Source organism: Salvelinus namaycush, chromosome 1 (assembly GCF_016432855.1).
Source record: "Salvelinus namaycush isolate Seneca chromosome 1, SaNama_1.0, whole genome shotgun sequence".
NCBI classification, from domain to species: Eukaryota; Metazoa; Chordata; class Actinopteri; order Salmoniformes; family Salmonidae; genus Salvelinus; species Salvelinus namaycush.
This window is the reverse complement of record NC_052307.1, coordinates 25695496-25761637: the sequence shown is the minus strand read 5'-3', so window position 1 is coordinate 25761637 and position 66142 is coordinate 25695496. Positions and strand designations below refer to the sequence as shown.

The 66142-nt window shown below is 44.3% G+C and overlaps 1 protein-coding gene across 1 annotated transcript; it reads left to right on the top strand.

Moving 5' to 3' along the window:
* Nucleotides 1-8125: 8125 nt before the first annotated feature.
* LOC120019954 (PDZ and LIM domain protein 2-like) lies at nt 8126-63748 on the top strand. Its single transcript, XM_038963400.1, has 10 exons — nt 8126-8491; nt 26436-26567; nt 31973-32124; nt 40225-40291; nt 41898-42049; nt 44446-44515; nt 57969-58087; nt 61371-61519; nt 62076-62190; nt 62593-63748. Exons 2-10 carry the CDS (start codon nt 26475-26477, stop codon nt 62789-62791), a joined length of 1116 nt encoding a protein of 371 aa, XP_038819328.1. The 5' UTR covers nt 8126-8491; nt 26436-26474; the 3' UTR covers nt 62792-63748.
* The last annotated feature ends 2394 nt before the right edge of the window (nt 63749-66142 follow it).

The following is a 66142-nucleotide window of genomic DNA, read 5'->3' as shown; positions in this document are numbered from 1 at the left end:
ACGCGGCCAGCTACTAAGGACTGTGGCCTCTCCTTCTCCGTGGCCGACCTGAGTAAGACATTGAAGCGTGTTAACACTTACAAGGCTGCCGGCCCAGAGGGCATCCCTAGCCCTTCAGAGGATGCGCAGACCAGCTGGCTGGAGTGTTTACAGTCATATTCAATCTCTCCCTATCCCAGTCTGTTGTCCCCACATGCTTCAAGTGGGGACAACCACTGTTCCTGTACCCAAGAAAGTAAAGGTAACTGAACTAAATTACTATCGCCCTGTAGCACTCACCTCTGTCATCATGAAGTGCTTTGAGAGACTAGTTAAGGATCATATCACCTCTACCTTACCTGACACCCCTAGACCCACTCATTTTGCTTATATTCACAGACAATGCAATCGCCATCGCACTGCACACTGCCCTATCCGATCTGGACAAGAGGAATGCCTATGTAAGAATGCTGTTCATTGACTATAGCTCAGCATTCAACACCATAGTACCCTACAAACTCATCATTAAGCTTGAGACCCTGGGTCTGAACCCCACCCTGTGCAATTGGGTCCTGGACTTCCTGATGGGCCATCTCCTAGGTGGTAAAGGTAGGAAACAACACCTCCACTTCGCTGATCCTCAACACTGGGGCCCCACAAGGGTACGCGCTCAGCCCCCTCCTGTACTCCCTGTTCGCTCATGATGGCGTGGCCAAGCACACCTCCAACTCAATCATCAAGTTTGCAGACGACACAACAGTAGTAGGCCTGATTACCAACAATGACGAGACAGCCTACAGGGAGGAGGTGAGGGCCCTGGGAGTGTGGTGCCAGGAAAATAACCTCTCACTCAACGTCAACAAAACAAAGGGGCTGATCGTGGACTTCAGGAAACAGTAGAGGGAGGACCACCCTATCCACATCAACGGGACCGCAGTGGAGAAGGGGGAAAGCTTGAGCAGGCATGAGCCTCTGCGTATAAATCACTGACAAACTGAAATGGTCCACCCACACAGACAGTGTGGTGAAGAAGGCGCAACAGTGCATCTTCAACCTCAGGAGGCTGAAGAAATTTGGCTTGGCACCTAAAACCCTCACAAACTTTTACGGATGCACAATTGAGAGCATCCTGTCAGGTGGTATCACCGCCTGGTACGGCATCTGCACTGCCCGCAACCGCAGGGCTCTCCAGAGGGTGGTGCAGTCTGCCCAAAGGATCACTGTAGGTGCAAACGACCTTCCTTCCAGGACAACAACCACCCGAGCCACTGCCTGTTCACCCCGCTATCATCCAGAAGGCGAGGTCAGTACAGGTGCATCAAAGCTGGGACCGAGAGACTGAAAAACAGATTTTATCTCAAGGCCATCAGACTGTTAAATAGCCATCACTAGCACATTAGAGGCTGCTGCCTATATACATAGACTTGAAATCACCTGCCACTAACAATGGAAAACTAGACACTTTAATTATATATATTTTTTACATATATTGCATTACTCATCTCATATGTATATACTGTTTTCTCTTCTACTGTATTTTAGTCTAAGCCGCTCCGACATTGCTCGTCCAAATATTTATACATTCTTAATTCCATTCCTATACTTTAGATGTGCGTGTATTGTGTGCATTTTTTTAAATTCTCATTTTTTAAATATATATATATGTATATATTTTTTAACCTTTATTTAACTTGGCAAGTCAGTTAAGAACAAATTCTCATTTACAATGACGGCCTACCCCGGCCAAACCTGGACGACACTGGGCCAATTGTGCGCCGCCCTGTGGGACTCCAAATCACAGCCAGATGTGATACAGCCGAACCAGGGACTGTAGTGACGCCTCCTGCACTGAGATGCAGTGCCTTAGACAGCTGCGCCACTCGGGAGTATTGTGTGTATTGTTGTGGAATTGTTAGATATTATTGCACTGTTGGAGCTAGAAACACAAGCATTTCGCTACACCCGCAATAACATCTGCTAAACATGTGTATGTGACCAATACAACTCTTGCAGTTAGTCACTGATTCCTTCCAAACCTCTCATTGATGAATTTGTGTAATGTTTAGTGTACTAGGGGGTAACTAGCACCATGGGGTAACTGCCTCCCCCCCTCTGTAATTCATATTAAGACCACAAGATGTCACCAAATTATTTCCCCAACACTTTCCCTGGCTGCCACTGCTCTTGCTCAACAAAAAATTTCCTATGTGTCATCACAACTTTTGGAAATATTTCAACAACGATTTTGTGGTTAATTGATCAATTTTTTTGACATTTTGAAAATACATTCCAGTGAAATTAGATCTATAATATTTTTTTTTATATACAAGTATGCAAGCTTTAAGATAAATAATCCACTTGTAAAATAGTAATATTTTGGATGAGTGTAATGGGGGCAACTCACCCCCACTTACTGCCTGCTGGGGGCTAGTTGCCTCTTTATGGTTGTGAATGTGTTTCTACCTGTCATTTAGACAATGACTAGCCCGTTAGCGCTAGTTTATGCTAACTTGCTAGCTAGCAAATTCACTAGCAGTAAATGCTAGCATAAGTTGCTAGGAGTGCTAGCTAGCAACCTTAACTACCAGACCGTCTGATGTAAAATACATTAAAAAGATAATGTAACTTAATTGCAGTTGTAAATGTTTCCACTAGTGACTGACAGCTTTAGAGTTAATGTGACTTCATATCCTTTTAGCTGTTTTACGCAGCATTTTATGTCATATAGCTAGATAGCTTGCTACGTTTTTAAGAGAGCTTTTCAATTGGCATCTCTCCCCGTTTTCAGTCACAGGTGGGGACTGGATTAGGTGTGAGCAGTGCAGGAGGTGGGCTCATGAGTTGTGCTCCAATTTTACTGGGGACAACTTTATTTGTGACCTAATGTACAAATTAGAATTGTACAATAGCAGAGCATAAGAGAGTTGCCACATCAATGTTGCACTGAATTAATTAGTTAAGTTATTGTTATTAAATGTTATATTATAATGTTAATGTTATTAGTTCAATTCCATTTCAATATTATATTCCAATGAATATATTTTTTGATGAATAAAAAATATCTATTGAACATCTTTTGCTGCTGAATGTCATTTTAAAGACTGATGGAATATAAAATATTGTATTATATATTATATATACAGTACCAGTCAAAAGTTTGGACACACCTACTCATTCAAGGGTCTTTCTTTATTTTTACTATTTTCTACAATGTAGAATAATAGTGAAGACATCAACACTATGAAATAACACATATGGAATCATGTAACTAATAAGTGTTAAACTAATCAAAATATATTTTATATTTGAGATCCTTCAAAGTAGCCACCCTTTGCCTTGATGACAGCTTTGCACACTCTTGGTATTCTCTCAACCAGCTTCACCTGGAATGCTTTTCCAACAGTCTTGAAGGAGTACTCACATATGCTGAGCACTTGTTGGCTGCTTTTCCTTTACTCTGCAGTCCAACTCATCCCAAACCATCTCAATTGGGTTGAGGTTGGGTGATTGTGGAGTAATTTATAAACGTTGTGTAGGCACAAAAGGCGTATGCCACTTTCTAAGCAAACTTTGGGATTTATAAAATACAAACTTGACGGGAGAATGTGCGGTCCTCCATGGACACGTTGACCCATACGTATGCACATAACCTGGGGAAATGAGAAACTGCGACTCTGATGGCAGAAGATGAAACTCGAGAAACGCTTTGAAATTGATACCATTGTGTATGGTATCAAATATGTTGTACAGTTTAATCAGGAATCATATGTAAATGGATCTGTAATTATTAAACAATACTTGCTGTAACGGCAGATTTCCTCCTCTTCGTCTGAAGAGGAGGTGTAGCAGGGATCGGACCAAAACGCAGCGTGGTAAGTGTCCATGTTTTAATAGAAACAACTGAACATGACACAATACAAAATAACAAAGAGAATCTAACCGAAAACAGTCCCGTGTGGCACAAACACCGACACAGGAAACAAACACCCACAAACCAACAGTGAAAACAGGCTACCTAAATATGGTTCCCAATCAGAGACAATGAAAAACACCTGCCTCTGATTGAGAACCATATCAGGCCAAATGACAAACCTAAACATAGAAACACAGAACATAGACTGCCCACCCCAACTCACGCCCTGACCATACTAACTAAAGACAAAACAAAGGAAAATAAAGGAAATAAGGTCAGAAACGTGACACTTGCATGTTATGACATTTATTCTCATAAATAATAAGGTGAACAGTAAGACAAATTACGTTTAAACTGATGCCATTTTCGATGCCTCAGTTGGGCAGATACGCGTGCACAGTTTCATATATTGTTATCACATGTTCGTTGCGCAGAACTGTCAATGTGATAATGGCCCTGTCATTGTCAGTTACAATCAGGGTAATTACCACACTTGAAGGTGTACGCAATTGGGTAGCTTGGACAATCAAATGGATGGGTATAAAAAGGCATGCAATTACAATGAGTAATGACGCACAATGGTTGCTTTGGCACTGTTGGAATATTTGAATGGAAGAATTCGGAGAGAGCGAATTTTCAGAGACCAGCAAGATTTACTGGCCAATGATGAGGAGTGACTTATGAGCCAGTTCCAATTACCAAGAGCTGTTCTTTTGGATCTCTGTGCTGTAGTGGGCCCAGCTTTACAGAGAAGCACCCACAGAAACCAAGCAGTGCTTGTCCCACTTCAACTCCTTGGCAACCTCGTTAATAGCGTCAATGTGTTTGCAGGACTGCATCTGTGAGGACACGGTCACTGGAGGGTTGTGACGCACAAGGTGCAGTGGAGACACCAGGGCTGGGCGCACTCAGCTCCTGCTCAGCTGCAGCACCACCGCCCCAGTGGAACACTCAGCTCCTGCTCAGGGGCAGCACCACCGACCCCGTTGGAACACGCAGTGACTAAAAACAATAGAAAATGTCAATTGTTTGTACATGTTTAAACAACTTGAATGCATTTGGTTTACTCTTTTCTGACGAGGGAATACTAATTATATACTTGAATCATCCCGTGTGTCTTGCATGTCCGTGTCCCCCTCCACCTCCATCGCTACTCCACTCAGGAGGGATTCCCCTATAACACTGGCAAGCTCCGGTATCCCCTTTCCCCCGCCTGTGGCACAAACACTTTGTCTGTGTATGGGCGTTAAAAGGGTGGGACAAGACGCTCGCTCACGTGTGCCACATTTCATGTTGATTGTGATTTATAAAGGGAAACCTGCGTGGGACGTGCGTGCACACTGTGTTATACATCTGAATATTTTTGTGCATAAGCACTTTCTGTGTTTTGTCCGTACGCCACCTTTTGACGTGAATCCTCCGCACAGTTTTATAAATGAGACCCCTGCTCATCTGATGCAGCACTCCATCACTCTCCTTCTTGGTCAAATAGCCATTACACAAATAGCCATTACACAGCCTGGAGGTGTGTTGGGTCATTGTTCTGTTGAAAAACAAATTATAGTCCCACTAAGCACAAACCAGATGAATGCTGTGGTAGCCATGCAGGTTAAGTGTGCCTTGAACTATAAATAAATCACTGACAAAGCTCACCCACACCTGCTCCTCCATGCACATGCAGATATCATCCGTTCACCTACTCTGCCTCTCACAAAGATACGGCTGTTGGAACCAAAATTCTAACAATGGGACTCATCAGACCAAAGGACAGATCTCCACCAATCTAATGTCCGTTGCTCGTGTTTCTTGGGCCAAGTAAGTCTCCTCTTTTTGGTGTTCTTTAGTAGTGGTTTCTTTGCAGCAATTTGACCATGAAGGTCTGATTCACGCAGTCTCTTCTGAACAGTTGATGTTGAGATGTATCTGTTACTAGAACTCAGTGAAGCATTTATTTGGGCTGCAATTTCTGAGGCTGGTAACTCTAATGAACTTATCCTCTGCAGCAGAAGTAACTCTGGGTCTTCCTTTCTTGTGGCGGTCCTCATGAGAGCCAGTTACATCATAGCGCTTGATGGATTTTAAAAAAATGTTCGGGATTGACTGACACAGAACCCAAACCGGCGGTGCGCGCCTGCGCCACCATGCATAAATGTATTTTGTCCCCCCACACCAAACGCGATCACGCAGGTTAAAATATCAAAACAAACTCTGAACCAATTATATTAATTTGGGGACAGGTCGAAAAGCATTAAACATTTATGGCAATTTAGCTAGCTAGCTTGCACTTGCTAGCTAATTTGTCATATTTAGCTAGCTTGCTGTTGCTAGATAATTTGTCCTGGGATATAAACATTGAGTTGTTATTTTACCTGTAATGCACAAGGTCCTCTACCCCACCAATTAATCCACACATAAAATGGTCAACCGAATCGTTTCTAGTCATCTCTCCTTCTTCCAGGCTTTTTCTTCTCTTGACTTTATATTGCGATGGGCAACTTTCGTAAATTAGGTGCATTACCGCCACCGACCTATTTCGCCTTTCAGTCACCCACGTGGGTATAACCAACGAGGAGATGGCACATGGGTACCTGCTTCTATAAACCAATGAGGAGATGGGAGAGGCAGGACTTGCAGCGTGATTCTATTTTAGCCCTTGGTAACGCAGATGCTCGTTGGCTTGCGTGAGCAGTGTGGGTGCCTGGAGCGGTGTAGTCTGCCTGGAACTTTCATGTCTTAAAGTAACGATGGACTGTCGTTTCTCTTTGCTGTTCTTGCCATAATATGGACTTGGTCTTTTACCAAATAGGGCTATCATCTGTTTACCACCCCTACCTTGTCACAACACAACTGATTGGCTCAAATCCATTAAGAAGGAAAGACATTTCACAAATTAACTTTCAACAAGGCACACATGTTAATTGAAATACATTCCAGGTGACTACCTCATGAAGCTGGTTGAGAGAATGCCAAGAGTGTGCAAAGCTGTCATCAAGGCAAAGGGTGGCTACTTTGAAGAAATTGAAATATAAAATATATTTTGATTTGTTTAACACATTTTGTTTACTATATGATTCCATAAGTGCTAGTTCATAGTTTTGATGTCTTCACTATTATTCTACAATGTAGAATGAGTAGATGTGTCCAAACTTTTGACTGGTACTGTACATTTGAACTTACTCTACCGGTTGGCTGCGTGGTTGGTCTTTTTGTGGTTATGGATTTGAGACAATATATACACAGGAAAGTATAATTAAACCAAATTTTCAACAAGTTGGTTTCAGCCATTGGAGTCAGACACGTCATGTCAAGTTTGGGCTGATTTAAATAGTAGCTAAATAAATCGGCTTAAGTGTGAAATGACACTAAGCCAAAGTGTATTTTCTTATTTTTTTCTTGGATCTTGATGACATGAATGCAGTTGTGATTACTCTCTGCACCTTTAGGCTATTCAATAAATCCCACACCAATTGCAAATCATCTAGCCTCCTGTGACTTGGCCTTCTTATCACCTCCCTTGGTACTGAGACACAGTACCCTTTACATTTACATTTACATTTTAGTCATTTAGCAGACGCTCTTATCCAGAGCGACTTACAGTAGAGTGCATACATTTTTATTACATTTTTACATACTGAGACAAGGATATCCCTACCGGCCAAACCCTCCCTAACCCGGACGACGCTATGCCAATTGTGCGTCGCCCCACGGACCTCCCGGTTGCGGCCGGCTGCGACAGAGCCAGGGCGCGAACCCAGCCCAAACTGGGCGCGAACCCAGAGACTCTGGTGGCCAGCTAGCACTGCGATGCAGTGCCCTAGACCACTGCGCCACCCGGGAGGCCCTTTGACACAAAGCCTGCTGCTTCCCATCTATTCACAGAGCTAGATACCTGCTTTACCATCCTCACCCAGGCCTCACCCATGTACTAGCCTACAACAATCCTTCATTGTTTAATCAGGCTTCGAATTTAATCATAAACCTCTGACAATTACACCAGCCCATCCTGTAGGCATTTAGGCCCATTGTCTGTAGTTGTGGTCCCTATCATTGATCAGTTACATTTTCTAATGCAATTTTTTGTCTGCAGATGGCGCACTAAGACACACTTGCAAGGCCCTACTGCCATTCTGTAATATCTCAATTATCGCCCACCCTCCCTGTATCCCGACACGCCCATGCCATTATTTTGATAACAGCACGTGTCACTGTGAGCTCATTCCTCAGAGCGGGTGTCCACAGGTGATTTCATATTGGTTCTTTATCCAGTAGTCCCCAGCAATAGAAGTGCAGTTCAGGTGGCCAGAGCATTTGATCTAATAACATAGCAGCACGAATCGCTCTTAGAAGCATATGAGATTCCTGTGGGCGTTTTGGGAGCAGAAAGAAGGAAACATTAACTTCATTCTGCTGTATTTTTGGAAGCGACTCGCGCGCAAAGGGTGGAGTGTTTCTGGTCCTGCGCTCTTTTCGGGTATTTTGGTGCTGTCGCCTATGAGTTTTTCACTTGAGATATTCTTCAGGAGAGCACCGTTGTTGGATCTGCAGGTGTACGGACACAATTCGACTTTTACTGATTGCTGATCAACTGCATTGATTTAGGTAAGGTTTAGGTAATTGCTATAGGCTACTTCTGTGAGTCTCCCATTTACCTGTAAGTTCACGCTAATAATATTCATTTCATTCAATTATGTGGTAATTCACATTATTTACTCAAACAATTAAAAAAATGTATTTGAATTTCTGCAATTTTTAAAGGCCTATACCTATGAACATTGGATACAAGGGTTCTTGGTGATGCTGTCAAATTGTCTGTACACCCTGGTTGATGTAATTATTCACTTGATTGCTACTTTTAGTTGCCCCTAGCCATCTGAACAGGAACAATTTTGTTTTGTGTATCTTGGATTTATACCCAAACTCATAACAGCCTTGCCTCTGTCTTAGACCCTCATCAGTTGGTTTGCCAGGAGGAATAGTTGCCACCAACATCATTATATTTCATTATGGCATGGAAACACATTTAGGTGGGTGAAACTGTGGATGCAGTATGATCATGATGGATGCTTGGTACAGTAGGATCATGATGGATGCTTGGTACAGTAGGATCATGATGGATGCTTGGTACAGTAAGATCATGATGGATGCTTGGTACAGTAGGATCATGATGGATGCTTGGTACAGTAGGATCATGATGGATCCTTGGTACAGTATGATCATGATGGATGCTTGGTACAGTAAGATCATGATGGATGCTTGGTACAGTAGGATCATGATGGATGCTTGGTACAGTAGGATCATGATGGATGCTTGGTAAAGTATGATCAGGATGGATGCTTGATACAGTATGTGTTCAATGTAGCATAATGTACTTCCATGTTGACTGATGATTACGAAGGGAAATTAACTTTAACTTAAGATCCCACGCTTCACACAGTCAGCATCCTTTACTTCTACAGGCATCTCTGTGAACTAAAGGCTTGGCTGCTCAAAACATTCACATGGAACATAGTCAATATGATTTGTGGATTTCCAGGCCAGGTGAAATTCCAGACAAACAGGTCTGTGTTTATGTGACATTAACATAATTGTTAACTGACTAGCTGTAATTTGTGACTGTTCACTCCTCCCCTTAAAGTGGGGTTTTCACTGGTGAAGCCTCCTGAAAGATATGGGCCATTGTGGGGTCATTACACTAATTAGGTGCCTTTTGAGTAATGTAATTTGGTGAAAAAATATACTTTTTATTTAACCTAATTTTAATAAACAGCAATTGTTCAACTTAATAAAAACATAAGTTAAGTAAAAAAAAAAATACTATAGTAATTGCCTATTAAAGATGCAATATGCAGAAATCACTCCGCCATTTCCTGGTTGCTGAAATTTGAATAGTTCACCGAATTTCAGTTTATGTGACAAAAAAAGCAGTTATTGTGTAGATAATCATTGTTCCATTTAAACCGCTGTGAAATATATTTTCCATAACCAAAAATATATGATGTTTTCTGCTATTTGAACCCAGTGTACAAAACTGAACGTACAACACGCAAAAACGAAACTTAAGAACGGGAAGCATAGAACTAGCGCACATAGAACAGAGATACTGTTTCTTACACTTGCTTGCTGAGCATGACATATCTATAACTCACATTTCTATGTGAATTTGGTCGGGTCGCCCAAAAAGTTACATATTGCAGCTTTAAGTGACAAATAAAGTAACAGGGTTGATCGTAACAGGGTTGAAGACTTCATGTTTAATGATCCATAAATCCCGTTGTGACCCGGGGAATTTGTTATGTGCAACAGGGAGGAGCAATTGAACGCAAGCTTCACAAAATATTATAATTTGTAAAAACATTTCTAGCCTGTCTATCTTTTATTCCACCTGGACAAAAGGAACACCTACGTGAGAATGCTATTCATTGACTACAACTCAGCGTTCAACATCATAGTGCCCTCAGCTCATCACTAAGCTATGTATCCTGGGACAAAACACCTCCCTCTGCAACTGGATCCTGGAATTACTGACGGGCCGCCCCCAGGTGGTGAGGGTAGGTAGCAACACACGCTGATCCTCAACACTGGAACCCCTCAGGGGTGCGTACTCAGTCCCCTCCCGTACTCCCTGTTCACCCACGACTGCATGGCCAGGCACGACTCCAACACCATTTAGTTTGCAGATGACACAACAACGACAACGACGAGACAGCCTATAGGGAGGAGGTCAGAGACCTAGCTGCGTGGTGCTAGAATAACAACCTATCCCTCAACGTAATCAAGACAAAGGAGATGATAGTGGACTACAGGAAAAGGAGGACCAAGCACGCCGCCATTCTCATCAACGGGGCTGTAGTGGAGCAGGTTGAGAGCTTTAAGTTCCTCGGTGTCCACATCACCAACAAACTAGAATGGTCCAAACACACCAAGACAGTTGTGAAGAGGGCACAACAAAACCTATTCCCCCTCAGGAGACTGAAAAGATTTGGCATGAGTCCTCAGATCCTCAGCTGAGGATCCAAGGTTCTACAGCTGCAACATCGAGAGCATCCTGACTGGTTGCATCACTGCCTGGTACGGCAACTGCTTGGCCTACGACCGCAAGGCACTACAGAGTAGTGCGTACGACCCAGTACATCACTGGGGCTAAGCTGCCTGCCATCCAGGACCTCTACACCAGGCGGTGTCAGAGGAAGGCCCTACAAATTGTCAAAGACCCCAGCCACCCCAGTCATAGACTGTTCTCTCTGCTACCGCATGGCAAGAGGTACCGGAGCGCCCCCCCCCCCCGCCAACCCCACTTTTACGCTGCTGCTACTCTCTGTTTATCATCTATGCATAGTCACTTTAACTATACCTACATGTACATATTACCTCAATTAGCCCGACTAACCGGTGCCCCCGCACATTGACTCAGTACCGGTACCACCTGTATATAGCATTGCTGCTGTTATTTTCTGTCATTTTACTTCTTTACTTGTCTATTGTTCACCTAATACCTTTTTTGCACTGTTGGTTAGGGCTTGTAAGTAAGCATTTCACTGTAAGGTCTACACCTGTTGTATTCGGCGCATGTGACAAATACACTTTGATTTGACTTGTAACAGGGTTGACGTGTAACGCTCGACCCGCTCAGTTTTCCACCACAAAACACCAGAACATGGCCAGAAAGAGTAGAACCAGCTCATCTGCTTTTAAACTTTTAACTATTAGATGTTCAATGTTTCTTTTGAATAATAATGAGAGTTCAGTTCATGTAACAGGGTTGACATTAAAGGGAAATTTCACAATTATATTCATCATCTCCAGCAAAACATCAACATATATGAAAATGGTGCGTTTCTATGTTTTGTAATAAAAAAGACAAAGATAAGTGTTTCCAATGACATCATCAATGTGCATTATGTGATGTGTCTACTATTTGCCTTACTTATTGCCGACTAATTGGTTTATGATGTCATGGAAACACTTATCTTTCTCTATAATTTTTACTACAAAACATAGAAACGCACCATTTTCACATATGTTGAGGTGGTGCTGGAGATGAAGTTGAAATGTTTAGAAATTTCCGTTTAAAATGTGGGACAGGGTGCCCTTTTCAGTCGGTCAACTAGGAACAACACAGCTATGAGGGAGTTTGCATGCTAGTGCCCTCTACTGAAGAATATTAGAATCATGCCTGACAAGGCGAGTGAACAGCGTGCATCACTGAAAGCCCTGCCTTCCACAGGTGATAAACCCGAGGCACGGATACATTCATTCAATTCTTCCACTCTTCACCTCGAGCTGGGCAGAAGAATTCACACATTTCTTCAAAAACAAACATTGGAATGCAAAATGTGCCAGGCTTTACTCCAACTTAAATGTCCCACTTAAGGAGGGCATGTTCATCCTTCTGGACGTTGTGTGGTAAAGTTTGGTTACTATTTTTGTGAAGTTCCCTACAAATGTGTTAGTTATTCGTTTGCCTGTTTAGCCACTCTAACTGATTGTAAGTAAGATGACTAGCACGAATGAAGGCTGTTAAGCCGGGGTTCGAGTTCACAACCTTGCCCACAGTCATGCGGTTTCACCATATCTTTGAATAATATTCATTTTTATTTATTTACATTTTTTTATTTCACCTTTATTTAACTAGGTTAGCTAGTTGAGAACAAGTTCTCATTTACAACTGCGACCTGGCCAAGATAAAGCAAAACAGTCCGACACAAACAACAACACAGAGTTAAACATGGAATAAACAAGCGTACAGTCAATAACACAATAGAAAAAAATGTCTATATACAGTGTGTGCAAATGGCATGAGGAGGTAAGGCAATAAATAGGTCATAGTAGTGAAGTAATTACAATTTAGCAAATTAACACTGGAGTGATAGATGAGCAGATGGTGATGTGCAAGTAGAAACACTGGTATGCAAAAGTGCAGAAAAGTAAATAAAAACAATTTGGGGATGAGGTAGGTAGATTGGGTGGGCTATTTACAGATGGGCTATGTACAGCTGCAGCGATCGGTTAGCTGCTCAGATAGCTGATGTTTAAAGTTAGTGAGGGAAATATAAGTCTCCAGCTTCAGCGTTTTTTGCAATTCGTTCCAATCATTGGCAGTTGAGAACTGGAAGGAAAGGCGGCCAAAGAAGGTGTTGCCTTTGGGGATGACCAGTGAGATATACCTGCTGGAGCGCATGCTACGGGTGGGTGTTGTTATCGTGACCAGTGAGCTGAGATAAGGTAGAGCTTTACCTAGCATAGACTTATAGATGACGTGGAGCCAGTGGGTCTGGCGACGAATATGTAGCGAGGGCCAGCCGACTAGAGCATACAGGTCTCAGTGGTGGGTGGTTTAAGGGGCTTTGGTGACAAAACGGATGGCAATGTGATAGACTGCATCCAGTTTGCTGAGTAGAGTATTGGAAGCTATTTTGTAAATGACATTGCCGAAGTCGAGGATCGGTAGGATAGTCAGTTTTACGAGGGTATGTTTGGTGGTGTGAGTGAAGGAGGCATGGTTGCAAAATAGGAAGCCGATTCTAGATTTAATTTTGGATTGTAGATGTTTAATATGAGTCTGGAAGGAGAGTTTTCAGTCTAGCCAGACACCTAGGTATTTGTAGTTGTCCACATATTCTAAGTCAGAACCGTCCAGAGTGGTGATGCTAGTCGGGTGGGCGGGTGCGGGCAGCGAATGGTTGAAAAGCATGCATTTGGTTTTACTAGTGTTTAAGAGCAGTTGGAGGCCACGGAAGGAGTGTTGTATGGCATTGAAGCTCATTTGGAGGTTAGTTAACACAGTGTCCAAAGAAGGGCCAGATGTATACAGAATGGTGTTGTCTGCATAGAGGTGGATCAGGGAATCCCCCGCAGCAAGAGCGACATCGTTGATATATACAGAGAAAAGAGTCGGCCCGAGAATTGAACCCTTTGGTACCCCATAGAGACTGCCAGAGGCCCGGATAACAGGCCCTACGATTTGACACACTGAACTCTGTCTGAGAAGTAGTTGGTGAACCAGGCGAGGCAGTCATTTGAGAAGCCAAGGCTGTTGAGTCTGCCGATAAGAATACGGTGATTGACAGAGTCGAAAGGCTTGGCCAGGTCGATGAAGACGGCTGCACAGTACTGTCTTTTATCGATGGCGGTTATGATATCGTTTAGTACCTTGAGCGTGGCTGAGGTGTACCCGTGACCAGCTCAAAAACCGGATTGCACAGCGGAGAAGGTACAGATTCGAAATTGTCAGTGATCTGTTTATTAACTTGGCTTTCGAAGACTTTAGAAAGGCAGGGCAGGATGGATATAGGTCTATAACAGTTTGGGTCTAGAGTGTCACTCCCTTTGAAGAGGCGGATGACCGCGGCAGCTTTCCAATCTTTAGGGATGTCAGACGATACGAAAGAGGTTGAACAGACTGGTAATAGGGGTTGCAACAATGGTGGCGGATAATTTTAGAAAGAGAGGGTCCAGATTGTCTAGCCCAGCTGATTTGTACGGGTCCAGGTTTTGGAGCTCTTTCAGAACATCTGCTATCTGGATTTGGGTGAAGGAGAAGCTGGGGTGGCTTGGGCAAGTAGCTGCGGGGGGTGCGGAGCTGTTGGCCGGGGTAGGGGTAGCCAGGAGGAAAGCATGGCCAGCCGTAGAGAAATGCTTATTGAAATTCTCGATTATCGTAGATTTATCGGTGGTGACAGTGTTACCTAGCCTCAGTGCAGTGGGCAGCTGGGAGGAGGTGTTCTCATTCTCCATGGACTTTACAGTGTCCCAAAACTTTTTGGAGTTAGAGCTACAGGATGCAAATTTCTGTTTGAAAAAGCTAGCCTTTGCTTTCCTGACTGACTGCGTGTATTGGTTCCTGACTTCCCTGAAAAGTTGCAAAACGCTGGGACTATTCGATGCTAGTGCAGTCCGCCACAGGATGTTTTTGTGCTGGTCGAGGGCAGTCAGGTCTGGAGTGAACCAAGGGCTATATCTGTTCTTAGTTCCATTTTTTTTAAAAGGGGCATGCTTATTTAAGGAAATTACTTTTAAAGAACGACCAGGCATCCTCGACTGACGGGATGAGGTCAATATCCTTCCAGGATACCCGGGCCAGGTCGATTAGAAAGGCCTGCTCGCAGAAGTGTTTTAGGGAGCGTTTGACAGTGATGAGGGGTGGTAGTTTGACCGCGGACCCATAGCGGATGCAGGCAATGAGGCAGTGATCGCTCAGATCCTAAATGAAAACAGCAAAGGTGTATATGGAGGGCAAGTTGGTCAGGATAATGTCTATGAGGGTGCCCATGTTTATAGATTTAGGGTTGTACCTGTACCTTCATGAGTGTTGTCTTGTATGTTTTTGGCTGGGTGCATGCTCAGGCAGCCCTGGATCGAACCAGCTTGTGCGACCACTATCGCCTGCTGTGTACAAGCTCTCTCAAGAGGCGTGTGGGACTGAGTTTGACTTTCCTCTCCTGGGTGCCTGTACCTTGGCGGAGTCTGAATTGCAGGATACGGGGTTGGATCTGGGCTCGTGGTTCAATCCCATTGAGCTATCCTCCCAGCATGGCGGTAGAGAGCTGTCTGATATCGCGTCTCCTTCGGTGTACTGGGCCCAGGGGGTGGCGGCCCGGTCCCTGAACACAGTCACAATGCTGCAGGTTTACCACACTGAGCTGTTAGCTGACCTGGCCACGATTCTGTGGAGCCCCACGCAGAGCTCCTAGATGAGATTCGTGCTACGGCTGATTCCGTCTCTTGCATGTCCCGTTGCATCGTCTCAGAGCTCGGGAGAAGCATGGGGGCTGACTTTGGTTCACTTTGTTGCAGGTGCCGGAGAGAGACAGGCTGTTGTAGCCGATTTCTCCTACGGGGTTGTTTGGCTCGGCCCTGGAGTCTGTGCAGTCAGAGGCCCAGGATGGTTGGTACAGCCAGTATTTCCTGGTTCCCAAAAGGGGCGGGACTTTGCATCCCATTTTAGACCTTGTGCCCTAAACAAGCAGATCAGGGTCTAGAAATTCAGAATGCTCATGTACAGCCGGTTGTTACAATCAGTGCGCCCGGGTGATTGGTTCCCCTCCATCAACCTGATGTACATGTACTTTCATGTGGCCATATATCCCTCTCACAGAAAGTTGTGGAGGCGGTTTTGGCACCTATGAAGTGTCTGGGGCTCAGGATAATGGACTACCTGGCCGAGTCGAGGGAGCAGGTGGTGTTACACACATCCATGCTGGTTTCCCATGTTAAGTCTCTGTTTGACTCCATCTCAGTGGAGTGCGTTCCCAACACGGGTGCAGCTCTGCTATCCAGGGTGGGGCCTGCTCTCGGGAGTGGAGGTTGCACCCCTAAGTGGTCTCCTAGATATGGGAAATGTTTGGCAAGGCCGACGTAGATCTTTACACATCGCGAGAAATGCACAATGCCAGCTGTTTTTCTTGATAAGGGACCTGAGTGCTGCGTTGGGATGGATGCTCTCGTGCACCAGTGGCCTCAGACCCTTCTTTACGCATTTCCCCCTGTGGAGCTGATTCAGTCCATGCTGGGGAGGGTACTTCGAAAGGGCTTGTCCTTGATCCGTGCGTCCTTGATCCGTGCGGCTCTCTGTCTCTCATCTTATAGTTGGGGACCTTATAGTTGGGGACCTGCTGACCCAGGAGCACGGGCAGGTCTGGCACCCTCAGCCGGAGATTTGGAATCTGTGGGCTTGGCCCCTGAAAGGTCCAATCTGATTGCAATGGGTCTACTGAAGTGGAGGGCATTTGAGTTTTGGTGCCAAAGTAAAGTAATTGTTCCTTTTCAGAGCTCTCTGGTGGACATTTTAATGTTCCTACAGGGGGTTTTCGAGCAGGGTCATTCATTTTCCACCCTGGAGGTGTATATGGCAGATATTTCAGTGGGAATTGATGGTGCCACTTCAGGGGCTCATCCCCTGGAGGTGTGTTTTTTAAAAGTTGTGTGCCGTCTCAGGCCAGTTTCTAAACCTTTTGTGCCCATTTGGGATCTGGCTTTGGTTTTGAATGTGCTGTTTGAGGCCCCCTTTGAACTAATGGAGTCGGTGGATCTGAAGATCCTCTCCTACAAGACCGCTTTGCTTATGACTTTGGCTTCAGCTAAACGCATTAGAGATCTCCACGCGTTATCTGTTCACTCCTCCTGTATAAAGTTCGCCCTTGGCGACTCTAAGGTGACATTGTGTCCTAATACGGTCTTCACCCCTAAGGTCATGACTATGTCCTACAGGTCTCTAGCTTTTGAGATTTTCCCCTTTTTGTCTCCTCCTCCTTCAGAGGAGCAGCGGAGGTTACATTCACTGTGTCCGGTACAAGCATTACGCATTTACATTGAGCAGACCAGGGGTGTCTGTTTGTGTGATCAACTTCTTGACTGTTTTGCTAATTCTGCTTGTGGTAGAGCGCTTTTTAAGCAGCGTCTCTCCCACTGGCATATGGCAGAAAAGGGCAGGAATGACCTAACGGTGTACACGCCCACTTCAGCAGGGTTCTGGCAGTGTCTTGGGCATTGTTTTTATTTATTTATTTTTTATTTCACCTTTATTTAACCAGGTAGGCTAGTTGAGAACAAGTTCTCATTTACAACTGCGACCTGGCCAAGATAAAGCATAGCAGTGTGAACAGACAACAACACAGAGTTACACATGGAGTAAACAATAAACAAGTCAATAACACAGTAGGGGGAAAAAATGAGTCTATATACATTGTGTGCAAAAGGCATGAGGAGGTAGGCAATAAATAGGCCATAGGAGCGAATAATTACAATTTAGCAGATTAACACTGGAGTGATAAATCATCAGATGATCATGTGCAAGTAGAGATACTGGTGTGCAAAAGAGCAGAAAAGTAAATAAATAAAAACAGTAAGGGGATGAGGTAGGTAAATTGGGTGGGCTGTTTACAGATGGACTATGTACAGCTGCAGCGATCGGTTAGCTGCTCAGATAGTAGATGTTTAAAGTTGGTGAGGGAAATAAAAGTCTCCAACTTCAGCGATTTTTGCAATTCGTTTAAAGGGTTGCCTGTAGGATATATTTGTGCTGCTGCGATTTGGGCATCACCACACACTTTTGTGATGTTTTATCAGCTTGGATGTCACTGGCCCCAGTGTAGCCCACAGTGTGCTTACGGCTGGGGCAGGACAGGGTCGTTAGGCAGTGCGTAGATTGCGCAATACCCGGGTACCGCAGGTTTTCCTGTCAGGTTCGAACTCTGGGTGGTGTGTCATTTCATTCGGTGTCCGCTGGGGTCGGCATGGGGCGTGATTTCATAGACTGAAAGGGAACGTACAGTTATGATTATAACTACTGCTCGGCTGAATGAGCAAAACAAGTTACAACACCTGTTCAGCCCTGCGCCGCCAGCTTGGTGAAGACTGGTACTGAATTGAAGGAATTAATCTGTGCCTCGGGCTTATCACCTGTGGAAGGTGGGGCTTCCGGTGAGGGCTTTACCATGATGGTGAAAACTTGGATAAATGAGGATGCGCAGAGGCACATGTCAAAAAGCTGAATTTTGGCACTTTAGCAAGTCTTTATTCATATTAAAAATCACATGTATTGAATTTTTATGTGATCTATATTAAAGGGAACTTCATGTAATATAACAGGCTTTTAAAGTGCAATATTTGTGCACAATTTCTACTTGAAATATCAAAGGGACACAAGGCACTCATTTCCAAAATTAAATCTAGAATGGGCTTCCTATTTCGCAACCAAGCCTCCTTCACTCATGCTGCTAAACATACCCTCATAAAACTGACTATCCTACCGATCCTTGACTTCAGCGATATCATTTACAAAATAGCCTCCAACACTCTACTCAGCAAACTGGATGTAGCCTATCACCGTGCCATCCGTTTTGCCACCAAAGCCCCATATACTACCCACCACTGCGACCTGTATGCTCTCAGTTGCTGGCCCTCACTACACATTCGTCGCCAAACCAACTGGATCCAGGTCATCTATAAGTCTATGCTAGGTAAAGCCCCACCATATCTCAGCTCACTGGTCACCATAGCAAAGCACGCACTCCAGCAGGTATATTTCACTGGTCACCCCCAAAGCCAACACTTTGGCCACCTTTCCTTCCAGTTCTCTGCTGCCAATGACTGGAACGAATTGCAAAAATCACTGAAGCTGGAGTCTTATATCTCCCTGTAACTTTAAGCATCAGCTGTCATAGCAGCTTACCGATCACTGTACCTGTAACACAGCCAATCTGTAAATAGCACACCAACTACTTCATCCCCATATTGTTACTTATCATCTTGCTCTTTTACACCCCAGTATCTCTATCACTCCAGTGTTAATGCTAAATTGTAATTATTTTGCCTCCATGGCCTATTTATTGCTATACCTCCCTACTCTTCTACATTTGTACACACTGTACATAGATTTTTCTATTGTGTTATTGACTGTACGTTTGTTTATGTGTAACTCTGTGTTGTTGTTTTTGTCGCACTGCTTTGCATTATTTTGGCCAGGTCGCAGTTGTAAATGAAAACTTGTTCTCAACTAGCGTACCTGGTTAAATAAGGGTGAAATTTTATTTTTATTTTTTGTGGAACGACCATGTGGCTCAAGTTCAAGCCAGCATCTCAGGAATGTTTCACCTCTAATGTGCCCAAACCAAGCCATTCAGACAACTTGGATTGAACCTGTAATGTGCAGACTATTATTTGGTATTTTGAATCTGCGGGAAAAAGCTGGATGTGTTTCCCAGGACTCACGTGTTGCTTACAGCCCAAGCACCATTCAGATCCCGGCCCCATACCCGCCACCCCATACCCGCCACCCCATACCCGCCACCGCATACCCCCCACCCCCTGACTGCCAATTGTGCTGCACTGTACCAGTACCTCCATTGTTTTTGTTCTCTGCAACCTTCCATGTGCCTGCTGTACCCCCCCCCCACTCTCGTTTTCAATTGTGTCTGTTTCCTGATGACTCTGCTGTTCTGGGTGTGCAGGGCCGTGGCACCACAAACAATCCGCAGACTGAAACGAATTTAGCTGCTCGCGACTTTGTGGAAACATTTTATTTGTTTGGCTATTCCTCTTGGTTTTTCAAAATGCTAACCATGCCTCTATATTATTTGTATGGTTTGAATAAGGACGTTTTCTCCTGAGCCCTTACTCAGTTCGTTATATGCTCTATTGCATAGGGCTTTTTCTCTGAATCACAAGGAGAAACATTAACTGGTATGCTGTTCTGCAGGAAGTTACACTCAGATACAATCTGGTGGAGTTTGTATGAGGAAAGCTTCACTGTTGCTTGTTTTCTTGTTTCTGATAGCTTTGTGGTTTTCTCAGTGTCTGTCTTTGCTGAGACGGATGCGTGTCACTGGATGACTGCCTCATGTTGAGTCCTTTTCACATCTAGTTTCAGTTCAATATAAATTCATAGACGGTCTGTCTGTCTGCCTCCTTTTAATAGCACAGTTCCTGTTCTCTGTAAGAGGTCTCCCAGTAAGAAAAATAACATTGAAAATACGTCTTTTAGAGGTATTTTCCAGATGTTGACATCACGTCCATTTCAAGCGCTCAATGAAAGGCTGGAAGATGTTTTTGCCGGACGTCGAAGAGACGTCTTGTGTCCGGACTGCACCCCCCCAAAAAATCTTGAATGCGCTGTTAGTAAATGCTTAGTGGGCAGTCATGATGTTTCACGGTCATGGCTGCCGTCCCATTTCTGACACCAATGTAGCGGATGACAAATCCGGGTCATGGCGTGAAAGGCAAACACCCTACTGGACCAATTATAGGATGTCTATATTTGAGCCAAATCAAGGTCAGACCAGACCAAATCTGAACCAATCAAAAGGCGGCTTTTTTGGGGCCAAATTAAGGCTAGCACGGACTGGACCAAATCTGGTTCAGATTTTGTCCGGACCTGATCAAATCTGAACAAATCATAGATGTCTGTGTTGAGTCCAAATCAAGGCCAGACCGGACTAAATCTGAACCAATTATAGATGTCTATGTTTTGGGTTTGTGGATGTTGACATGAAGGCCGCCCCAGCCCAGGTCAAATCTAAGCCAATTATAGACGGACCAAAAATCAACGTCCGTGGATAATGCCTGATGGTATATGCTTAGTAGGCTGCTCTGCTCAGTGTGTGACCATTGGGACCATTGCCTGAGATGGCTTTAGAGTTTGAATGGGCTGCGGAGACACATCATTGCAAAACAATTTTGAAAACTTGCATGTGATGAACATGATAAAGCAGTGGTAAACTTTCCTGTGTCTCCCTCAGTGGATCAGAAGGCTTAATGGCCCGTGTAGGGGATGTGGTAAGGTGGCCTGATTGCTGTGCGAAGTGGGGAGTCTGTCTGAATCTGCGTAGTGCTAACACCAGTAACATGATCCTCAGATGATGCTGTTGAGAGATAAGTGGAGCCAGTTCTTTCTGAAGCCACACCACTGACATAACCATGGCTAATGTACCTAGTAGTAACAACCGTAACAATAGCTGCTGTTGTTTTGACACTATTGCCACAGTTTTGATGACAAGATATAAAGAACATATTTGATCTAATAATTAAGTCCCTTTCATAACAGGTTCAATTTATGATTACATTGAAATCAATGAAATTCCAGAGCTAATTTATTAGAGAGATATATTAGCGTATACATTTAACCTGTCACTTTTTCCTTTTAAGTGTGAGGAACCTGCAGCTCATTCTTAGGCGATAATAGTAGTCTCACAACCTAGGAACGTCTCAGTCACTCATCTTCCTTCAACAACACCCCATTCTTTTAATATCGCATCTGTTATTGTCATCACCTTAGTGATGGCAGTTTTACTTGATCAAATCACTGTGTGTGGTTAGTGTGAGAATGTTATTCCACATCATTTAACATGGGGAGAGGCTTTCCATGGCATTCCTCTGTCTATTCAGTGGGTGTGTGACCGGGCAGGCAGCAGGACAGGTGTCCTATCAACCACATTCCTCCTCACGAAAAGGAGTGTGCTTGGAAACATTATAGGGCATAGCCATCAGCCAGACAAGAGCACTCACAAAAGCTATTGAAGTTCACAGAGCTAAATGGCCAGAAGCAAGAGATTTGTAAAGTGTGAATCATACACAGAGCATTCCGCTGCAACCACAACAGTGGATGGTGTGTGTTTCCTAAAGTTCAGGCCTGGGTATAACCTTGTTCTGCAATAACCAGGTGAAAGGTGAAGAGTGTGAGCTGAGTATGGTACATACATGTTCATATCCAGGCCTGGCATCTTCTCTGTGCCAGCCAGCAAGACTTGTCTTTAAAGCGCATAATCAGAATAGAGCAACCCTGCCATAATTGTGGTTTAGCGACACACGCATGAAACCCAAGACTCACCCAAGGGTGTGTTAGAGTAATCTTACTATGCTTACCTATACTAAACTGTAGATGATTTCACCGACCTGTTTTAGCAGGTCTCACACACACATTCACAATTACGTAGTTTGAAGTGACGGTTAACAAAGAAGAATGCACAGCGAGATGAGGCTAATTGACTTTAATCTGCTTGTCTGTTGAACACTGCTGGCACCATGCGTGTTTGAGCAGTGAGCAACAGTCTGGAACCCAACACCTGGATACGAGAGCTGTTCTACACTCTCCTCTGTGTTTCTCCTACCTTTACCCGAAGGGGCTGCTCTCTCAAAGACATGACAAGTGCCTGGGGGCTTTTTCATGTAGAGTATGACAGTTTGAACTCTCCATAGAGATCATTCTCCACTTGGAAACTGAATGCAGCCTTCAAGTCTGTCTGTGCAATTGATTTCAACAACCCAAATCAAAGTCATTATTGCTTCATTCACCTTTGATACTCTAGATTTCACAACTGAAACTCTGGATGATACTGCATATAAAGTGCTGTAAAGTAGACCATGGCAACATACGGTATACCATGATCAAATATTTATGGTATTTGGTAGACAGGTATAGCACAGCGGAAGTGAGAGTATTTGACTGGACCTACCAGTTTCTAGTTCTTCTGAACTGTGGTTACCTGATGAGTGGAGACATGTGAGCCAGATGGAATACCTCCTTACTAGAATTTATCCTCATTGTGTGGGTGTGTTTTATTGTGCTGCCATTGCTGCTTGGTAGCCAAAGCAACGAGTTGTCACCAGAATATAATCCACCACTGGGCTCAGTTTAAAAATACAAAAAATGATGCATTTGAAATGTGTACCTATACTATTAATTATATTGTGTTGTTTCATCGCTTAATTTTTTAAGCTCCATTTAACACCTGGTGCAAATGTATTATCATAGTGATCTGTTTGGTAACAACTGGAGAATTTCAGGTCAATAGCTCTCTTCCAATAGTAAGCAGCTATTACCCTTACACTGCCTGCCAATAAATAGCAAGCAGCTTTCCAGTGATAACAGTTGGTCCATAAATCATAAATTAGCGCTGTGCCTTGTTGATAATGGTTCCAGTTAAGTAGGAGACCTGCTGATCCTGGCCCATCCTGGCCCATGATCCTGGCCCACTAATTAAACAGCCCAGAGACTGAGAACGTTAGGGTGTCTGTCTGTCCCCAGGGATTACAGCAGGAACAACAACTGGCGCCCCGGCTGTTTCTCATGTCCACAGCAATTAAGGGCTGTTAATGATGGTGAGCCTGGTAACCACGCTAATTGTCTGAATGTGCTAATGACTGGGTGGGTTTGTGCTGATTGTCCCAGACCCTTGTGGAATGTACAGACAGACGGCTGTAGATGGCTGAAATGGGCCAGTGTAGGGAGGGAGAGATGTCCCAGATCCTGACTGGGTTCACTGTTTGCTCTGTTTCTGTATGGATAGCTGTGGAACCAGCCTTGGGGCCTAACGATAGATGATCCCTTCAATTCTAACACTATGGTATATGGAACTAGACGGATCATATTTACAGGAAGATTTAAGACCAGTGAGAGCATGTCCAGTCACAGTGCATTCTCCACCAATGATCAGTTCTTATTCCAGATTCTTTGCCTATGACGATAAGATTAAGCCTGCGGCCATGTGGTGCACCAAGGTTCAGTTATTGATCTGACCAAGTATGTTTTGTCTCAAACTCTGACCTACATACACAGTAATGCTGCATAGTTACATAACAGGGGCTTGTGAAGACAGAATTGGGAAACATCAGCTTTTTGTTGTAGGATCTGTCAGCATTTTCTTCTTGGTCAAACATGTTTTGTCAGAAGTTCACAGATTTCAACAGAGACTCAAACCAGATAACGTCTTCATTTCTCAATACATATTTGCGAGACTGAGCATGCTTTCGTTTCTATATTTACTTTGATGTTCTGCAATAAGGCTGCTGTCAGATTTGTGAAGTTGAATTAATTGAGCCTACACTAAATATTCTTAATAATGACACTATTTCCCTTTCTGTTTCTCCATTTTCTGCCACAGTGCTTCCTCTTATTTTATGGTGTGTTGTGATTAGTTGTATGGTCGTGGAAGCACTTAACTAGGTATTAATAAGAGCATTGCTGTGTAGTTGAGGTGCCTCTCTACTAAAGCAGCAGCAGTGTGTGTGTGAGAGCGAGAAAGAGAAACTATGCTGCGCTGTGGTGGTGTCTGTGTGTCTGCCGGTTGGGCCGGAGTTTCCACCTCCTCCTCCTCGTCTCCTCACCACAGCATGAATTACCGAAGAGCAGGAGAGCTGTCAGTGTCTCAACACAAGCACATGTGCAAATGAAAAACACTACAGTCCACACTATGCATGAGAAGGGCAGAGTTATGGGGTCCAACTGTATACTGTACCCAGCTGACGCATAGACTTTACTGTGAAACAGACACATCCTAGCAGCATCCTGTGCTATGATCCCAATTAAACTACGAGGGAAGAAAGTCCATGGTTAAAAATTAGAGTTACACTATATATACAAAAGTATGTGGACACCACTTCAAATTAGTATATTTGGCTATTTCAGCCACACCCGTTGCTGACGGGTGTATAAAATTGAGCACACTACAATGTAATCTCCATAGACAAACATTGGCAGTAGAATGGCTTTAGTGAAGAGCTCGTTGACTTTCAACGTGGCACCAACAAGTCAGTTCATCAAATTTCTGCCCTGCTAGAGCTGCCCCGGTCAACTGTAAGTGCTGTTATTGTGAAGTGAAACGTCAAGGAGCAACAACGGCTCAGCCACGAAGTGGTAGGCCACACAAGCTCACAGAACAAGACCGCCAAGTGCTGAAGTGCGTAGCGCTTAAACATCGTCTGTCCTCAGTTGCAACACTCACTACCGAGTTCCAAACTGTCTCTGGAAGCAACGTCAGCACAATAACTGTTCGTCGGGAGCTTCATGAAATGGGTTTCCATGGCCGAGCAAGCCTAAGATCACCATGTGCAATGCCAAGCGTCGGCTGGAGTGGCGCAAAGCTCGCCATCATTGGACTCAGGAGCAGTGGAAACATGTTCTCTGGATTGATGAATCACACTTCACCATCTGGCAGTCCGACAATCTGGGTTTGGCGGATGCCAGAAGAACGCTACCTGCCACAAAGCATAGTGCCAACTGTAAAGAGGAATAATGTTCTGGGGCTGTTTTTCATGGTTTGGTCTAGGCCCCTTAGTTCCAGTGAATGGAAATCTTAACGCTACAGCATACAATGACATTCTAGACAATTCTGTGCTTCCAACTTTGTGGCAACAGTTTGGAGAAGTAACTTTCCTGTTTCAGCATGACAATGCCCCGTGCACAAAGCAAGGTCCATATAGAAATGGTTTGTTGAGATCGGTGTGGAAGAACTTGACTGGCCTGCACAGAGCCCTGACTTCAACTCCATTGAACACCTTTGAGATGAATTGGAACGCCGACTGCGAGCCAGGCCTCATCGCCCAACATCAGTGTCCGACTTCACTGATGCTCTTGTGGCTGAATGGAAGCAAGTCCCCGCAGCAATGTTCCAACATCTAATGGAAAGCCTTCCCAGAAGAGTGGAGGATGTTATAGCAGCAAAGGGGGACCAACTCCATATTAATGCCCATGATTTTTGGAATGAGATGTTTGACTAGAAGGTGTCCACATACCTTTGGTCATGTGGTGTATGTGGATCTACTCAACAGAAATGTTTGAATGTTATTTTACTGTGGTATAATACAACTTTTTTGGGTGGGGGTTCTTTTTCTCATTTGGACTTAATTAAAACTGAGGGTTTGCAAGAACTTCAATGTTGCGGCAGGTAGCCTAGTGGTTAGAGCATTTGGCCAATAACCGAAAGGTTGCTAGATCAAATCCCTAAGCTGACAAGGTAAACATCTGTCGTTCTGCCTCTGAACAAGGCAGTTAACCCACTGTTTCTTGGCCGTCATTGTAAATAAGAATTTGTTCTTAACTGACTTGCCTAGTTAACTAAAGGTTAAATATTTAAAACAATTCTAGTCATGTGTCGTTGGTTTTCAGATTCCTCCCATTTCTTTTATATCAAGAGGATCTAATCAAGTAGAAGGAGATAAAAGGCAGACGTTGCAGGTGACCGCAGTTCTAACGTATTTACCTTATATAGTCACTGCAGCAAAAAAAGCATGACTGATTACAGAATCTCTCTCGCTCTCTCTCTCTTTACAGGGTTTGAGCAGGCAGTGGGTGGCGACCTCTGGTCACGTGATGGCGCTGACAGTAAACCTGATTGGTCCGACTCCATGGGGCTTTAGAATATACGGAGGAAGAGACTTCAAGAAGGCGATAACAGTTTCCAAGGTAATTGCTAATGACCTTACTGCTCAGTCACACCATATCCTCTGTAAAGGAAAACATGCAATGCCTACTCAACTTCCTCAGTCTCTGCTGTACTTCTCTGCTCCTCTCATTGTTTCTCAATTGGCTGCCTTCTACCTGTTTCCTTAACAACTGTATCCAGTCAGATTGGAGTAAAAGCTACATCAGGAGGAAACCAGTTATTACAGTTAGGGTTGAGTGGTGTGCCGTGAGTGTCGAACCAGTGTGTGTGTGCACATGTGTTTGTGCACATGTTGTTTTACAATTCTTGATTTTCTAAGCTTGTGAGGATACAACAGGAAGATCGAGCTGTAGAAGGCAAGACATTAGCAGAGTTCTACTCCGTAAACAGACTCAGGATATCCAGGGCAGACTGCTCCCTGCCACAGCCACTCTGAAACCCAGGGAGACTGCCCCCGCCACAGCCACTCTGAAACCCAGGGAGACTGCTCCCGCCACAGCCACAGACAAAAATAGCTGTTTTCTTGTGATGATGGGCATTCCTTCTCATTCACTCCCTCTACCATGTAGCCAACAACACCAGCATGCAGGGAACACTGGGAACTGTGTCTCAAATATCAAACAGTCTCATAGAAGAAACAGGGGTCCATTCTGTGCGGGAGACCTCATCAGTGAAAGTGGTTGTAAAACCCACTTGGAGAAGCAGCATGTTTCCCTCCTCCCTCCCCCTCTCTGGTTAAGCAGCTATGGCTTTGGACTGTCTGAAGTGGTTGCATCTTGGCACTGAAACAACATGGATGCCCCCGCTTTTCCCGTTCTGTTGGCCTGAAAAGAGAGCTTCCCCCTGTTTCTGCAGGGCATAGCCTCCTGTAAAAATCTGCACCCTTAGTGTATGTGAAGTGAGGCGTGCCCTGATCAGAAAAGGCACGCATCATTGTGGGTTGCCAGAGCAACGCTTAATTGCCACTTGAGTAGACCCACAGACATGACACCTCTGCCATCTTGCTTCGCAAAAGGGACAAACACCTTGTTGCCTGGCATTCTCTCCGCAATCTGCCATGTTTCTGTTGGAGATGTATGAAGGAGACCTCTTCATCTTCACTGATTGTGTGTCTTTTTAATTTTCCTCTTTCTGTTTTTAATTTTGGGCCAGCCTTGTTGATTCTGCTCTTAAAGGGTAGGTAGCATAAACATAACCACATGTAATATTTGGTTTTGCATTAGAATACATATCAAAAGTCCCAATGCAAAGTTATACCACACTATTCTATTTTTGAGTTAGTGCATAAAACTGATCAGTTTCAATAAAATGTTCAGCCAACTTACAAGCAAATACTTTGAATGTATTGTTACAAGTCAGCTTGCAAGGTTGCTAGCCAACTAGTCTGCTAATGTTAGCCCTACTGGCCTGCTAATGCTATGTTAGCAACTGGCTGACTCACGCAGTGCCATCAACACCTAGCTTACAGCTACATTAAATTAAACCAAAGTTTTGGAAATACATAACGCCATCTAACCAAATAATATTACCGGTATATGCAATTATCTTAGCCAGCCAGCTAAAGTTAGTTGGCTAGGCTAGCTAGCAGGATAAAATAACTAACTCGCCAACCACCACGGTCTGCATAGCTAAGTAATAAGCCAGAGAACAACTAGTCTAGCATAGGCAGAAAGCCACAGAACACACACCACAACAAAAAAGCCAACGACATAAAGTAGAGAGAGTGGAAACTTACCGATTGACGGCTGAGTTAGCTACCAAAGTCAAAGAAGAGACAAGGAGAGGCCTTCAGAGGGAGAGTCAGCTAGCTAATCCAATAGCGATATAGTGAGGTACATCCACATTGAATTTACCCGGTTTATGTCCATCACTGCTGACACTTACGATCTACCGGTAGGTCGGTAGAAAATAGAGGTTGCAGGTTTTGCGTTCACGCTTCGCACAGCATCTGGTTTGAGTCTCATTTCGAATCCTGCCTTCCACTGGCCTAGTGGTTAGAGCGTTGGGCCAGTAACCGAAAGGTTGCTGGATTGAATCCCTGAGCTGACAAGGTAGAAATCTGTTGTTCTGCCCCTGAGCAAGGCAGTTTAACCACTGTTCCCCGGGCGCCGAAGACATGGATGTTGATTAAGGCAGTCCCCCGCACCTCTCTGATTCAGAGGAAGACGCATCATAAATGTGGAAGACATTTCAGTTGAAGGCAATCAATTGTACAACTGACTAGGTATCCCCCTTTCCCTTAAACTAAGCTATCGAAGTCCTCCAGGGAGAAATGAGCATCGCATACAGTAGACATGCACATGGTTCCCATTCTCCAATCTGCTTGCTTCAACTGGACAAACCATTCCAACTTCAAAGCTTGCTTCTCGTTTTTGGGCCACAAAGGATTGGGCCCGAAATTAGTCATGACCCTGTCCTTGTGGGTATTACTGCACTATCTACAAATGACGGAAAATGACTACAACACTGACTCGCTCATTCGATTACCACTACCAAACGCACAGGAGAAAAAGAGTTGCCGTTTTTCACATAAATTTATATGGTTTCTTTATCGTGGATGTACATAGTAGTTCACCAGTGCAAACACTTGGTTTGAAATGCATTTACATGCTAGCATGGCTAGTACCTAACATTAGCCAGCTGGAACTAGCTAGGTAGCACCGGTTCTCCATATGACGTTGAGAAATAGTGCATTGTGGGTAGTTTCAATATCCAGAAAATAAGTGAATAAATATGCAAAAATGCTAAAACATAACTGTTTGTAGTTATAGGTAACCAGATCGTGACTACAACTAAGTTGCTAAGTCTTTGACCACACTGTGTCAAATATAATGTTATTGGTCTCATACACGTGTTTAGTAGATGTTATTGTGGGTGTAGTGAAATGCTTGTTTTTTCAGCTCCGACAGTGCAGTAATATCTATCAATTTCACAACATATACCCAATACACACAAATCTAAGTAAAGGAATGGATTAAGAATATATAAATATATGGATGAGCAATGAGCGGCATAGACTAAGATACAGTAGAATATAATACAGTATATACATTTGAGATGAGTAATGCAAAATATGTCAACATTATTAAAGTAACTAGTGTTTCATTTATTAAAGTGGCCAGTGAGTTCAAGTATATGTATATAGGCAGCAGCCTCTAATGTGCTAGTGATGGATATTTAACAGTCTGATGGCCTTGAGATAGAAGCTGTTTTTCAGTCTCTCGTTCACAGTTTTGATGCACCTGTACTGACCTCGCCTTCTGGATGATAGTGGGGTGAACAGGCAGTGGCTTGGGTGGTTGTTGTCCTTGATGATCTTTTTGGCCTTCCTGTGACATTGGGTGCTGTAGGTGTCCTGGAGAGCAGGTAGTTTGCCCCCAGTGATGTGTTGGGCAGACCGCACCACCCTCTAGAGAGCCCTGCGGTTGCGGGCAGTGCAGTTGCCATACCAGGTGGTGATACAGCCTGACAGGATGCTCTCAATTGTGTATCTGTAAAAGTTTGTGAGGGTTTTAGGTGCCAAGCCAAATTTCTTCAGCCTCCTGAGGTTGAAGAGGCGCTGTTGCGCCTTCACCACACTTTCTGTGTGGGTGGACCATTTCAGTTTATCAGTGATGTGTACGCCAAGGAACTTGAAGCTTTACACCTTTTCCACTGCGGTACCGTTGATATGGATAGCGGGTGCTCCCTCTACTGTTTCCTGAAGTCCACGATCAGCCCCTTTGTTTTGTTGATGTTGAGTGAGAGGTTATTTTCCTGGCACCATCCTTAACTCCTCTCTGTAGGATGTCTCGTCATTGTTGGTAATCAAGCCTACTACTGTTGTGTCATCTGCAAACTTGATTGAGTTGGAGGCGTGCGTGGCCACGCAGTCATGGGTGCAGGAGGGTGCAGGAGTGCAGGAGGGTGCTGAGCACTCACCCTTGTGGGGCCCCAGTGTTGCTGATCAGCAAAGTGGAGGTGTTGTCTCCTACCTTCACCACCTTCACCACTGGGTGGCCAGTCAGGAAGTCCAGGACCCAGTTGCACAGTGCGGGGTTCAGACCCAGGGCCTCGAGCTTAATGATGAGCTTGGAGGGTACTATGGTGTCGAAGGCTGAGCTATAGTCAATGAACAGCATTCGCACATAGGTATTCCTCTTGTCCAGATGGGATGGGGCAGTGTGCAGTGCGATGGCGATTGCATCGTCTGTGGATCTATTGGGGCGGTAGGCAAATTGAAGTGGGTCTAGGGTGACAGGTACGTTAGAGGTGATATGATCGTTGACTAGTCTCTCAAAGCACTTCATGATGATAGAAGTGAGTGCTATGGGGCGATAGTAATTCAGTTCAGTTACCTTTGCTTTCTTGGGTACAGGAACAATGGTGGCGATCTTGAAGCATGTGGGGACAGCAGACTGGGATAGGGAGAGATTTAATATGTCCGTAAACATACCAGCCAGCTGGTCTGCGCATGCTCTGAGGACGCAGATAGGGAATGCCGTCTGGGCTGGCAGCCCTGCGAGGGTATACACGCTTAAATGTCTTATTCACGTTGGCCATGGAGAAGGAGAGCTCACAGTCCTTGGTAGCGGGCCGCGTTGGTGGCACTGTGTTATCCTCAAAGCGGGCGAAGGTGTTTAGCTTGTCAGGAAGCATGACGTCGGTGTCCGCGATGTGGCTAGTTTTCCTTTTGTAGTCTGTGATTGTCTGTAGACCCTGCCACATACAGTACATCTCGTGTCTGAGACGTTGAATTATGTTGTTACATTGATGAGTAGAAACTCATGCTTCCTACCCTTTGCTTCCTACCCTTTCCTACCCTTCACAAGTGCTCAATTATCCTGATTTCAACTGCTAATTTGGGCTTTTGTGTTTGTATGGTTGAGTGTTTGTGTGTGCCTGAGAGAGACTGAGTGAGTGTTGCTGGTGTGTTTTTGTTCCATTAGGCTGGAATTCCCCCTAATGCAGGCAGTAGACTATTGGCATGTGGTGAGGTTGGAGGCAAAGGTCAGGCCAGAGTAGTCAACCACACAGTCTCACTGATGACTTTTCCCTCAAGGTGTCATGAATCCTCACACTGTTGAGGTGTGCCATGTGCGTGAAGAGCTGTGGTGTCTGTTAATGTTTATTGCAACCAAAATGTAATGTAATCACCAGCTAGTGCCCTGTAAGAACTGATTGACACCTGGCAGGCAAACTGAGGAAAACAACCCATCTCTTCATCACAGCCACAGTCTCATGTTATTACAATCACGTCTTCACTGTTTTGTCATAATGATTGTTCATCATTGTATCTGTCAGCCCTTGACAAAAATTCCAACACTCGATATGCAGCATTTCGTTCAGGCTTGCTGGTTATTTACGCTGCTGATAGCATCATGTCTGCACCAAGTCCACAGGCCGTAGAGAGAGTCTGACTGCATCTCTTACCTCTGGCCCACAGGTCAATGGGGGCAGCAAGGCCGAGTTGGCCGCCCTGCAGCCTGGTGATGTCATCCTGGAGATCAATGGAGAGAACACAGTGGACATGCTCAATGTGGAGGCCCAGAACAAGATCAAAAACTCCAAAACTCAGCTGCAGCTGCTGGTGGAGAGGTAGGGTTCACTACAGTGCACAGTTCAAATCAAATTGTATTGGTCACATACACATGGTTAGCAGATGTTATTGCGAGTGTAGCGAAATGCTTGTGCTTCTAGTTTCGATCCTAATGTACTGTATCTAAACTCAGCAAAAAAAGAAACGTCCTCTCTATCAACTGCGTTTATTTTCTGCAAACTTAACATGAGTAAATACTTGTATGAACATAACAAGATTCAACAACTGAGACACAAACTGAACAAGTTCCACAGACATGTGACTCACAGAAATTGAATAATGTGTCCCTGAACAAGGGGGGGACAAAATCAAAAGTAACAGTCCGTATCTGGTGTGGCCACCAGCTGCATTAAGTACTGCAGTGCATCTCCTCCTCATGAACTGCACCAGATTTGCCAGTTCTTGCTGTGAGATGTTACCCCACTCTTCCACCAAGGCACCTGCAAGTTCCCGGACATTTCTGGGGGGAATGGCCCTAGCCCTCACCCTCCGATCCAACAGGTCCCAGATGTGCTCAAAGGGATTGAGATCCGGGCTCTTCGCTGGCCATGGCAGAACACTGACATTCCTGTCTTGCAGGAAATCACGCACAAAACGAGCAGTATGGCTGGTGGCATTGTCATGCTGGAGGGTCATGTCAGGATGAGCCTGCAGGAAGGGAGGAGGATGTCTTCCCTGTAAAGCACAGCGTTGAGATTGCCTGCAATGACAACAAGCTCAGTCCGATGATGCTGTGACACACCGCCCCAGACCATGACGGACCCTCCACCTTCAAATCGGTCCCGAGTACAGGCCTCGATGTAACACTAATTTCTTCAAACGTAAACGTGAATCCGACCATCACCCCTGGTGAGACAAAACCGTGACTCATCAGTGAAGAGCACTTTTTGCCAGTCCTGTCTGGTCCAGCGACGGTGGGTTTGTGCCCATAGGCGACGTTGTTGCCAGTGATGTCTGGTGAGGACCTGCCTTACAATAGAATTATAAGTCCTCAGTCCAGCCTCTCTCAGCCTATTGCTGACAGTCTGAGCACTGATGGAGGGATTGTGCGTTCCTGGAGTAACTCAGGCAGTTGTTGTTGCCATCCTGTACCTGTCCCGCAGGTGTGATGTTCGGATGTACCGATCCTGTGCAGGTGTTGTTACAAGTGGTCTGCCACTGCGAGGATGATCAGCTGTCCGTCCTGTCTCCCTGTAGCACTGTCTTAGGCGTCTCACAGTATGGACATTGCAATTTATTGCTCTGGCCACATCTGCAGTCCTCATGCCTCCTTGCAGCATGCCTAAGGCACTTCACGCAGATGAGCAGGGACCCTGGGCATCTTTCTTTTGGTGTTTTTCAGAGTCAGTAGAAAGGCCTCTTTAGTGTCCTAAGTTTTCATAAATGTGATCTTATTTGCCTACTGTCTGTAAGCTGTTAGTGTCTTAACGACCGTTCCACAGGTTCATGTTCATTAATTGTTTATGGTTCATTGAACATGCATGGGAAACTGTGTTTAAACCCTTTACAATGAAGATCTGTGAAGTTATTTGGATTTTTACAAATAATCTTTGAAAGACAGGGTCCTGAAGAAGGGACGTTTTCTTTTTTTGCTGAGTTTATAAGCAAGTGCAAGCAAATGAGCTGCGACGAGGTAGGCCTATTCGTTCAGCACTTTCTAAATGGACACACACTTTACTCTTCTTTAAGTCACCATACAGAGAGAGATGCGGTTAGTCTACCATTTTAAGTATTCAACGCACAGACAGCACATTGCCCAAACCAAACAACCCTTGCAATATCAACTGGAATTGCAGGGGTCTATTACTGAACCTTTTGTAGAAAAAATATATTTGAATGGGAAGAGACTGTCACTGGCAAACATGGTTACAGACCAAAAACATTATATAGAATCCCCTCCTTGTGGAGAAAAGCATATGAGCTAATTATAATGCACAAAGTAAACAAAATAATGGAATGCATCATTCCAACATTGCCTAAAATTATTAATAAGATGCTCATTATATAGATCAATATAACAATGGAGATGTACATACTATGGCATAAGGGAATGATAGCGGATGAGAGGCAAGCCGTAATTTTGTTTAAGACATCAATGAGTGAGCTAAGTGGGACGTTGTAACGGTGTTCCTCCTCCTCTTCTTCCGAAGAGGAGGAGCATGGATTGAACCAAGGCGCAGCGTTGTGAAATGACATGATTTATTAAGACACGACAAAACAACGAAGACAAAAAACGAACTATACTTGAATTAACTAACAAAATAACAAAACGAATGTAGACAGACCTGGACGACGAACTTACATGAAACACGAAGAACGCAATAACAGGAAAAACTGACTACACAAAAACCGAACGAACAAACATACCGAGAACAGTCCCGTGTGGCGTAACATACAGACACTGACACAGGAGACATCCACCCACAACGAACACTGTGAAACAACCTACCTAAATATGACTCTCAATTAGAGGAAACGCCAAACACCTGCCTCTAATTGAGAGCCATACCAGGCAACCCTTAAACCAACATAGAAACAGAAAACATAGAATGCCCACCCAAACTCACGTCCTGACCAACTAACACATACAACAAACTAACAGAAATAGGTCAGGAACGTGACAGACGTAGTCGATAGGCCTATGTCGATTTGTTCAGCACTTTTGAAATGTACAGCAACAGAATTCAGAACATGGGCTGTTCTTACACTATTCTCCCTGTACACCAAGTCAGAACAATAGGATAATAACAGGGGCATATAAACAGGCAATGAAAGCTCTTATCCGATGATGACATTTCTCTAAAACAAGCTATAGGCTACATGTGCACCACCAAGTATGAACAGTAGGCTATGTTCTAAGGGGAGAGGGACCAAATTCTTAGGGTGAGACATGGGCTACTAACAGGTTACTACACAACATACTTAGTATTACTTTCTTGGCTACAGTATACATATCCTGGTATATTACATCATTTATGTAGCAGCAGAAAGACCATTGTTGTGCTGTGCTCACTTGAACAGGAAAGTGGCGCGTTGGTCCTTCTTGTGGGTAAACTTTGTCATCAAAGTGTGGCATTCTGTCACGTTGGTATGAAGAGATTCGGGAGACAGACGCAGGAATGCGTAATAGGGTTTTCTATTTCACCCAAATTACGGCTTGCCGTCTAAAGGCACGGGGCGAAGACCAAACAAACACTATACAAAAACACAGGGTTAAAACCCAAACAAAAGAGTGGGGAGTTCCTCGAATAAATAACACGCGCACAATGATTTAACAGACGGGACGAGACCCGTAATCATCTGCGCAATCCACAATGGCATGAAAGCCAAAACACACAGCACAGGTGCTCACACGCAACAACAGACATTGTAACAATAATCAACAGCCCAATGGAAACCAAAGGACACACTTATACAAGTACTAATCAGTGGGAATATGGGACAGGTGTGCGTAATGAAAGTTCCGGAGGGATCCGTGACATATTCTCTGGATTTAGGGTGCTTTCAAGACAACTGGGAACTCTGGGGGGAAAAGTACGAGGTCGAATCATGACGTCAGTGATCTTCAGGTTGGAAAGTCGTAGCTCTAGAAAGAGGCCAGAGTTCCCGACTTGAATTCACTAGTTGGATGACTATTCAAAACATATTTTCCCAGTTGGAAATGTTTTCTTCTGTTCCCAGCTGTCTTGAATGCACTATCCACCGAATAGCAGGCAGGGGAAGAAAAAACAGTGATTGCTTTGCAATTCTTGCAGTTAGCCATTGATTCCTTCCAAACCACTCATTGTTGAACTTGTGATTTCCGACTTGTTGGAAAGGATTGTCAGTAGATTGCTGACATGATTCATGATGATGACTGCTTGTCTAGCTAGCTAGCTTGCTAGCTAAGATTTAGAAAGTATGATGTTGACATGATCAGTCCAATCAAAGCTACGGTAGATACTTGGATGTTGATTAAGGCAGCCCACGCACCTCTCTGATTCAGAGGGGTTGTGTTAAATGCGGAAGACACATTTCAGTTTAATGCATTCATGAAGTTATCCAACAATATGTGCTCTGTCATGTCTATTTCAAGTCTTCTCACTCATTGATTGAGACAGGTCCCAGTTGTACAACTGACTAGGTATCCCCATTTTCCTTTCCCTTATAACGTAATTTTATCTGTGGGTGGCCAATGACCTAGAGCCTTCTTGGACGGACACTTCTAATGTAAATCTATGGCCGCACCCAAGGGACCTAGAACTGCCAAGCTCTCCCTGTAGAATCTGCGGTGATGTAGTGTCCACATGAGTGACCGAACACTGAGCAAATCATGGCGCAACTAGAGAAGATTACCAACGCCTACGCTCGGCTTTCGCTGGCTGCCCCTCCACCACAAAAAGCACAAGCTAGGCTGAAACACCTGCATTTTGTAGCTGCCTTACTCAAGAGAGTATGCGGCTTTATTTACTCAAGGATATTTTTTACATTGTTTGCAAACTGATATGTAACAAGAATTAATGTCAAAATAAAATGCAAAACAGGCCTTTTTTTTAGCTAAACATTTGGGGCTCTGCCTCACCTGCCCTGAATGACGGGTCGCCACTGAGATGGGGTCACCACACCGTGGCATACAGACCACATCTGTGCTCTTACATCTGCTGATTGCTTGTATTTGTACCAGTTCCACAGTTGCCACATCCTCCCTCCCACTTTCCACGATTATAGTGTTTGTTATTAACGTCTTAAGATGTCCCATCTCTCTCGCCCTACAAAGGGCCTGTGGCTTCATTCTGGGGGAGTACCAGAATGTGTCAGAATTATCTTGCCAAGATGAACTGTTTGTTCCATTTCCCATGTTAATAAACATTGTTTAAAAGTTAGCTGAGAACTTTTTAGGGTGGCAGAGAATTGGCTCCACATTGGACCCTTTCCTGTGAAGTGAGGCTATTGGTTGGCGAGTCCTTGCTCTGTCTCTGTCTTTCTGTCTCTGCCTCTCTCTTAGTGAATTCTCACACTCATTTCTTCATACACACACACACGCACGCTTCCTCTTTGCATGCCCCAGGTCCATGTGAGTGGATTTTTCCCTGCTGACCTCATGTCTCCTTCCGAGCCAGAAACAACTCTGTGACTCCCTGGCTTCCCAGGACAATGGCACTCTGTAGCTCCACCAGCCACTCTGCTCCATCTGCCCCTAGACCCACTGTTCTACTGGCAGAGGCAAACAGGATAGGCAAGGTAGTGAAGGGTGGTTTCCACTATCAAGGCCCTACTGTCTTTAGATGGCAGGCAGTACCATGTCTCTCTTATCAATCCTAGTCCAGCACCCCTCTAGCCACCTCCAATCAACTACAGTATTTCCCCCCTTGTTGGTCCATCTGCAGCATTATGCAATGTGTTGTTCTTAACAGTAAATTAACTCCCATGAAGAATCATGAAAACTACACACATATTATGCAGTGTAATGTCTGATGATCTGAAGTATAGTGTAAGAGAGGAACCTGGTAAATGGGTTTACAGCCCTGCAGATCACAGCGGCTGGATTACAGCTGGGTTTGCCCATGGGCAGAGGTTGGCATCAGCTCACCCTTAGAATAGGAGTGTTGGTTAAGGCGTGCCTGTCTTAAACCTGTCTTAAACTGAGGAACTGCACCAAATACCCATATGTACAATAACCTGACTTGTGCACTCTTTGAGGTACTTTTTGATTTCAGATTGATATCTGCAACTGAGTGGAGATTTTACTGTGACACTAAAAAGAAAAACATCAGCAGTATCTTGTCATTCATACTGTCATTTATCCTCCATTGTCCTCAGCTGCCTCTTAATGAATCCATTGTTCACTGACCATGTGGGCATGATGTCATGTCCCTCTGATCTTATTGGTCCTTGTAATGTAATGTTACTGAGCAACTGCAGATGGGCATCGGAATATTGCCCAATGGCACTTATATAGGCTACTATATAGGCAGCCCTATTCAGTCGTGTTTCATGTTTCTAATCTTTGGCACCACATTCAAAGTCTCAGGTCTGTGCATAGTGTACAAGTGAGAAGTGACGTGCCTTGGTCAATATGAACAGTGTGTGAATGGAATTCAAGATAGCTATAAGACAAGACAGTAGTATGTTTATCCTAATAGTTCACTGTATTGTCACTGTTCCCTTCTATTAATCTGCTCTGTTTTGTTTTCATCATTAATCTGAGGGCAGACAGAATAGATTGCATAGATTCCTATCTGTCTGAACAATGCTTGGCAGGCAAACTCCCAGGTCCCATATATGACAAAGATCAACATGCTGTTCCTTTGCTGATCGGAGATGTTACGCCCCTGTTCCATGCAGAGATCAGACAGCTCTCTAGAGGAGAGACAAGCATCTTCACCTCTCCATGGTTTATGACAACAGCCACTCCTCTCTGCCCGTGCTCATCCATCTACTGCTGTACATGAGGCCTGTGACAGAAGGCAAAGGTTAGATTACAGGTCACATTATATAAGGCCTAGTAGTTAACCTTGTATGCCTCTCATTGTCTGAAGGACATAAGTTAACTTTATCCTCATCTCTCTCAACCAGAGGAGCTGAACTGGATACACATAGCGGAAATGTTACTTTCATTTGTGAATTCCAAGTGAAAACACAGTCATTTCCTTACAGGGAACTTATTTTGAAGCCCAATTAACCATCCGTTATGTTCTGTTTTATCCATTAAGTTTCACATCTTCTCACTGCTGTGAGGAGCCTGTTTTCCTCTTCCAGCCGTTCTCCTGGTTGGATGTGCCCCTGCAGCACATGTGGAGTATTCAGATACTGTGCAGCAGGGCCAAGGTCTGGGCTGTTAGAGGTGTGTTTCTGGGCGATTTACCACAGGCATCCAGGGCCTTCCTGTGCGCCTCATTACCCTGGACTGAGGCTCAGCTGAGAGGAGAGGCAGGCAGCCCTACAGTGAGGGGGGATACTACTGTAGTTGTTTACATTGGGTCATACAGTCCAAAATGTTCCACTCAGAACTGGGTATAAGTTTTATTAAAGTGAGCACAGTGAAAGAGCTTTGAACGATGAGGCTCTGCTAGGAGAATCATGGTAAAGAGCTTGAGAATTGTTTTGAAGGTTCTCTTGAGATACCAGTGGTTGTACTGACAGTACTTTGGCGTAGGGGAACCAAAATAAGGGTAAAAATATGAGGTGTCTGATTCGAAGATTCTTTAGACTTTTGCTAGTGTGCACTTACACATCAGTACTTTCTCACTCTCAGGTTTTCAGTCTCACTCTTATCTCTAGTGACTTGATATACTGTATACACACACATACATACACACCACACACACATGTCCTCCGGCACTCACATATCTGAATTGAAAAGTGTATGTGCATATTATGTCACGAGATCTAACAATGAGACTGAAAACCTGAGAGTGAGAAAGCACCGATGTGTAAGTGCACACTAGCAAAAGTCTAAAGAATCTTCGAATCAGACACCTCATTTTGGTTCCCTTACGCCAAAGTACTGTCAGTACAACCACTGGTATGTCGTTTTGATTAAAAAATAACCTTCAAAACGATTCTTAAGCTCTTTAAAATGATTCTCCTAGCAGAGCCTCATCTTTCCAACTCTTTGACTGTGTATAGTGATATAGCTATAGCCAAATCAAATCAGACCATTCTACTCAACATGTTAATGAATAATATGAGACATTACAGAAAATGACGTTATCAGAGCTTCCAAGCTATCATTGTAGGGAATACTTTGGCATGGTTCAAGTCATCTAAGAGACCTGATTAGAATCACTGGTGTAAGTTACTGTAGTTGACCTTGGTCCATGTCTTTTGAAGTACAGCTTGATCTAATGTGGGGTTTTGGCTTGTATCCTTTAATGCAGTAATGTTTGCAAGCTTTCTTACTCATGCTGTTAACAACAAATTTTAAGCAATCATGGTTTTGAGTATTTGTTTAGGGCGTGACATAGGTGAATTATGTGGTACTGAAGACAGTGTTTCTCTACTGGGCCAGTCTTGCCCTCTCCTGGGAAGTTGCGACCATTCTCCTGCTTGATTAAATGTTAGGTATACGTTTGTCCATGTGTGTGGTCCATTAAACTCCAGTGTGTCTCTTTCTACAGGCCTGAGCCCCCCAGCCCTGAACAGACCAACGGAACCACCACAGAACAGCTCACTGGACGCTTCCAGGTCAGCCGCTCATGCTCTCTATCTATCTCTTTAAGCAGGAGCTTCCATCTTTGGTCTGTAAATTCCCTTTAGGACAGCTTTCATGCTGAAAAGCTTCACTATAATGTAATTTAAACACTTAATTTGTGAATCAGCACTTTGTTGATGGGCATATGATGGATGTAAGGCCTATTAAAAGTCCTTAGGCCTTCATTGAGTGACCTTTGGAGACATTCTTTGCTATGGTTTTTATCCCAGTATCCTCTAGTATCTTGTTACATCAGCATCATATCTCTACATGATTATTCCTGTCCTAATGTTTTGTTTCATGGCTGATGCCTGAGAGCCATACAGACGTTGGGTCTGCTTCATATCCACAGATTGCATGGTGTCTGCTTATCAATGATTTATTAGAGGTCTAGATGAGCTGGAATGAGACATCCTAGTGTAACTGTAGAGATATTCCATAACTCTAGGGTAACTCCGTGGCCCTGTGACAGTGGAAACATGGGAGAGGAACCAGAGGATGCTGTAAATCAGCTGATGTTCCTGTGTTTTATAGGGCGACAGAACTACTGCTGGGTCTCCGTGGTAACACTGGCAGAATACAAGCTCATGCCGGGCCCAAGGCTTAGGAAAGAATACTGACTGTCATCATTCTAACATGGGGATATTACATATCTGATTTCCACAAACCTGTATTTCCTTACCTCAGGATGTGCAGCTCTAACATGACTGTACATTATACCTTGATGTGTATTGCCCTCTTTTTTAAGAGTTTTATGAAGCATATACAGTACCAGTCAAAAGTTTGGACACACCTACTCATTCAAGGGTCTTTCTTTATTTTTACTATTTCTACATTGTAGAATATTAGTGAAGACATCCAACCTATGAAAAGACCGATATGGAATCATGTAGTAACCAAAAAAGTGTTAAACAAATCAAAATCTATTTTATTTTTGAGATTCTTCAAAGTAACCACCCTTTGCCTTGATAGCTTTGCACACTCTTGGCATTGTCTCAACCAGCTTCAACAGGAATGCTTTTCCTGAAGGAGTTCCCACATATGCTGAGCACTTGTTGGCTGCTTTTCCTTCACTCTGCGGTCCAACTCCCAAACCATCTCAATTGGGTTGAGGTTGGGTGATTGTGGAGGCCAGGTCATCTGATGCAGCACTCCAAAACTCTCCTTCTTGGTCAAATAGCCCTTACACAGTCTGGAGGTATTGTGTTTTCGCTGTAAAACATTTTAAAAATCGGAAATGATGGCTGGATTCACAAGATGTTTATCTTTCATTTGGTGTCTTGGACTTGTGATTTCATGAAAATTATATTATATGATATCCCTGTCGCGTTAGGCTAGGCTATGCTAGTCAGCTTTTTTGATGGGGGGATCCCGGATCCGGGTTTGTGACTCGTGAGAAGTTATCAACAACGTCTGAACACCCACTAAAAGTGCAAGGAGACACATGTTTTATTTACATCGTGAATCAATTTCTTAAACATGGTTGCAAGGCAAGTTATTTTAGGAATATGGATTAGCAGTTTGTCACAGTTTTGTGTGGATAAATACATTCAATGTTTTGATCATGCAGACTGTCTGTCATGCTCTGTTCTGTTGTAGGAGGCGGTGCTGGTGAGTCGAGATGAGAACCAGAACTACAGAGAGTACTCCATCTCCAGCCCAGCCTCCCTGTCACCTGGACTCTACTCCCCAGAGGCCCCGTCCAGTCCTGAGGGGAAGAGAGAGAGGCTCACACCCACCGGCACCAAGAGGTACGCTACAGCATCCACCAGCACCACAATATGACCTCCCTCTAAAGGACCTGGAGATGCATGTGTTGCTTGAGAATAGAAGAGTGAATACCTGAATGGATAGTCAGTGATAGTAGGTTACCACAGTTTTCCGGGTGCTTTTAAATAAGTTGGGGTTGGAGATGGGGGTAGGGTAGACTACTAGAGCATCCACTTATTGTAAGTGCTCCTTTGAGTCCTACACAGGACCAGAGTGAATGGGTACAAGAGTAACTGGCAGAAAATGGAGCCATGGGATAGTGTGGTAGTAACAAAGGATGTGCACAGCATATCACATTCCCCCCTGTTAATTCATAGCAACAAAGGGCCAGGCTGTGGAACATTCACCACTCTGCTCTGCTCTGTCTGTAGGCCTAGCTGCTATTCTCCTGAGTCACTTTGTAGGTCACAGTTCAAACCTTATTTTGCTCTGGGTCAATTGAATGCCTGACAAACTACCCAACGCCTTGACATCTTCCCCCTCTCTCCAAATGAAATCCTGCGACTAGTGAGGTCCGGCCGCCCGACCTTCCCGCTAGACTCCATCCCCTCCCCCCTTCTCCAGACCATCTCTGGAGACCTTCTCCCATTCCTCCCTCTGACTTCAAAATGGCCTGAGCCACTCCCCCACTCAAGAAACCAACACTTGACTCCACTGATGTCAAAAACTACAGACCGGTATCCCTTCTTTCCAAAACACTTGAGCGGGCTGTCTCTGACCAACTCTCTCACTATCTCTCCGAGACTTATCTTCTTGACCCTAATCAGTCAGTCTTCAAGATGTGTCACTCAACTAAGACTGCTCTTTTCTGTGTCATGGAGCCTCTCCGCAATGCCAAAGGTGACCCTACTCTGTTCTCATCCTCCTAGATCTATCCGCTGCCTTTGACATGGTGAACCATCAGATCCTCCTCTCCACCCTCTCAGGGCTGGGCATCTCAGGCTCTGCACACTCTTGGATTGCATCCTTCCTGGCAGGCCCGCTCCTACCAGGTGATGTGGAGAGGATCTGTGTCTGCACCAAGTACTCTCACTACTGGTGTCCCCCAGGATTCGGTTCTAGGCCCTCTCGTCTTCTCTCTATTACATAGTCACTCGGCACCATCATATCCTCACATGGTCTCTCCTATCATTGCTATGCGGATGACACTCAACTACTTTTCTCCTTCCTCCCTTCTGACCCAGGTGGCAACACGCATCTCTGTGTGCCTGGCAGATATCTGAACTTGTATGTCGGCCCACCACCTCATGCTCAACCTCAACAAGACAGAGCTGCTCTTCCTCCCAGGGAAGGCCTGCCTGCACCAAGACCTCTCCATCATGGTTGACACCTCCACGGTGTCCCCCTCCTAGAGTGCAAAGAACCTTGGTGTGACGCTGGACAACACCCTGTCCTTCTCTGCAAAAATCAAAGCATTGACTTGCTCCTGCAAGTTCATTCTCTACAACATCAGTAGAGTACGACCCTACCTCACACAGGAAGCGATGCAGGTCCTAATCTAGGCACTTGTCATCTCCCGTGGACTACTGCAACGAGCTGTTCGCTGGGCTCGCCGCTTGTGCCATCAAACCCCTGCAACTTATCCAGAACGCTGCAGCCCGCCTGGTGTTCAACCTTCCCAAGTTCTCCCATGTCACCCCGATCTTCCGCACACTCCACTGGCTTCCAGTCGAAGCTTGCATCCACTACAAGACCATAGTACTTGCCTATGGAGCAGCAAGAGGAACTGCCCCACCTCTGGTCTTTTGTCCCGCTCAGCCCAGTCCAAGCTCTTCTCGGTCCTGGCACCCCAAAGGTGGAACCAGTTTCCCCCTGAAGCTAGGATATCAGAGTCCCTGCCCATTTTCTGAAAACATCTGAAACCCTACCTCTTCAAAGAGTATTTTAAATAATCCCAAAGCACCCCCCCCCCCCCTAAAATACACGTAAAAAGCCTTTGTGAACAAACACTCGCACTTTACTTTTTTCCCCCTCACTCGCACTTTTATTGGGGAAAAATGTACTTCCTATCACTGTTCACTGATATGTGAACACACCAATGAACACATCAACTGTAAGTCACTCTGAGTAAGAGTGTCTGCTAAATGACTAACATTTCAATGTAAAAGAATTCTAGGGCTGTTCGACTATCCTTATCTGTTCCTGTTCTAGTAATCTTGAGACCTAGTAAATATGATCCCATGACACTAAACACTCACATTTTATAAATTAATATGAAGGGTAATGAGAAGTGTTGTACCATGTTTATGATATCCATTTTGAAGCACTTTTTATTACATTTTGGTCAAGTGAAGTATATCGATTGAGACCATTATGGTTATTTTGGATGAGATGGCAAACACCATTATCAGTGTAATCTTTCTCTGTCATTTCATAGCATCCAGCTGCGTTCGTGGTCTACAGAAGAGAAGACATCTAGTCACAGACTGTCCAGACCACTGTCACAGGTAGGTCTGTCTCATACTCAGTGACAAGGTCCCATAGCAGACCCTTTACCTCCTATGTTATTTCAACGTACGTAACCCATCAGTGTAAACGTAGACCTCCAAAGAACTGCACAGCTTGATGATTGAAGTTTCCAAGGCCATTGTACGTTACAATGTAGACGCTTCACAGCGAGAAAGACAGGATGCAGACATCATTTGATATTTTCATTGCCGGGGAACTGAAAGGTCACTTTTTTAAAGATCTGACATTACGTTGGAATACAATCTGGAAATGGTTTGTTCAAATATCAATGTAAGGAAGAGAATGATTAGCTCTCAGTAAAACAATAGACTTGACCTTTTAGTGGTTTGCTACAGTATATTAGACTCATTAGTGCAATATTCACTTGTCTCACTAGCAGTAAAATATGGGGTTGGGATATAAGCTGATTTCTTCATGAATTCACTCTGCTTATTTACTATTCCAGCAACTTAAAGAGGCGTCTGGAAAGTGAGCCAAAGGAGAGCAAATGTTGTGGGAAAGTTCATCATAAGATATTCCAGCTATGTCTAACGGCCACAGTCCCAAGCATTGGCCCTACAGAAGACACAACATGGGAGATGACAGAGCAGGAAAAACAGACAAGACCTTTAATGGCCGGGAGACAGGGAATGGAATTCCATTCATTTTATAAGTTCTGTGAATATTACGTGGAGCTAGATAAATATGGCCTCTTTGGCCTGGAAAATGAAGCTTGAACTCAGCTCTTCATCTAAGGGGCAGATGACTTGAGCAGAGGCCACTCTGAAACTTCTGGTCTGATATGGGATATTCTCTTGAGTTATTTTAATGATGAGTCTGGTCCCATCGCCGCCAGCCAAGTAACTTGTACTGTTCAGTATACTCTAATGATTTCTCTGAGAGCACATAGCTGACAGATGTTACAATTATCATCACTATCAAGCTGTCTGTCAACACTCCTTTGGGGGTCTGGTCAATCCTCTCCCCTTTGTGGTATGTCTGTCCTATTTCTAGAACAGGAGTTTTTGACTGGGAAATAAATCAGCATATGTAGCAAGCTGCATTCCTTCAATTTCAGTCAAATGCCTTCCTTCAATTTCAGTCAAATGTATTCCTTCAATTTCAGTCAAATTCAGTCACTCTATCTTATGTGATTTAAGAGTATTAGCTGTGCATGTTGGCATACTCCAAAAGGTTGTCCTGAGCCGGGGAGGGTGCAGAGATGCCTGTCTGTACAGACATGAATCAGTTTCCTGATTGGATCACCATGCAGAGCAGACCGTTCCTAAGGACTCTGTTGTGTTATGAGATGTTCTTTGTGAACTTCTGAAGCTGTGTATCACAGGCGCCCCAGGCAGACTGGAGTGTTGACTATTTAGTTGTCTGAGAGCTTTATCTGCAGCCTTTAATGAATGCACTGACTTACATGCTCCTCTGTCATTCGTGGCTCTCTGAGATGACCTTACATGTTTGTGGTATTTATGAAGGCAGGTGGGCCAAAGGGTCTGGAATCTTTGCTCACAACTTTTTCGGACAATTTCAGGATAAGCTCACCCTTTTCCCTCATTCTTCATCTCAAGTTTGGAATCCATTTCCCCTCTCTCACCCCCTCTGGGAGCCATCACATTCCTTCTGTCTCACTCCAGTATCAACTTGTTTTTTTTCTCTCCGCTGTTTAACCAAATGTTTGGAGTCACACACTACTGTGTTTTTGAACTGAAGAGACATGACATGCTTGATACATGTTTTTGGTTGTTTGTCAGACCTGTACATCTAACACGTTAACAGTATTAGTGTCCTCTCCTTGCTGTGGTTTGACAGGGCTGACCTACTGTTTACAGACAGTACCTTGGGAGCCCTCAGTCACCACTTCACCCACTTCACCTCCACTGTGGCTTGGCTGGAGCCTGTCTTGTAGAGCTCTCTCTGTCCTCTCCTCAATGCCTGACAGCTTTCTGTTAACTAGGATCCACACCGGTGGATGAGGAGGGATTTTGGTGGGGCTCTTCTCTGGTCTGAAAGAGGAGACGAGCCTCCCACCCAGGATGTGGGATTAGTGAGGGGAGCCCTTTCAGTATGCTCGGAGGGTATACGGCTGGGAAGAGGACTGCCCTGCCTGCATGGGCACACTGTGCTGTAGTGTTGTGCTGCTCTCGACTTGCTGGCAGGAACACTGCAGCCCTGTGAGCAGCGGGGCCTCCGCTCCCCTCACAAGGCCCTCTGTCCCGCCTGAGAGGTGCAGAGTACTGTTGTATCAGGTGATCAGCCACTCTGAAAAGCGTCTAAAAGGCTTTTCCACCCATGTTTTGGCTCTCCAAGTGAGGAAACTGGGATGTGCTGGATCGCCCATTTACCGGAGTGTTGGATATCCTGAGAAAATGCCCTGTACAATAGTGGCTCTGATGGCAGGGCCTCTGGGAGGCTGGTGTTTGCTTTCCCCAGCCTTACAGGGCCTGCCGTTGTGTGATGGGGCGCTTGGGGAGCTCTAGGAGATGGGCAAGGAAGGTGGAGAGGGGCAGAGGGACACTTGGGACACGGGAGGGCCTCTGCCATTCCCAAACAACTCCCCAGAACCATCACTCCCCTCCCTTATACGATACAACCAGCTCCAGCACAGAGATACCCATTGTACCCGACCCAGAAACCCACACTGGAACGATGAGGAGACTGAACAGAGTTGACAGCACCATACGTCACTCATGCACAATGGATTCAGAGATCTGGCTCCTGCTGAAACCAGAACATACAGTACAGTAGCTGTGTATAGGCCCATATTCAGCCACCATTACTGATGACAATGGCCTTCCATTGGGCTAGATAATGGGCTTGATAAAGATATCAAATGTACAGTAATGTTAATGCACAAAAAAGCTTAATTTTGTTTTGGGTTGGATGGTTCATTAGCCTGGCTCACAAATTGATGGGTGGAGATAATTTCCATGTATTGAAATACAGAACATGGAAAGTTGTTCCTGCAATCTAAGTAGGCTTAATAGTAGTATCTTATTTTGACACATTTTGTCATGGCTCATGACTGCTTTTGCCCTGTGCTAGCTACTAGCTAGCCAATCTGCTGGACCGGCACACCATGACAAAAGGAAGAGGCCAGCCTACTAAAGACAACAGTTGGATCAGGTCCCGGATTCCTCCCAGGATACCCTGAGCCAAGCCTGGAGCTGTAGTTGAGTTGGCCCCCGCTGCTGGCCACCTCCAGGAATCAGTAGGAAGCAGCGCGTCTGTTCATAACATCAAGTGACCACAACAGCATCCCTGTTGGGACGAGCCAGGCCAAAACCAAGCTTCTTTTTCAGAAGACATGGCTCGTCATTGGGCCATTAGGGGCAGGATCACCGGTCTGGGTTTCCAGTTCTACACTCTGCGGTTCCTGAGGGTAGCCTTGGTGGGCTGCCTCATCCTGTGTCGGGGACGGGATGGTTACTGTATAAACCATCATACTGGGGGATGGCCAACTGCACTGTGACACTCACCATGGTCCCCACTAAACTCTTTATCCAGGGGAGGACAACCCCTGCATCCACCCATCCCTCCATCTATCTGTCTATCCCTCCTTCCACCCATACTGTACGTCCCGATGGGCAGGCAGGCTCGCAGCAGGCCAGCCTTCACACAAGCCGCTGGTTTCACCCCAGTCTATTTTGGGGGGTGTGGCAGGTTGGAGTGCAAAGTTGTGGTTGTTGCTGTGGAGCAGAGAGATGGTGGCTTGGCATACAGCAGTAGGAATGTCACTAGATGTTGTTCAAGTCAAGTCAAAGGTTTTTACTTGAAATTGCTCTCTCTGCTTTCTTTAGCTTGAGATAAAAATATTCAGAAAGCGCTCTTCCAGATCAACGTCTAAAATATACCTTTGCCTTCAATCAGTCTCCCCTCTCCTCCTTGCTGTCTCCCCCAGTCTCCCTGCTCTTCCTCCTCACCACCATATCCAAACAGATTGAGAAGACATCGCTGGGACTGATGTGTTATTTCAGGTCTGACATGAGCAGAGCTGCTGTCTGGCTTGGCAGGCCTGGGGTGTGCTGTCTGATGGGCAGGCTAAAGCCAGTGTGTGGGGGTGGTGGAGGCAGGAGAGTGGAGTGCGAGGGACGGGGATGTTTTCTCTTCTCCACAGAGTGAGGGCTGTGAGCTGACAGAGCCAGGCCTTTTCACGTGGGCTCTGGCCGCTCTGCCCATTAAGCCAGGGTCCATTGTGGCCTCTCGGCGGGCAGCATGCCTCTCCACATCCCCACTGATTGATCAGCACCATTGTTTTTCTGTCCCCTGAAGTGGAAAAGTTAACTGGGACACTTCAGAGTTCCCCTGCCTGCCTCCCAGGCCCCTGGGCTGGGCTCATTCTCCAACGAGCCGGGGACGCTGCTGGCCCCACTCACTTTATGGGGGGATTTTGGCCAGGAGAGATGGACCTTTTTATTAGTTAGTGCGGTTTGCTCAGGCGTTCAAATGGTATGTGAACATTCCGTAAGTTGTTGTCAAGGTAACCGTGTGAATAACTGCCCCTTTCTCCAGCAGAAACTGACACGTCAGCATATATTCTCTAGTTTACGCAGGATATGACCTTGAGTTTGGGATAAGGGTTGTCATGGATCCATTTGTTTGTCATAAATCATAATTGTTAGTCTGGTAAAAGTGTCCCTCCAGGTACAAATGTAAAGCAAAACGTTGCTGCAGTCAGTCATACTGCAAATGTCCGTCCAGTTAAATACTAGCCATGGGATTAATGAGGAAACAGCAGAAATATTGATTCATGAAGATTGCTCCAAATTCTCCACTCATTAAAATAGGTTATTTTAGAAATAATGGGATATAGAACAATATGAACATTTCTTCAACTAAAACATTCAGCGCAATCTCTCAATACATGAGCACAATTCCCTTTTTCCAAGTCTTAAATTGGTATGTGCATCTTGTTTTTGTTCTTCAGTGGTGCCTCTCATTGTTATGCAGTGTACAATTGTTTTTCCCCCCCTCATCAATCTACACATAATACCCCATAATGACAAAGCAAAAGAATTGAAATATAACATTTACATAAGTATTCAGACCCTTCAATCAGGACTTTGCCGAAGCACCTTTTGCAGCAATTACAGCCTTATGTCTTATTGGGTATGACGCTACAAGCTTGGCACACCTGTATTTGGGGAGTTTCTCCCATTCTTCTCTGCAGATACTCTCAAGCTCTGTCAGGTTGGATGGGGAGCGTCACTGCACAGCTATTTTCAGGTCTCTCCAGAGATGTTCGATCAGGTTCAAGTCCGGGCTCTGTCTGGGCCATTCAAGGACGTTCAGAGACTGGTCCGAAGCCAGTCCTGCGTTGTCTTGGTTGTGTGCTTAGGGTTGTTATCCTCTTGGAAGGTGAACCTTCGACCCAGTCTGAGGTCCTGAGCGCTTTGGAGCAGATGGAATGCTGCAGAGATGGTTGTCCTTCTGGAAGTTTCTCCCATCTCCACAGAGGAACTCTGGAGCTCTGTCAGAGTGACCATCGGGTTCTTAATCACCTCCCTGACCAAGGCCCTTTTCCCCCGATTGCTCAGTTTGGCCGGGCGGCCAGCTCTAGTAAGAGTATTGGTGATTACAAACTTCTTCCATTTAAGAATGATGGAGGCCACTGTGTTCTTGGGGACCTTCAATGCTGCATAAACTTTTCTGTACCCTTCCCCAGATTTGTACCTTGACACAATCCTGTCTCTGAGCTCTACGGACAATTCCTTTGACTTCATGGCTTGGTTTATGCTTTGACATGCACTGTCAACTGTGGGACCTTATATAGACAGGTGTGTGCCTTTCCAAATCATGTCCAATCAATTGAATCTTCCACAGGTGGACTCCAATCAAGTTGTAGAAACATCTCAAGTATGATCAAAGGAAACAGGATACACCTGAGCTCAAGTTTGAGTCTCACAGCAAAGGGTCTGAATACTTATGTAAATAAGAATACTGAATACTTATATATTTCAGTGTTTTGGGGGCAAAAAATAATAATAATTGTTTTAACTTTGCGTTTATGGGGTAGTGTGTAGATTGATGAGGATGTTTTTTTATTTAATCAATTTTAGAATAAGGCTGTAACATAGCAAAATGTGGAAATAAGGGGTCTGAATACGAATGCACTGTATATGAAAGGGTGGATTCTGCCGATCAAAGATTGCCGATCATAAATTAAATGTCCGACGATTTAACAAAATCATAATGAACTCCAGATGAGTTTGATATGCAGCTTCAGTTGGAGCCTTGTGGGGAATTTAATAAGGTTGAGAAATGTGTTGCTCATAGCTCCCTCCAAGGATAAATAAACTCTCTCTCGGCCTGCCTGGCATCAGTTTTCTCACTGTATCTGGGCCTGTTGGTGGCAGCCTGGCTGATGGCTGGGAGGGTGGGTGGACTGCTCCCCTTATGAGACCAGTTACAGTATATGAGACCACCTATGATCTCACCATAACATGAGTGGGCTTTGCCTAGAGACAAGAGTCAAGTTCTGTGTGTATGAGAAGCTAGCCACAAAGTTGGGGGCAATGTTCCTATTTAAAGTAATCATCCCCATAAGGACTCTGACTATGATCTGAAATGCCCTTTCCGCATCAGAGAGTCTAATGATGCTACTTTGCTGGTGGTAATGGAAAAACATACACTACTACAGCTCACACAGTCTCTGCTAGAAAGTTTGTTGGCCCAGAGAGATTGCAGTGCATCACTCAGGTGGGTGTTAAGCTTTTGAGTCCATCAGCCTCTTAGACATGTTCTCATTGTGACCAAGCAGGGTCCTGTCAGAACCAATTATGTATATTAACCCTGGTTCGCTGATGCTATGTATTGACCATTGAGAGTCTTTGAAGCCACCATGGTGACCGTGATATTGGAATTGACACCCCACAGTGTCCGAGCACAGCCAGAGTCAACCTCCTACTGAGACTCAGTCAGTCCACCAGCGCTCAGCAGTCAGCACCCGCCATTATCACTAGGAATGTCTGACCCTTAATGTATGTTATTATATGTAAACATTGAGAAAAACGGCCTTTCTTTCAAATACTTAGGAGTATCATATATCTTATTTCGCTCAGTATGGTGTTATGGTACAGTAGTTCACCTCTGAATACAGTAACCGTAATAACAGAGTTGAGGCAGCGTTGATGGAGGATAAAGAGCAGGTTAGTCTGCCTCAGGTGTTTACAGGAGACCTCCATGCATAGACAGTACACATACTGCAGGATATATACAGTACGCATATATCTCCCTTCAAACCCGAGGACTCCTGCCATCCCCTGGATAATTGTCCCATATTTATGTTCATGTAAAGTGTTTTCATACAGCAGTCCCCATAATATAGTTGTATCGTCTTCTGTGTGTCGTCTACCCCTGTCTGCTGGCCCATGCCCTGTATTTGAAGCTGCATGGTGGTAATAATGATGATGATGCTCAGTGGCCCCGATTGGAGCCAGACGGAGAGCTTCTCCGCTCCCAAAATGTAAAAGAGATGCCAATGTCCCGTGTCTCCCATGGGCCCTGATCTGAAACAGCTGCCCCCGCTTCCAATTCTCCATTTCCTGTTTGTTTGTGTCTCCAATCCCAGACTGAGGCATGTTTGTGTGTCAGATTCAGAACTCTCTCTTTTGTGCTCTCTCTCACTCATACCTTTTCTTCCTCTCTCTGTCACTCTCTCTCTTTCTCTGTCTGTCTGTCTCTTTCATTTATGAATTAATTCACTCACTAACTCCATCCTCCTTCCATGTCCTGGGATTGAGATATGGCTTGGACCTGGATTGTCTTTCTTCCTTAGGTTTTTCCTAGAGCATTAGGAATAAGCACAACTGTATTCACTGCAGTTGATTTCTTTAATCAAATATGACAGCAGATTTCAGTGGCAAAATTGAAAATAGCAGCAAGATGAGAGTGGCATCGTCTGAGTGGCATGTAGATTCAAAAGTTAACTTCAAGTTCAGAGTTTGGCTTTGAAGTGTAATTTGTCCTGTGCACACCTCGCTTTGTGCAACAGGCAGGCAGGCTCTTTGATGACCCAGAGCTCGTTAAGAGCTTATGATTACAGTTCAGAGCAGGTCTAATCAAGGAGGGCTTCCTCCCCAAATGTTATGGCTTTTGACATTCCCAACACCATTCACCTTCTCCAAGACAAACGGCCATTGTGCCCGGCTGGCGGTGCCCCTCTGCCAGTGAGTGGCATCCCCTGGGGCATCCGCAGGGGGATTTGCTGCAATCTGAGGTGACATGGCTGCTTCTATAAAAGGTCAGGAGAATAGAGGAAAATGGAGTGGTGTTGTTGATGCCGAAACTCCACTACTTCTCCATACCAAGCTGCTGAGCCCATCTATGGTCAAACTCAATCACAGCTGCTTAGTCCCTGTCGTCGTCCAACCTTTGTTTTTCCGTGCCTGTTTGTTGCTTTTGTTTAACTTTTTTTCTTTATTCCTTCTTTCCTCTCATGCCTCATGGATCACAGCTGTAATTAAAGTGCTCACTCACTTGACTAACTAAAAATTGTTTCTGAAAACATGGCTTCAGTTGGTATCTGATACTGACAGGAGACTTCATCGAATCTCAGAGGAAATACAGATGTTCTCTAAGATGTAACGCTCCTAGATTTGGACTCTTACTTCTTCATTAGCAAGATGTTTATAAAAGTACAACTACAGGTTAGCCTAAGATGACATGTAGCCGTTAGAAAGGATTTCAATAGGAAAAGACTGACATTTTGACTACTGTAGCCAATAGCAGGAGGAGAAGGGAGAGGTTTTCTGCACTTATTCAAAGATGATATGGAGAAAGTGATAACTAACAATATCTGGCCCTTGTTTCTGGGGAAATAATGACCCTGAGAGGAATTACAGTGAGGAATGCCACTGATCGTTCCGGGTAAAAGCTTCCTGGCATAGAGCAATGAGCAGTGATCTGCACAAGCACTGGAAAAATAAATGGAAAACTGGACCGATTGAGAGCAGAGCCATTGTTCAAAGGGCTGCTGAATTGGAAGCGGGTGCTGGTGGTTATGGAGACAGAGAGTCCCTGGCTCCACCAGTGCCCATGCCTCAGTCAGCTTCAGGCCCCAGGCCTGTTCTGTTGCTGGGAGCTGGAGTGGAGAGGGGTGGGGTGGAGACACAGCTTTTCCTGGGATGGGCTTGTGGGGGCATTGATGCCAACTGACGAAGAGACTGGAAAGGGAGTCACATAAATAATAATAATTAGGTGGGCGCTTATATTTGTCCTATTTCACATTATACAGTGCTTTCGGAAAGTATTCAGACCCCTTGACTTTTTCCACATTTTGTTATGTTAGCCTTATTCAAAAATTTTACGAAATTGTTTTTTTCTTCATTAATCTACACACAATACTCCATAAGGAAAAGCGAAAACAGGTTTTTAGAAAAAGGTATTCAGACCTTTTGCTGTGAGCTCAGGTGCATCCTGTTTCCATTGATCATCCTTCAGATGTTTCTACCACTTGATTGGAGTCCACCTGTGGTAAATTCAATTGATTGGACATGATTTTGAAAGGCACACACCTGTCCATATAAGTTCCCACAGATGACAGTGCAAGTCAGAGCAAAAGCCAAGCCATGAGGTTGAAGGAATTGTCTGTAGAGCTCAGAAACAGGATTGTGTCGAGGCACAGATCTGGGGCAAGGTACCAAAACATTTCTGCAGCATTGAATGTCCCCAAGAACACAGTGGCCGCCATAATTCTTAAATGGAAGAAGTTTGGAACCACCAAGACTCTTCCTAGCGCTGGCCGCCCTGCCAAACTGAGCAATCGGGGGAGAAGGGCCTTGGTCAGGGAGGTAACCAAGAACCCGATGGTCACTCTGACAGAGCTCCAGAGTTCCTCTGTGGTGTTGGGAGAACCTTCCAGAAGGACAACCATCTCTGCAGCATTCCACCAATCGCGCCTTTATGGTAGAGTGGCTAGATGGAAGCCACTCCTCAGTAAAAGGCACATGACAGCCTGCTTGGAGCTTGCAGGCACCTAAAGGTCTCTCAGACCATGAGAAACAAGATTCTCTAGTCTGATAAAACCAAGATTGAACTCTTTGGCCTGAATGCCAAGCGTCACGTTTGGAGGAAACCTGGCTCTATCCCTACGGTGAAGCATGGTAGTGGCAGCATCATGCTGTGGGGATGATTTTCAGTGGCAGGCACTGGGAGACTAGTCAGGATCGAGGGAAAGATGACCAGAGCAAAGTACAGAGAGATCCTTAATGAAAACCTGCTCCAGAGCGCTCAGGACCTCAGACTGGGTCGAAGGTTCACCTTCCAACAGGACAACGACGCTAAGCACACAGCCAAGACAACGCAGGAGTGGCTTCAGGACAAGTCTCTGAATGTCCTTGAGTGGCCCAGCCAGAGCCCGGATTTCAACCCGATCTCTGGAGAGACCTGACAATAGCTGTGGAGTGAAGCTCCCCATCCAACCTGACAGAGCTTGAGAGGATATACAGAGAAGAATGGGAGAAACTTCCCAAATACAGGTGTGCCAAGTTTGTAGCGTCATAAGACTCAAGGCTGTAATCATTGCCAAAGTTGTTTCAACAAAGTACTAAATTAAGGGTCTGAATACTTATGTAATTGTAATATTTCAGTTTTTTACTTTTAATATATTTGCCAAAAAAATCTAAAACTATTTTTGCTCTGTCATTATGGGGTATTGTGTTTAGATTGAGGGGGAAAAACTATTGAATACATTTTATAATAAGGCTGTAACGTAACAAAATGGGGAAAAAGTCAAGGGGTCTGAATACTTTCTGAATGCCCTGTTATTTATTTTGCTCTGAAAAATTGAGGGGCCAAATAAAATCAGCCATGGGACAAATTGGCCCCGTGGTCCGCCTTTTGGTGAACCCTGCCCTAATCCTTATTCTAAACCTTACCATAACCTTAGCAAGCAATTGCTTATCAGCAGATAGTTTGATGATAGTATGACCATCTGTAGAGCCTAAATAAAGTGACTGATCTTTTTTGTAGTGTTCACTTTTCAAGCTTCATTTCACTTTTGATTTAGCTGAATACCCCATAGAAAATAAAGATTTTGTTGCGTGTCTGAGAGACTTTTAGAATTGGATCTCAGGTGGTCACAGTTAGATGCAGTGCATAGCACTGTAATAAAATCTATCTGTTTTCTGGGATTCCTGACAGTAAAAGTGTCTGCGCTGAGTTATGAGTTGCTCAGAAGTGGACCAGGTGTGCTCTGTGTTCTGGGTGCCCCATGTCCCTGGGGTGAAATTCTCTTCGAACCGACACCACATAGGAAACACATAATACCATTAAACTTGCACACATGTGTGCATACCAAATGCACGCTCAAACTCATGCATACACACACAGCCATTCAGTCCCATGTTTTCAGGATCTCTAGGGCTCTACTGCTTGGCTGTAACCAATGATGTCACTCTAGCTCCCTCTTGTGACTTAATAAAAGCAGTAGCTAGAGACAGAAGAGAAGGCGAGACATCTCACAGGCTCTTTTTTGGGCAGGTGTTATTGGGCAGTTTCACATTGAAAATAATCCTGTCTGTGTCAGTGGACGTTCCCTTTCTCGAGTGCGCTTGCTAGAGATTATGAAGGAACTGTATGTTCACCCGAAGGAAGGATAGACCGCTTACTCAGACGGGAACCTTGACCATTTTTTTTCAATGGTAAACGGCCATAATGAGACATATTCATTATCCACCATCATTGGCAGTAGCTTCTTGCCAAGCTGGTACTCTAGAAGTGAGCAGTTAGGTAATGGAAGTAGGAAGCATTGTCAGTAAACCATAGCATGCCGAGGTGAATAAGTTGCTAAAGTTTGCCATTTGCTCTTTCCCAATGCGGTATAATGGTTTATAACTGCCATGCATAATTGTAGGACATCTGGCGTCCACAATGGAAGTACACGTTGGCTCTCCCCTTCTATTCAAACAAACAAGCGAGCCAATGCCAAACATCTGTTACCATGCGAACAGCATCTCCGTCATCAGGCCTGGGGACTGAGTCCCAGCTGAGATATAAATAGCAATCAAAAGCTAACAAGGTTGACACAAGCGGGCAGGCAGGCAGGCAGCCTGCACGTGGAGTTAGGGCTGGGAGATAAATGGGAGCTTGATAAGGAGGGACGAGTTAGTAAAAGGACAGGAATGCTGGGAGTGTCTCATGATCATTGAAACCCGCAGTATGGGAAGGGCAGGAGCAAAACCATGACAAATCAGAGCCTTTATTAGCACCAGTCATTATGACTGTAGCAACCGTCTGCCATGGCCACCAGAATTACAACTGTTAGTTCATTACTGTACACAAATAAGATTGAGGAAGTGAAGGCTTACAGGTGTGTGTGTGTGTGTGTGTGTGTGTGTGTGTGTGTGTGTGTGTGTGTGTGTGTGTGTGTGTGTGTGTGTGTGTGTGTGTATTCTGAACATCTGGGGTGTATCCAGTAAGGTAAAACTTAACAGATACTGTAGAATGAAATTAATAGAGCTGACTTGATTCTACATGACAGACAATCATATTGGTTCCAATCCACACAATACATTTCATCATTGTATTTTCTATCAGAAAGTAAGCTGGCCCTCCTTGAAGTTTTGTAGATCGATGCATTGCGCTCTTTTTTTATCTTTAAAGCCCTCTTACGTAAACTTCTGCCATAGCTTTACCTCATTGTTAACCTTCAGATGTATATGTTGCCAGACCCGGACTCAAGGATGGCGAACCCTGGAGATCCCTTCAATTTCCACCAAGTTAGGTAAATCTGCTTTTGTGGATTGATCTCCAAAAGTCCTTAAAGTCGGTGCCACTAGCGCAGGGGTCATCAACTAGACTCAGCCGCGGGCCGATTTCTTTTCTTGATCGGATGGTCAGGGGGCCAGAACATAATTATAAATCATTTGTACCCTGCAAATTAACGCAAGAAGCCCAAAAATAGATTGTATTTGACAAAAACATAATCATTTCAAACCTTGATTACATTGGTACATGATCATTGCACCCAACTGAACTGGCCCCGGGAGGTCATTTCTGTCACCTGTTCACATAGAGCCCTCCCTTTCTGACCTTGACTGTTCCTATTCATGTGGACCTGTCCAGCTTTTTGTCTGTCTATTCGCTTAAAGAACATTTTCCCCATTCAGGCTCATCTCTTTCTTTAGTTGTTGTGATTTTTCAGAACATTCTCTTCAATGCCAATCCACCCTTGATGAAGCAAAGTTTTTGAAACAACATTAAATAAAATCCAGTAAGTAAAAAGAATATAGTTCTTTCTTTATCTGACTTCTTTATTGAGTTATTGCATCACATGGTGCTTTCTTTCTCATGGTCTCATCAGGTTTCTCAACTCTATAAACTCGTTCCACTCTATGAAGTGTATGTCTGGGTTTCAGCATCTGCAGGTGGTTTGACCGAGCAGAAGAAGATGATCCATGCAGATCAGACCAGTCTGACCTGTACATCTCTTTGTCTCCACAGGAGTTCTCCTCTCCGGACTTCAGGAATAACTCTGTGACCAGTCGAACCCCCACCCCTCCAGGACATTACTCGCCCCACAGCCCTATTGATCGCGAGCTGTCTGTCTCCCCCAGACGCAGGTAAGAACATTCTCAATCCTCGGCTCCTCTACAGATCTACCACGATGTACAGTACAAATTTACCCACTCTAACGTATGTTGTTATTGTGTATTTTGAATATGTGATTATGACTTACTACAAACAGGCTTAGGGTAAAACAAACTCCTGTAGCAATTCAGCGTAATGTGTAAAAACGCATAACGCAGCACTTAACCAAAACAGATGTGGTTGATCTTGGAGCTACAAGTCAGACTATTTTAGTGTGCATTGAAGGATTCAGCTGTCTTTATCAAACATTGACTTAATTGATTAGACATTTTGATTGTACCTTACTCTGAGAGTCAGTGCTCTCATACTGTAGTGCTATTTACTCATCAACCAAAAAGACCAGAAAGAAGAAAGTTGAGATTTTTCAAACCTGTTCAACTGTTCCTTACAAAGCCTCTCAGGTAGTCTGTTTTTAGCCGTACTCAGTGTTCCTCCCTCCTGGAGAGGTTGGGGTGTGTCTGTGTGCAGTTCTTAAAGAGCCTCTCCTTTCTGCCTTTCATGTGACATGTCAGAATATAGCATCAGACCCAGCCACCTCAGGCTTTTACTCTTATCCCCCAAAATGTCTTATTTCACTTCTTCCCCTAATTGTCCCCCCACTCTGTAGGCCCCAGGCTTCACATCAAGCCCCCCCCCCCCCCCCCCCCCCCCCCCCTCTGACTCAGCCAATCACAGGCTAAGAGACACCCCCTGAGATGCTTCTTTTCTCTCCAGGCCAATGAGTGACAGCCGAAAGGCACACTTTTCAGTCCGAAACTCAATCTTCTCCTGCGCCTGTTTGGTGTATATATATAGGTGTGTGCCTCTGCGTGTGTGCTTGTGTTTTTGTGTGTTTGCTGGGTTACCACAGCTGAGGATAGACGTGCAGCCAAGAACAACTGTTACATCTGAAAGCAAAGATTATCTAGTTGTAAAGGAATTCTCCTCTTTGTTCCCTCTTTGTTTCTGAGGTGAGTTATTTCTGACTTTTATTGTGTTTGGTAATGAGTTTAGGGGCAACTGGCTTTAATTAGTATGGCTGTGTTTTTGAATGAAGCAATGCAAACAACACCAACAGCCCTATTGTTCTCACATTGGAGAATGCTGTTGGAGCTGGGAGCAGTGATAGCATCTGTTTGGACTGAGGCTTGTTTAAAGACATGTATTTTCACTAAAGGAAGATCAGGTGTTCTCTGTGCCAAGTGTGGCTGTGGAAACATGAAAAGGACACTTTTTCCATGTGCACATTTCTAGAGTGGTTTCTTAAAAACATTCTGACTGTTGTGGAGTCCACAAAGTACTTACTTGAAAGCCAACTGACAATATTATTTTCAAGATACTGTGTGTTATGTGTAGCCTATTCCAGTTGTACTCTTCTTTTGAGTATGCATACATACAGTATATTATGATATAGTTTAGGCAAGTTATGGCCGTTTTTGTAACAGATTTCCCTCCATCTGTATGTTTCTGCCGTTCACTGTTCTGCCGTCATGTTTGCTTTGCTCCCATGCTTTTGTGCTCTTAGTACATTTGACCCAGTATGTCCATTGGTTTGAAGATGTAATGTGAATGAGGGGAAAAGGGAAATGGATTGAGCAGGGTGGAGTGGAGCGTGATGAAGACTTGGAGAGTGTGTTGGAGAGTCTGTTTTCAATTTAAACCATGTTCTATAATGCAAAGGAAAGAGTTTAAGCATTGGGTAAACTTGGAGGTTTGTCTCATCATTTTGCCATCTCCTGTTTCAGCCGTGTTACATCAGTGGGAAGTAAGTTCCAAATACTGATGAAAGGCAGGCACGAACTCCAGTCCACATGAAGGCATGCACACACATCTCTCCATTTCCATAGTGCCTTAAACAGGATTAGCCATGTGAATGATTCTTATTTTCCATGGTATTGTCTTAGATTAGATCAGCACAGGGGGAATTTATACAGTCAGTGTTTTGACAGATGTGCTGTAACCTGGCATATGATATCACAGAGAGAGATCCAGATGATGAGAATTGGCAGACTTTTACTGACAGTTTAGCAGGGATGTTCTGCTCAATTCGCTGCAGGTGAATGGCAATACACCACACCTGTGGACTGAGGGTCTGTCTGACCGGTTTCACACATAACCTGACTGACTGAAAGGCTCCCTCCAGGCAAACAATGTTGACTACAGTATTCTGTGCATAGGTCCGTGTGTACATTTGACTGTCATCTTTCTGTCCATTTTTTTTCTCTCAGTTGTTGCTAGGCTAGGAAAATATAACAATGGCAACCACACACAGTTGCTATTGAATGAACAATAAAGTGAACCACTTTTTCATTCCACCACCCCAGTGGCTAAGAATGTGCTGCTAATAAACCTGTAAGTGCAGTGGTACTGTGCTGCCTGCTAATCTGCTAATTAGCTAGGCAGCAGAGAAACTACCCTGAGGTGTTCACTCTTAAGACTATGTCCCATCACAAGCACTTCCATTGGTCCAAAATGGCCACAAACCATGCATTGGCTTGAGTTGCCTCATAAGTTATCTTGCCTCAAAGCTAAAAGGTGTCCATTGGCTCCAGTGGGTCATAAATGTAATGATGGCGTGAGAGAGGGGTAGTGGTACATGATAGAAATGACACATCTCTGTGATTTTCCATCCAGGAATGCCTGGAGTCAAACAGCAGGATTCCCCACTTTATTTGGCCAATCATGGCTGCTGTGGTGGTGGGTATCTGAAAAGCTTTAGCCACAGTTCTACTTTACTAGCCATAAGCTAGAATGTCTTCACCTTAATACCCAAACACTACACCAATAATGTATGCTACTTAGTTGATAACATGGTACCGTCTACTCTACACAGGCGTTTTCAATGTGTTCTTTACCTTGCCTGCAGGACATTTTCAGACTAGAGCAGTTGCTGCTGTAAGTGGATAGCAAGGTGATCCAGTTCAGTTGTGAGTGTTTGGACTGAGATTGGAGGCTGGCTTTGGCAACTTTCCTGGGGGTATGCAATGTAGACTTTGGGCTAGAAGGTCAGTCACAAAGCTGACTGCTGCCCCTATCTTAATTTCCTCTGGATTCTCTCAAACTAACCCCACATAAATCCTCCACAATGTACACATCGCCTTGAACATATATGGACATTATTACACCGTCGACCATACACGGAATGTACATATGTACAGTACGTAGATAGAACATAGATTGTACATGGAATGTATATAGATATCGATTGACTGATCAGTCTATTTATCAGAGAGGTTACGTAATAGGTAATAGCTACATCCCCTCTCTCTCCCACAGCAGTTCTGGCTCGGATTTTGCCATGCAGAGGTTTGACCGGGATTCAGAGGTCTACAAGATGATCCAGGAGAACAAGGAGTCTCGCACGGCCCCTCGACAGTCCAACACCTTCCGCATGCTGCAGGAGGTTTTGGAGTCTGATGAGAAGGGTGAGCAGAGCCTCCCATAAACACACTCGTCTTCACTCTCTCTCTCTCTCTCTCTGTGACACGCTGGTCTAATAAACAGGTGTGTAGGATGTACTGTCCCGTTTGAAACCTATTTGATGGGTCAACTGGATGTCAACTCCGAGGTCGATAGAGGTTATTGTCCGATAACAGATATTGTCCAATTCAGCACAATTTACCACAATTTTACTCAATTGTTTCATCAACCTTGTATTCTGTCTGGCTACTCAGACAGTTATTTGTTATCGATAGAAACATCAGGCCATCCCCTGGTCCAAAGCAGAAATAAAGTCAGATAAGGAAACTCTTGCATACATACTCTGACCTAGAGCATTGTTTTCAATGGACAGCAGAGTGTGAGTGTTGTTGTTTTTACTTTTACAAGCGGAGATGGTAATAAGAGCTTTATAAAGTGATAACAGCCAGCATGTGTCATGAAGTGTGTGTCCCGGATCATAAACTGGTGGTGTTCAGACAAACGGTGTCGGCTCTGACTGACTCTGCTCTCCTCTGTTGCTCTCTGGTTTGTTCTATGCAGAGGCAGCTGTGCGGTTCCCAGGACTCTCCCCCAAACCCACCCCTCCCAAACCCACATCACCCGGGGGCGGAATCCCCAAGTACCACACCTGTGAGAAGTGTGGCACCAGCATTGTGTAAGAGTCACCTCATGTCACATGCTGTCTCCATGTCCACAGGGGTAATTGTGACATGTTCTCTCTGTCCACAGGGGTAATTGTGACATGTTCTCTCTGTCCACAGGGGTAATTGTGACATGTTCTCTCTGTCCACAGGGGTAATTGTGACATGTTCTCTCTGTCCACAGGGGTCATTGCGTAACTGATGACAAATAATAAGTAATAATAAGCTGCTGACAAATACAAGCCCTGACATTGATACGTTTCCTTAAGGTGCAGGTTATTCCTCATAAATACAGAGGAGCTGAGTTAATAAGCCTTTCTACAGTGTTTGTGTGCGTAATGTACAAAGATTCAAATATGCAGAAACATGCAGAAACAATGTTTGTGTTGAGTACGACTGTGTCCATCTGTCTGCAGTACACAGGCGGTGCGCATCATGGACGACCGCTTCCGCCACCCAGAGTGCTACACCTGTTCTACACCAGAGTGCGGTCTCAACCTGAAGATGCGAGGTCACTTCTGGGTGGGAGAGGAGATGTTCTGTGAGAAGCATGCCCGCGAGAATTACCAGGGCCTTGGCACTGCCCCCCGTGCCACCGTCTCACCTCGCCACTGAGGCTCAAAGCAATAGACCATGGGCTGGGGAACGAGAGTGGGAGGGCCAACACATCAGAGGTTGTGCCTTTTCCATAGCATTTAACTATTCTCTCCAGTTTTCTAATTCAGTTACAATGAGATTTGTATGGAACTTTTCTTTTCCCAGGCCCTCCCGGTTTAGCCCTTACAGCTGTACATTAGCGATAAAAATACACCTATATTGGGCGGCAGGCAGCCTAGTGGTTAGAGCGTTGGACTAGTAACCGAAAGGAATCCCCGAGCTGACAATGTAAAAAACTGTCGTTCTGTCCCTGAACAAGGCAGTTAACCCACTGTTCCTAGGCCGTCATTGAACATAAGAATTTGTTCTTAACTGACTTGCCTAGTTAAATAAAGGTAAAAAAAATTGATATAATAAAGTAAATAAACATCTCATTCAGACAACTTAGTTGGCTACACTTGCCACATTTACACCAACTTATTACACAACAGAACTGGTATATGAATCAGATCAATGACAGACATTTTAATCCTTTAAACAGCTTTGAGACTCCTGCTGACCCGTTCGGAGGAAGGGAAACAAACTCTTAATTTGAATTCCAAGGCATTTGAAAGACAGAAGACATACACATACAAAGGGAGAACTTTCATCTGTGTCAAAGTTTGTACTGTATTTGTGTGTGTGCTTGCGTGCATGTGTTTGTGGAATTCAACTTGAGCAAGAGTTTCGATCATTCCTTTTGAAGTGATGGTTTAAGTGCCTGCGTTGCTGCCATCTCCCCCTGCTATTGGGATCACTATTGAAAGGTTTCAGTGGATTCAGCTTTAGAATGTCAGGCCGAGACTGTTGTTTGCTTTTGCGTCGTGGTAGCACATCAGTTTAGTTGGAATTATGAAATGTGTATTTGCTTTATTGCTTTTTTTTTTTAAATAAGGGAATATAAAGATGTGATATAAATAAAAACATTTTTGTGAATGTTTCTTTTATAGAACAATATATAGTACCGTATCATATGACGTCTGATGGCATGTGTATGCACAGGGCTGCATGACTTGTAGTACTATTTTAGTGTGAAGAGGTTTGCTCATGCTATTGCTGTATATTCTGTTTCTTCACAGCAGCACCCACAGAAAGACACAGTGTCACACTTCATAAAAACACATCAACATTTTGGAAAAATATGTAAGGGTAAAACTACATGTATCTTGGTTGACCTTTTGTACAGTTAGCTATGCTATGCAATTGTACCATCAACAGCTTATGTTGTTGAAAATGATGTCATGTAGGCTAAACTTTCCAGCTCCCTGGACAATAAACACCATGTGGACCCCTTCTCCTCATCCTGTAGATCATTCTATAGATAATCCTATAGATGGGTACATCTGGCCTACTGGTCCCACCTCTGTCTCTCTACCAGGGAAAGAATTGTGGACACACAGTCAGGTTCATTTGTGCTATAACCTGGCTGTTTTGGGAGCAACATTCAGAATTTATAAAATGAGCTTGGAAGTAGGTCTTCTATTCTCTGTAAATTGGTGATGAGCGGATTTTTTCTGCATTATGTTTTGTAAGAATAAATTGTATCTTTGATGCTCTTGAAATTGGGTTTTGGGTTGAATTGGTCATTTTGTGTTACCTACAGCTCCTAAAATGGATCTCATGCTTGTAAGATTTCTTAAATATGTAATGCATGTAGACTCAAATATCCTTAGACCTTTTGCATGAACCATGTGGCCAAGTAATTGTGATTATATATAAAAAGTGATGCAAATCTAATGGAAACACACATATTACCTTTCCTCAAATAAAAAGGTACATCTCAGTGAATCAAAATAAAATATTAGCTTTTATAATCCCACACACAACTTGAAGGCAGTATGCTTTAAAGCACTCCTTTGGGCGCTGTGAACACAGAGACTGCTCAGTCTGTCATTTACAGAGATGCGGGAAGTAATTCATTATCTGTACAAAACAGTTAATCTGATAATACTTGTTGAATATGTTTTACTGTTTTTTTTTAATACTTTGCAAATGCGACTTATTTCTATGTGAAAACTGAAATGGTCTATTCATTCCTTTTCAGTAGACGCTCTTATCCAGAGCAATTTACAGTAGTGAGTGCATCCATTTTCACACTGGTCCCCTGTGGGAATCAAACCCGAGCACCATGCTCTACCAACTGAGCCACATTAACACAAAGCCCTTGATGTCTCACTGTACTCAGTTACTGTCTTGTGCATTGTTCTTCTTCATGGTGATGGAAAGTCTACAGGTACAAACCTAGATGACCAACCTATGAACAATACAGTAATGTACATTGAGTGGTTGGTAAGGATGGTCAATTAATACTGTGCAAAAAGTGGATGTTTTCCATGTTATTTGATTAAGAAAAATATTTTATTTGATATGGATGTTTTGTGTCTTTCCCATAACTTTGCACCTTTCGACGTTTGAGGACAGGGTTTTGTTCTGTCTGGATTCTATTAGAATGACATCACAGAGAAAGGGACAGGGCAACAACTCTTACATTTCCAACTATTGAATCCTGCAAGATATTATACTACCTCTTTTTGCCAAAGCAGAGATCATGAAATATAGTTTTTTCCGAGCTTCAGACATCTATATCGATCCGCTAATACTACCGAAGGCCAAGTGCACTACTTTTGTGAATACTTTTTAATATTTTTGTTTAAATATTTTTTTTTTTTCTCACTTAAGACTGTTTTTCACAGGTACTGCTGTTTTATCTTTCCTCCAGAAGGGGGCCACATTGTCACAGTTAAAGTTTTGCATTATACTGAGGCTGTCCGACATATCATCTTTGGTATGTATTGTACTGGGGTTTACAACACAGTATGGTGATTCTGTGTTGTAGGACTTGTAAAAAAAAACGCTTAAGTAAATAACTGTAAAAGAACAACAGATTCACAAAAATGTATACAATCCAATACCTTCAAGTACTGTACGCTACTGTATTATACTTTTTGACTCATTATGTTTTGCACAATAACTTCAAGGCAGACAATGATGAGATGTCCACCATAAAGTTATTTAATAGATAGTGGTTATAAAGACATTTTAGTATTAATATGTATTGTTTTTAGCAACTGGAATAATCCCACAGATTCAGTGGTCTAGGTTGAGGATATATGGGTGTGGTTCCTGTGGGTTTGGCATGGAAGTCAGCCATCAGCAGCTTCCATGCTGTTATTAAATCCACCATTAGATGTCATAGCTTCCTCAAGAAAGGAACAACATCAGACCTCATGATGATACAGTACAGCAGTAGTCTAGTAGTTTGTATTTAGTATTACACTGTAATGGTTTCCACACTATTGGAATTTTTCCACCACTGTTAGTAATGCTAAG

Bases quoted from the DNA above. Each gene is read 5' to 3' on its own strand.
- LOC120019954 (XM_038963400.1), top strand. From the start codon at position 26,475: ATGGCGCTGACAGTAAACCTGATTGGTCCGACTCCATGGGGCTTTAGA. The intron at 32,125-40,224 runs GTAGGGTTCACT...CTCTTTCTACAG, and splicing joins CTGCAGCTGCTGGTGGAGAG to GCCTGAGCCCCCCAGCCCTG. The intron at 42,050-44,445 runs GTACGCTACAGC...GTCATTTCATAG, and splicing joins ACACCCACCGGCACCAAGAG to CATCCAGCTGCGTTCGTGGT.